The 71,569-nt window shown below is 35.8% G+C and overlaps 5 protein-coding genes and 1 non-coding gene across 8 annotated transcripts in view; 1 reads left to right on the top strand and 5 right to left on the bottom strand.

The window, feature by feature from the left end:
- Positions 1 to 6,537, bottom strand: part of LOC131602712 (uncharacterized) — a 7,497-nt gene extending 960 nt beyond the window's left edge. The window contains exons 1-14 of the mRNA XM_058874883.1: positions 6,209 to 6,537; positions 5,232 to 5,345; positions 5,017 to 5,148; positions 4,857 to 4,919; positions 4,615 to 4,722; positions 4,040 to 4,117; positions 3,374 to 3,466; positions 3,167 to 3,253; positions 2,539 to 2,640; positions 2,325 to 2,444; positions 2,121 to 2,183; positions 500 to 645; positions 121 to 202; positions 1 to 35 (exon numbers count right to left, since the gene is read on the bottom strand). The exon at positions 1 to 35 is cut by the window's left edge and continues 24 nt beyond it. Coding sequence (XP_058730866.1) covers positions 1 to 35; positions 121 to 202; positions 500 to 645; positions 2,121 to 2,183; positions 2,325 to 2,444; positions 2,539 to 2,640; positions 3,167 to 3,253; positions 3,374 to 3,466; positions 4,040 to 4,117; positions 4,615 to 4,722; positions 4,857 to 4,919; positions 5,017 to 5,148; positions 5,232 to 5,345; positions 6,209 to 6,379 — 1,394 coding nt within the window. The 5' untranslated portion in view covers positions 6,380 to 6,537. The remainder of the gene's footprint in view (positions 36 to 120; positions 203 to 499; positions 646 to 2,120; positions 2,184 to 2,324; positions 2,445 to 2,538; positions 2,641 to 3,166; positions 3,254 to 3,373; positions 3,467 to 4,039; positions 4,118 to 4,614; positions 4,723 to 4,856; positions 4,920 to 5,016; positions 5,149 to 5,231; positions 5,346 to 6,208) is intronic.
- Positions 6,538 to 25,819: 19,282 nt separating this feature from the next.
- Positions 25,820 to 28,358, bottom strand: LOC131605549 (uncharacterized). The gene is made up of 10 exons (XM_058877893.1): positions 28,338 to 28,358; positions 27,759 to 28,027; positions 27,604 to 27,654; positions 27,356 to 27,483; positions 27,159 to 27,249; positions 26,999 to 27,057; positions 26,684 to 26,781; positions 26,286 to 26,348; positions 26,054 to 26,092; positions 25,820 to 25,972 (listed from the first exon to the last, which is right to left on the bottom strand). The coding sequence occupies exons 1-10, from the start codon at positions 28,356 to 28,358 to the stop codon at positions 25,820 to 25,822; spliced, it is 972 nt and encodes a 323-aa protein (XP_058733876.1).
- A 1,636-nt stretch (positions 28,359 to 29,994) lies between these two features.
- Positions 29,995 to 31,023, top strand: LOC131607498 (uncharacterized). Its single transcript, XM_058879502.1, has 2 exons — positions 29,995 to 30,301; positions 30,467 to 31,023. The coding sequence occupies exons 1-2, from the start codon at positions 30,155 to 30,157 to the stop codon at positions 30,908 to 30,910; spliced, it is 591 nt and encodes a 196-aa protein (XP_058735485.1). The 5' UTR covers positions 29,995 to 30,154; the 3' UTR covers positions 30,911 to 31,023.
- A 142-nt stretch (positions 31,024 to 31,165) lies between these two features.
- Positions 31,166 to 31,238, bottom strand: TRNAK-CUU (transfer RNA lysine (anticodon CUU)). Its single transcript has one exon. It is a non-coding gene; the product is annotated as a tRNA-Lys (tRNA).
- Positions 31,239 to 32,106: 868 nt separating this feature from the next.
- LOC131602711 (protein RTF1 homolog) lies at positions 32,107 to 35,302 on the bottom strand. Its single transcript, XM_058874882.1, has 2 exons — positions 34,998 to 35,302; positions 32,107 to 34,407 (listed from the first exon to the last, which is right to left on the bottom strand). The coding sequence occupies exon 2, from the start codon at positions 34,381 to 34,383 to the stop codon at positions 32,416 to 32,418; it is 1,968 nt and encodes a 655-aa protein (XP_058730865.1). The 5' UTR covers positions 34,384 to 34,407; positions 34,998 to 35,302; the 3' UTR covers positions 32,107 to 32,415.
- Positions 35,303 to 35,631: 329 nt separating this feature from the next.
- LOC131607496 (phosphatidylinositol N-acetylglucosaminyltransferase subunit A-like) lies at positions 35,632 to 39,190 on the bottom strand. Of its 3 annotated transcripts, XM_058879501.1 has the most exons (9): positions 38,915 to 39,190; positions 38,297 to 38,660; positions 38,088 to 38,206; positions 37,358 to 37,512; positions 36,809 to 36,899; positions 36,530 to 36,646; positions 36,343 to 36,446; positions 36,161 to 36,251; positions 35,632 to 36,058 (listed from the first exon to the last, which is right to left on the bottom strand). In XM_058879501.1, the coding sequence occupies exons 1-9, from the start codon at positions 39,035 to 39,037 to the stop codon at positions 35,915 to 35,917; spliced, it is 1,308 nt and encodes a 435-aa protein (XP_058735484.1). In that variant the 5' UTR covers positions 39,038 to 39,190; the 3' UTR covers positions 35,632 to 35,914. The 3 variants fall into 3 exon arrangements, with proteins under 3 accessions (XP_058735484.1, XP_058735482.1, XP_058735483.1); XM_058879499.1 differs by having other exon boundaries at positions 38,088 to 38,660; XM_058879500.1 differs by having other exon boundaries at positions 35,632 to 36,065; positions 38,088 to 38,660; positions 38,915 to 39,186.
- Between the last annotated feature and the right edge of the window lie 32,379 nt (positions 39,191 to 71,569).

Genomic DNA, 71,569 nt, shown 5'->3' with positions numbered 1-71,569 from the left:
CCAGGAGCAAGTTTTTCCTCCTTTTCTTCAAGGACCTTAACAGAAAATATGATTAAAGACATCAACTAACTGATCAAGAGAAATTAAAGCTGATGGAAGAGCAGAAGTAGAAAGACTCACTTGATAAAGAGGCCTTTCAGGTTCCTTCCTCTGCTGCTTACGAAGGTCAATAATGTCAGGTGTCTCCACCCCAGTGGGTGTGCTGAAGATAAAAACACAAAAAATATGAGCTCCACAAACAAAATATACACAAAACTAACCACCAATATAAAGAGAACTATAAACATGGATCAGCTCAGCAAAAGGTTAAATTTAAGAACCAATGAAACATTCATGTGGTTAGTCAGCTTAGTTAATTATTAATCGCTCCTAACTAAATTTACCACATGATGGGTTTCTTAATTTCACCTCGACTGATCATTTACTATGTTAATCCAATAAAAAAAATTTTAAAAAAACCTAGACAATTGACGAAAATAATAATAAAATGTAACAATACCTTGACAGGCTATCAACTGATTGAGTACCATCTTCAAGTTCTTCCTCCTCCATTTCTTCTTCCTCTTCCTCCTCCTCTTCCTCCTCTTCTTCCTCCTCCTCCTCTTCCAAGTCACCCCAGTGTTTGGTTTTATCAATTGGCTCTTCCTGGATTGAGAGAACATTTATGTAAAATGTAACTAGGAATATATGATAGAAACTGAAGCTTTTACATGGTATGTATTAATAAACCCAGAATTCAGAAAAAAGAATCCGATAGCAAGAGTTATTGACAGAAAGAAAAATAAAACCAATAAGCAGACTCCTTTGCACAGTGGCAACAGCCAACCCAAACTTCAAAAAAAGATGATCCTCCTTCAGTGCCACCCATCCTCTTAATATTCAAAATATAAAGCACTGGGATCTTGTCCGGCTTAGAATCCAAGCATCTTAATTTCTTTCAACATTTATAATTTCATTTTACATTAAAATCATACACTTTTTAAGAAGGAAATTCGGTACAGTGGTTTTAAAACAGAAGAGGACCCGTATCAGAGAGAAGGGAATTCCATAATTATGTCTAGATAAAATATTTTGGAGGCATTTAAAATACTTCACATCAAAACAGCTTTTGAAGCAACTAGATCCGGTACTTTTTACACCCAAAACCAAGGAAATTAAACACCAGCAAAATAGGTGGAATTACAGAAATCCACTCCCTGAGTCTCACTTCACATCATTTGCTCATATGATGCTTATCTTCATCTTCTCTCCTGTAGTGACCTTCACACCGCCTAGCAACAGTGCCACTGAAGATCTGCCCTGATCTTTACCCTCATCATGGCAACAAAGTAACACCGGCAGCAGCAGGGCGAGGTTCACTACAATAGTTTTGTCATCACTGATTTCCAGCAATATCCCAATAGTCGTTGACAGCAATGATGGCCAACATGGGGAGGGACATCAGTACTATCAAACAGGCTTTAGGGACTTCTCAAATTTACCTCTTTTCCCTAGCGAACATGTCATGTGAGACAAAAGAATACTTCTTGATCCCAGTATCATTGATGTTGGAATAGAAACAGTAATATAAAATGTCCTCGACAAAAGCAACAACTGATGTGATGATTATAACTCTTGCTTATTGATACTGCCAATAATATCTCAAAGTCAAAGCCAACAGTATCGAGAACAAGTACTCACCGAATCATAATTGTGATGGTTCCATTATTGAAATATAGGAACAAGACCTTTTTTTTCCTAGTTTTATAATTTAGTGAGGGTATTTTATTTTAGATGATAATAACACTTCATAATTTCATCATCTAAATAAGGAAATTTATTAATAAAAGAAATCTGATCAGTTTGACCAAATAAAAAATTTACAAATGAAAGAAATATAAATACTTTACCAGAACAAAATATAAACTTGAAGGAAATTTAATTGAAGTAATCAAATTTCTTAGAACTTTAAATTATGCTAATCTTTCGAATGCATTATCCAAACATAACTTAGTTTCAAATATCAATCTTAAAGGATACTTGATTTTGATATCGAAAATCATAAAAGGGAAACAGTGGACAATTAAACTGGGTAGTAGTTACCCCTATAATTGAAAAGTGGTGTTTTTATGTAAACCAACCTCATAATTAGGCTGATCTTGCTGATGGACACCAAAAACATCTCCATATAGTGGACGCCCGAACTGCTCAGACACAGACAAGTAAAGAAGTCAATGAAGTGAAAAAGGGGAGGAAGGGTGTTGAAATCCCCTTAATGGAGATGAAAATTCAGAAACCTATAATTATTATTTTAAATAGAGATGAGTGAATATAAAAAAATGTACCTCATCAACAGGAGGCTTGCCCCAGCCACCGGGATGATAACCAAAACTAGCTCCTGGGGGAATGGGAGCATTCAAGCCAGGGATCTTTAGATGAGGGTATGATGGTGGAGGACCATATCTCTGGAAAAGAAAAAAAAAAAAAAGATAAATCTCATGTCAGAAAGAGCCATGGACAGAATAATATCACATATACATTCCAATATACAGATTTTACCTGCATGTTGATAAGCCATGGAGGAGGAGAACCCTCAGGCATACCAAGAGATTCTTTCAACTCGTGTGATAACATGCCAGGTTTCATCTCCCTCAACTTTACCTGCACAGCAAGCAGTATAACAATGTCATATAATCTTGAAACTTACACAGATCAATGAATAAATCACACCAGAAAGTGTTAAAATAATGTGATCTTAAACCAACCATCACAAATATTTTTTGCATTTGACAAAGGTGAAGAGTTTCCATGAACTATCGACTACTCAAGAAGGAGATGAGATAAGAAAAGCTTAGGGCCTAATTAGTTTAAGAAGCTGTGTTTGTTTTCATACTATTTTGACTTTTAACAAAAAATTTGATACAGTTTTCCATTTTATTTTATGTTTTCAAATATTTGTATAAAAAATAGAGAAATTAACTTATTGTATTCACTTTCCACTGTTTCCTATACAAATATTTGAAAACAGTTGGAATTTTTGTAACTAAAAGTGAATACAGGGTGTGAAAACAAAAGCATTTTTTAAACTAAATAGCCCTCGAGATCTTGGGTTTTAGAAAACCCACTATGAAGCATGTATGTATGCAGTATTTTAAATCTAACATTAACATTTTAAAATGAATTATACCTCAAACTCTTTTCCTTCATGATACAGGTCCCCAAGAGATGACAGCTTTGGCTTTGTCTGATATTTAAAGAATGCATCATGAAGAACCTGGCGACCAAGCAACAAAGACATTTGAGAAAGGATTGAAATAGTTGACTTCTATCACAACATAAAAGCATGCAAGTTATGAAAATGGTGCAAAATTAGAAAAAATTAGAGAAAAGAAACCTGATAATCAATATCCATTTTCCCCATTTTTGGTTGCATGCGTTCCCGTTGCTTTTGTTTCAACTTTTTGCTGTCCTCTTTTTCAATATAAGCCTGCGAGAGAAAATGTAAGATAACCTGACAAGTAGCTACTACGGAAAATGTAATAAATATAAATAAAAAGACATGAACTTATATATTGCAAAGAGAAAGTCTTGTATTAAGTTGAAAGAAACATGAAAATAAACAACTGATGTAGATCAACAAGTATATAAAACACCAGTTGGAGGATAAAACACATCAACATATAAACAAAAAGTGTGTTCCAGTACTGTAGCTTATTTGAAACATCTAAAACTCAAATTATGTGCATTATTTCTTCAACATAAACAAATTTCTCCCCATATAACAATTAAAAATCAGAAGACCACCATAATCTGTCTTATGACAGCAAGACTTTGAAGCAACGGTAGCAACATCCGGTTGTCAAACTATAAACAATGTTTGACCATGAAAGCCAGTTCAAAAGAGTGTAGATGTGTGACATTCCAAATACACACATTGTATTAATTTTGTAAGTAAATTACACAAACCATGTTTTCTTGGAATATTACCTTTTTTTGTGGATAATAACACAGACAAGGAATCATAAGTCATAACTTATGCAAACAGATGAGATTGCATTACCTGTCTGATTTTCTCGATTCCTGTGGCAGCAATAAAATCGGGAAGCTGAAAGGGCTGTTTCTCAATACCTCTTTTCCCCTGCAAAATCAATAAAAAAAATTATGAGATGCAAATAATTCATGTGTACATGACTATGAAATTATGTGGCCAGGCATTATTAATTATAAAACAATGAAGACAAGAGAAATTCAGCCCGGGCATTAAGCACAGTGAAAGGTATCTGAAAATTCAAAGCATAACTATCAGCACCTTAGTTATAAATAAATGTTCAATGAAATTACACAAAAAAAGGATAAATGATTATAAGCCCATGTTACACAACACCTATATTCCCAAGCAATCTAACAAAGGAATAAAAGATAAATGATTCAGGCTACTTAGTGCCAAACACCTACAATTCCAGGTTTGGTGATTGCCACAACTGCTCCCCTGCAAGTACCACATACATACATATAAGAGAAACCATATCGATGTTATCTTCCTAACTCTATCCATACACCCCACATATAAGTTCATAACCCTTATAAATGTTTGCATCTCTAAAACATAACTATCAATTAAGAATGCTGCTTAACCTGCAGAAATTTTCTCTTTTGACACCAGTGCCTAGGTACAGGTACAGTATTTCTATGAGACTTCAAGAACACCAACAACTTTGGATCTGCTGAAGTAGCATCCCACACCTTAAAATGAAAAAGAGAAAAAAAAAAACTGTTGCATTAAATTTGCATATGGCCATGTGAAACCAGACTAAAGATTAAGAATGAGAACTCAAAAAGTTTATAATTGGGGATAGCACCACATAACGTATACCAACCTCAACCACATCTGGCCTTGAGCTTATCTGCTTTAGCTCGGCGATCTTCATCCTGCGTTGAAGCTGAACACAAGATAAAACTTTTAGCATATTTATGGAAGCAAACACAATAGTTAAATTGAATAAACAAAAAATAAATAAATTTCATAAAATGTTAAACCTTTTTCTTCTTATTGGAGACACCTTTCTCTTTGTGCTCATTATCATTTTCTTCCTCTTCAGAATCAGAATCAGAGTTTGCCTTTTTATTAGTAATTGATTTTTCTGCTGACTCATCCTTCTTATCATTATCCTAGATTCATCCATGGAAACAATTTATCAAACAATAAATGAAGAGACACAGTTAAAAGTAAACAATTCACACAATCTTCTTACCTCTGTACCAGTAACCTCGTTGAAACTAAACTTCTCAAAGATTTTTTTAAATTCCTCATCCAAGCCTTCGTCTACCTCTTCCGGGACATACTCAATTTCAACTTGTTGGACAACCTAAAATTTAAGACAGAAGACAACATTAAATAGGCATCACTACCAATTTGAGTTTTAATGGTGTTGCCTTTGAGAACATAGGCTGGAATATTGCCACTCTTTTACAAAAGGAAATACATATCTGTATCAAGAATGGACGAAATCAGTGATTGAAATTTGGATGGAATGGTTACAAAAATGGATAAATTTAGCCGCTGAAATCAAAGAGAATGGACAATACTGATAGGGGAAGATGTCTTAAACTAATAATTAATAATCAAGCTTCTCCTCACACACTCAGAATCATAGAAATCTTTTCATCACTTTGTAATGCCAATTCCCAACCTTTCTCTCCTCACAAAATTAAATGGTAAATGGTTTCATCCCAAATCTAGTTAAAGTGGTTCAGCTCAGGAGTTGGAGAAGGTGGTTCAAAATTAAAATCCCCACTACTAACACAATAAGTACTAAACATTTGCTAACCAAAAAACAAAGAATAAGATACTAATAGTGCGAAAAAATTGTCAAATTGATTCTAGAGGCACTAACCTCGGTAGCACCGACACTACCTCTTAAAAAAATTGTGTGACCGACCATAACACTTGTGATTACATTTAAATTATTTATTTTTTAAAATTATTATCAGTGTCATGTTTCCGGTGTCCGTACTTACTAACATATCACTCTCTTTTCTTTTTTTTTCAATTATCATTAACCAATACTAAAACTATGATATGCCAAAGAACGAGCTCAATTCAAGTTCAAACACAATCAATTTTTCTGTAGCAAATGTGAACAATATAATTAATAGTGATAGAGCAATTTTCGATTTCAACCCTAACCTAACCAAAATGCTTGCAGAGAACAATAAGAAAGATGATAACCTGTTGTGATTCAGTGGTTTCATTCGTGTCGTCAACGTCTTCAGATGCGTTTGCATCTGGTTCCTTAGAACTCTTATTGATCTTCTTTTGCTTCCGGCGACGTCGACGGCGCTCACTCTCCTTGGATTTCTTGGTGGCGCCGAGATTGGTGTCACCGGTTTCCGCGGCCATGTGTACCGGTTTTGGTCGACTGTACGAATGGGGTAACCGAGCGAGTTTCAGTGCGACGGAGTTAGGCGATGAATTCAGGCGTGCGAGTTAGCAAATTGTGATATTTGGGTTTAGTATTTACACCCCTGGTTGGACGATATTTGATGCAAACGAAATAATAATTTGCTTTTAAAGTTGTTTTATTTTGCAACAACTCATAATAATGTAAGCAAATTATTTCTTCCTGTAATGTAATGAAATGTAAATAAACTATTTTACTAAAAAAAAAAAAAAAAATTTTCTTTGGTGTAGTATTACCATTAAACACTAATTAATAAAAATTAAGGTTTAACAAAATTAATATTGATATTAATTAATAATTAATTTTAAAAAAATATGTTACCCAAATTAAAAGATGATGCTAATTTTGAAAATAATTCTTAAAATTAACACAAAATGTAGTAACAATAATTAATTATGATTTAGAAAAATTAATAGAAATAGACAATACTTGTGAAAATAACATAAATAATTGTTTCTTAAAAAAATGATTGAAAAAATCTGCTGAATTCCAAGATCAACGTTATTTTCTTCCTTTCACAACCCAAACATGTCAAGCAACAATACTGTTACCCTAGTTGGAAGGTTGTTTCAAAATCTTCATATATTATTGTTGCAAGTCTATGATATGAAGTCTCTCCACACTTAGTTATTATATATTGTGTTGTATTTTTTTTTGTAGATCCATTGAATCTTTGAGTGAAAAACTGCCTGGAGACGAATGAGGCTAGACATGGCGTATATTGAGTACGAGAAAGAGCGTCGTCTTGCTATCGAGGCTAAGAAAAAAACTGATATAACAAAAGTCGGGTCATCTGTTGTTGAAGGTGCGAAAATTGAAGAAAAAGATGGAAGGTCATACATTGTAGATGGTGGAGAAACTGAAGAAAAACATGTAGGGTCATCTCTTGTTGATGGTGCAAAAACTGAAAAAACTCAAAGATCGTAAGGGGAAAAGTGTTGTTTCAGCTGAAGACCGCCTCGACCGTGGAGTCGTAGCTCAGAAGGGCAAGTTGCATGCATCAGTTTTTTTAATCACCAAAGGAAAAAGGGGATGTTAACAAAGGGAAATGGTTGTCCGGTGTCGGATCTTCTCATATATCGATTTCGTCAGACAGTAAAAGGTATACGATAATATTATATTAGGTTTTAAGTTATTATAGGTGTACTTGTTAGTGATTTTATTTTGTATGTTAGAATTTATATTGTAGCTATGAATTGATGTTCAATAAACATTTAATGGTTATGGTGTTAATGCAGTTCTGATGATGACTCGAGTGATGAAAATCTAAGAAGGTGTCGTAGGTACTTTGTTTGGAAAAGGAAAATCAAATATGGAAAGACAACCCGAAAAATGTCTTTGTAAGTACAGAAATGTTTCCATCTATTGATATAACTGAATACAAGTTTGTAATATATCATTTATTGATATGCATTTCTCTGTTATGTGTAGCAAATCCCTCAGAAAGTTATTAGGAACTCCTTGCAAAAGGCTCATAGGCGTGTTCATTTCAGTTGGTTGATTTTGATAGTGGAGAAAGGTATGATTGTGAATTTCATGTTGTTGAAAGAAAGTATTTGCATATAAAGGTATGTCAGACATGGTTCCTATGAGTTCGTGAGAAATAAACACCTCAAAAGAGGTGATAAGATGGTATTTAGCCTTCGTGAACCTCCAGCAGAAAGACTTGTTGTAACAGTCTTGAACCATTAAAAGTTGGTTCAAGTTGTTGGATTGTGGCTGATGATATTTTGATGTAAGTGGATGTGTTACTAAGAAGATTAAGGATGTTGGTTGATCATGTGTATTTTGTGGTGGTGGGTTATGTTTAAGAAATATTTTGTTATGTTTCAATTGTAGTTGTTTTTTGTCCTCTTTTGTTTAAGGATATCAGTTAATGTAATAGGTAATATAGCTATGTTTTTGGATGTTAAGTTTGAAACAATAATGTAGTAGTTGTCATGCATAAGCCATTTTAAATGTAATTTGTTATTAGTTTGAACTGATGCAGTTGTATAACAATGTATAACAATATGGTTCTAAATGTTGTTTTGATTCTATGTTAAAAATATGTTATGTATTGATATTTGTAGTATTATGGATACTTGAATTTCATTTCCACTTAAAGCTTGTTAAAGAAGTTCAGTTAGAGAAATAGTTTATATGTAAAAGAAATAATCATTTTGGTAAGATATGAGACAATAACAACCAACCAAGTAAAATTTCATTTAAGTTGCTTAGTGTGACATATAATAAACATGTATATGACTCTATATTTGTCGTACTAATGTGTGGAAAGAATAATGATAAATTTGATGTTGTAATGTGTAAAATAATGAATAGCTGGAAATGATTCTTTTCAACAGATAAAAGACGTATGGTGTAATGATGGTATCTTTTAGTAATTCATTCGATGATGAAATGTATTTTAACGTTTTCTTTGAAAGATTTATAACTTTGTAAATGGTCAGAGTTTTAAGTTGTGGTCTATTATGACATCAGTATGTGAAAAGATGTTGATTGAATAAATTCTACAAAGTGTAAACACGTGATGTTAGATGCATGGTTGTGTGGTGTATAATGGAGAATAATATTTATTATTATTATTGTTGACATGTGCAAACATTGTTTAATAGCAAAGACAAAACAACTTTCTACATCATAAAATGTTTGGTGTACAAAGCGTTATTATATATATATATATATATATATATATATATATATATATATATATATATATATATATGAAGGATAGAAAAACACTTAGAAAGGGGGGGTTTGAATAAGTGTAGCTTTAAAAACTTGACAGATAAAAATAAATTGCACAGTTATTTTTATCCTGGTTCGTTGTTAACTAAACTACTCCAGTCCACCCCCGCAGAGATGATTTACCTCAACTGAGGATTTAATCCACTAATCGCACGGATTACAATGGTTCTCCACTTAGTCAGCAACTAAGTCTTCCAGAGTCTTCTGATCACACACTGATCACTCCAGGAACAACTGCTTAGATACCCTCTAAGACTTTTCTAGAGTCTACTGATCCACACGATCACTCTAGTTACAACCTGCTTAGATAACCTCTAAGACTTCCTAGAGTATTCTGATCCACACGATCACTCTAGTTCCTTACAACTTAATGTAATCAATTCTAAGAGTATTACAAATGCTTCTTAAAAGCGTTAATCACAAACTGTGATATTGCTCTTAACGTTTAAGCTTAATCTCACTAATATATTACAACAGCAATGTAGTGAGCTTTGATGAAGATGAAGATTCTGAGCTTTGATTTGAACAGAGTATAAGCAAGTTGATTTGAGTTGTTTTTGGTGCAGAATCGTTAACCTTGCTTCTCATCAGAACTTCATATTTATAGGCGTTTGGAGAAGATGACCGTTGAGTGCATTTAATGCTTTGCGTGTTCCGTACAGCATCGCATTTAATGTTATACGCTTTTGTCAACTACCTCGAGCCTTGTTCACGCTGTGTCTACTGACGTAGCCTTTAATAGCTTTTAACGTTCCTTTTGTCAGTCAGCGTAGCTTGCCACTTGTACTTCCTTCTGATCTGATGTTTGTGAATACAACGTTTGAATATCATCAGAGTCAAACAGCTTGGTGCATAGCATCTTCTGATCTTCTGACCTTGAAGTGCTTCTGAGCGTGATACCATCAGTACTTCAGTGCTTCTGTTCTCTTGTTCTTCTGATGCTTCCATAGACCCATGTTCTGATTCTGCTTCGACCATCTTCTGATGTCTTGCCAGACCATGTTCTGATGTTGCATGCTGAACCCTTTGAGACAAAGCTTCTGAGCGCTGAATTATGCGTACTCTTTATATATATTTCCTGAAAAGGAAATTGCATTGGATTAGAGTACCATATTATCTTAAGCAAAATTCATATTATTGTTATCATCAAAACTAAGATAATTGATCAGAACAAATCTTGTTCTAACAATATATATATATATATATATATATATATATATATATATATATATATATATTTGACTTTTTGTCATTTATAATTCTATTGTAAAAAATTATGAGAACTTAAAAAAGTAATATCATGTATTTATGTTGATCTAATAAGAAGCAAGATAAAATGAAGTGTGTGCGTGTGTGTGGTCTAGATACAAATTGCTTATTAAAAAAAAAGATATAATGAAGTAAACACAACAAAAATAAAAGTAGAATAATCCAATTGAAAACGAATTTCCATTGCAGTCAGACATTTAATATAAAAGAAAAAAATTAACTAAATAATTTAAAAGTGGATTACAAAGAAATTTTGATTCATCCAAACTAACATACTACTTAGCTCGATGCATCAAAATATACATGCATTTGAAGGGAACGGAGTAAAAAAGATGCATTTGTAAAAACATTTATATGTGGTATATAGTTGTATTGATTTAAGGATATGAAAATAATAAATATAAAGTTAGTATAAGAAGTTGAGACCCATAATGAAGATAGTAAGAAAATAAATGACTATATTTACTTACCGGTTAAATGTTGGCAAACACTTCTTTGTATACTACATTTACGGTTGAGGACTTGGCCTTTTATTATCATCGTGTATCAAGATATTGATCCTTTTTTTTTGCTTCTAACCCTTGAAATTGCCACATATAATTGACCATGGCTAAAAAGATCCTTTGGTATATAATGCCCAACTCAATTCAACGATTGTCCTTGAAATTTGTTGATGGTCATTGCATACGATACAATGATTCGAACTTGAATTTCTTTGATCTTCAGAACATTCACAGCTTCTGATTTCTGCTTCCCTTTAGGACAGCTTCAGAACTTGAGTTTTCTGGATCTTTAGAACCTTCGCAGCTTCTGATTTCTGCTTCCCTCGGATAGCTTCAGAGCTTTGAATTTCTACCAACATCACTTCATGCTAGATTTGTATCAGAACATTGTTGAATGTACCAGAGCATCAACTGAGCATCTCTACATCCTGAAATGTTACAGAACAAAAAACTAAACGACAAAAGTCAGCATGAACGAGTCAAAACATAAAATGTATATTAGAACACATTATATGTATCAGAGCCATATAGGCTAAAATAATGTATCAGAGCAAATAGAATTTTGTCAGATCAAATAGACAAATATGGATCAAATTCTATTATCAGTGCTTCTGATTTCTGAAGCTTGACAGCACTCAGCTTGCTTCAGTTTCCATGGTTTTGCTTCTTGTGTTTGCTTTGAAGATTCTCTTCACTTCTTTATACCTGCAAAACACTTAAACCATATAGAACTTGCAGTTCTTGTTAGTAAATGTGTGGGAGCTTTACCCGGCAACTGATAGATTTAATCAAATCATTTATCATTTATCTTCTCCCCCTTTTTGTCATAACATCAAAAAGAATACTTCAAAAGATTCAGATGAATAAAACGACAAATAAAATCACTGGAATGTAAATAAAGGAAACTTTTTATTGATAACCAAAACAGATTACAAGAGAAGATTTTTTTAACAAGCAGATGCAACAAGGAAAGAAAAACTACTAAGACCAAAACCTAAGACCCTAGCTAAGACAAAGTCTGTGCCAGCATGCCATGAAGGAGTGAAACGCCTCATTGACTGCTTCTTGGACTTTCAGGCGAGGGGTCAGGGAGACTTGGTTCTGATGCAGATCTTCCACAATCTTTATCAGAGACAACATTCTCAGCGGGTGAAGATGAAGAGATTTCTTCGGAGTGGGTTGAGGGAGAGGAAAGGTTAGATGAAGAGGAAGTTGAGTCCAAAAGGAAACAAGATGAGGAAGAAGATGGAGATGATGGAGGGCTTTCACCAGGTGGATGAAACACACGTCTAGAATAGTTTCCAGATAACATTGCTTCGAATGGATTCACCTTGAGAGGGTCATAGGTGATCTTTATCTTTTTGGGTTTGGAGGGAGATGATTCAACAACTTTCCTCTTGTTGTTTTGATCTTTTCCATGGTTTCCTGGGCTTGATGGGGAGTTCATGATGGATTTTCAGATAATGAACGGGTAGGGTTTGATATGGATGCAAAAAGATAGAGTGAATAGAGAAAATATGAGAGGGAAGGAAAAATGTTTGAAGAATATAAAGAAAAACTGAAAGAGAGAAAAAGATGAAAAGCATTTAATGTTACGTGACGTGAGGAGAGATAACAAAGACAAATGAGGTGACTAGCACAGTTACCTATGGTCGGCGTCCCTTCAACTGCACGCGCGCTTATCCATGAATAGTAACGACAGGTTTACCATCCCGAGATAAAACGTTACAGCTGTTTTGCTTTAAAAGAGGTTCTGAATCAACTTAGACAATGAAACGTTAGTAATAACCGAATCATAATTTCTAAAAGATTTCAATCAGAACTTCTGATATATAAAAAAATAGTCCATTTTCATTTCAGAAGATACTCATACATGAGAACTTCTCATCCTCTCATTCTGGGCATAAATCCATACTGATGTTCTTCAGAATAAACTTAAACCTATCTTCAACCAGGGGTTTTGTAAAGATATCAGCCCATTGATGGTCTGTATCCACAAAGTTTAAAGATATAACACCCTTCTGAACATAGTCCCTTATGAAATGATGTTTAATCTCAATATGTTTAGCTTTTGAATGAAGAATAGGATTCTTAGATAAACATATAGCAGAAGTATTATCACAGAATATAGGAATGTTACTCTCAAATATCTGATAATCTTCTAACTGACTCTTCATCCAGAGCATCTGTGTACTGCAACCAGCAGCAGCGACATATTCTGCTTCTGTTGTTGATAGAGCAATAGTTGCTTGCTTCTTGCTATACCAGGAGATCAAATGACTTCCAAGAAATTGGCAACTTCCTGAAGTACTCTTTCTTTCAATTCTATCTCCAGCATAGTCAGCATCGCAGAATCCTACTAAGTTGTATTCTTTAGATATTCTGTACACTAAGCCAACATTAGTAGTACCTTTCAGATACCTTAGAATTCTCTTAACAGCAGTTAAATGAGATTCTCTAGGATCTGATTGGAATTTAGCACACAAACAAACACTGAACAGAATGTCAGGTCTAGAAGCAGTCAGATATAGAAGAGATCCAATCATACCTCTGTATAACTTCTGATCTACCTTCTTACTTACCTCATCCTTACCTAGGATGCATGGTGGATGCATAGGAGTTTTGGCTTCTTTGCAGTCTAGAAGATTAAACTTCTTCAGAAGTTCCTTCACATACTTGGTTTGGTGAACATACGTTCCTTCTGATGTTTGATTTATTTGTATTCCAAGGAAATACTTGAGTTCTCCCATCATGCTCATTTCAAACTCAGCCTGCATAGACTCAGCAAACTCCTTTCCAAGTGTAGCATTAGATGTTCCAAAAATAATATCATCTACATATATTTGACAAATTAAAATATCCCTTTTAAAGGTTTTACAAAAGAGAGTAGTGTCCACTTTTCCTCTAGTGAAACCATTATCCAGAAGGAAAGAACTTAACCGTTCATACCAAGCTCTGGGAGCCTGTTTCAATCCATACAATGATTTCTTTAGTTTAAAAACATGATTAGGAGACATAGAGTCTTCAAAACCAGGAGGTTGATGGACATAAACTTCTTCATCTATATAACCATTTAAGAAGGCACTCTTAACATCCATCTGATAGAGAGTGATGTTATGTTGAGTGGCAAATGAAATTAATAGACGAATAGATTCTAACCTGGCCACTGGTGCAAAGGTTTCTGTATAGTCAATTCCTTCTTGCTGACTATAACCCTGAGCCACCAGTCTGGCTTTGTTCCTTACCACTTCACCTTTCTCACTGAGCTTGTTTCTGAAGACCCATTTTGTACCGATTATATTGAATCCATCAGGTCTAGGAACAAGATCCCAAACATCATTCCTTGTAAACTGATTCAGTTCTTCTTGCATAGCAATTATCCAGTCTGGATCTTCTAGAGCATGATCAACAGAAGTTGGCTCGATCAAAGATACAAGACCTAATTGACAGTCTGCATTGTTCTTAAGGAATGCTCTTGTTCTGATTGGATCATCCTTCTTTCCAAGAATGACATCTTCTGAATGACCAGAGATGAGTCTGGATGATCTTCTGACAGATGGTTCTTCAGAAATGCTTAGATTCTCCAGAGAAGCTGATACTTGATCTTCCGATTCTTTGCTTCTGAGAAGCTCTGCTTCTGATGCGTTGCTTCTTGGCTCAACAACTTCTGATATATCAATATCACAATCTGCAAAATCATCAAACTGCTTTGGTTTTTCAGAACCAAGCTTATCATCAAACCTGATATTGATTGATTCTTCTACAATCAATGTTTCAGTATTGTATACTCTGTAGCCTTTTGAGCGTTCAGAATATCCAAGAAGGAAACATTTTTGTGCTTTGGAATCAAACTTACCAAGATGATCTTTAGTGTTTAGAATAAAGCATACACATCCAAAAGGATGGAAATATGAAATGTTAGGCTTTCTATTCTTCCACAATTCATAAGGAGTCTTATTTAGAATAGGTCTGATAGAGATTCTATTCTGAATATAGCATGCAGTGTTTATTGCTTCTGCCCAGAAATGCTTAGCCATATTGGTTTCATTGATCATGGTTCTGGCCATTTCTTGCAGAGTCCTATTCTTTCGTTCTACAACCCCATTTTGCTGTGGAGTTCTAGGACAAGAGAAATCATGGGCAATACCATTTTCTTTGAAGAATTCTTCAAAGGATCTGTTCTCAAATTCACCACCATGATCACTTCTGACCTTTATGATTTTACACTCTTTTTCAGATTGAATCTGAATGCAGAAATCAAAGAACACTGAATGAGTCTCATCCTTGTGTTTCAAGAATTTTATCCATGTCCAGCGGCTATAATCATCTACGATGACTAATCCATATTTCTTTCCTCTGACAGATGCTGTTTTGACTGGGCCAAACAGATCAATGTGCAAGAGTTCTAATGGCCTTGAGGTAGAAACAACATTCTTGGACTTGAATGCAGGTTTGGAGAACTTGCCCTTCTGACATGCTTCACAAAGAGCATCTGATTTGAATTTCAGATTAGGGAGTCCTCTGACAAGATTCAGTTTGTTAATCTGAGAAATCTTTCTCAAACTAGCATGACCTAATCTTCTGTGCCAGACCCACTGCTCTTCAGAAACAGACATAAGACAGGTCACCTTCTGACTCATAAGATCTTGCAGATCTGTCTTATAAATGTTGTTCTTCCTCTTGCCTGTAAATAGGATTGAGCCATCCTTCTGATTTACAGCCTTGCAAGACTCTTGATTAAAGATTATATCATAATCATTGTCACTCAATTGACTGATAGATAAGAGGTTATGTGTTAATCCTTCTACAAGAAGAACATTAGAAATGGAAGGAGAGTTACCAGACTTTATAGTTCCAGAGCCAATTATCTTGCCCTTCTGATCTCCTCCAAACTTGACTTCTCCTCCAGACTTAAGCACCAGGTCTTGGAACATAGACCTTCTTCCTGTCATGTGTCGTGAGCATCCAGAGTCCAGGTACCATGACATGTTGTGCTTTGTCCTTTTTGCAGTCAAGGATATCTGCAATAGGAATAATCTTATCCTTAGGTACCCACATCTTTTTGGGTCCTTTCTTGTTAGATTTTCTCAAGTTCTGATTGAACTTGGGTTTAACATTGTAAGCAATAGGAGGAACAGCATGATAATTCTTAATGTGAGTTTCATGATATTTCCTAGGTTGTGTCACATGCTTTTTGGTGTGTGTTATGTGAAAACTTTGAGCATGTGAAGTGTGCCTAATATCATGGGAGTGGCCATACTTGAACTGATCATACAATGGCTTGTATGTGAATTTCATTTCATCAACAGGTTCAAGTTTGTATGGGGTTTCACCCTCAAAACCAATGCCGACTCTTTTGTTTCCAGACACAGCATATATCATAGAAGCTAGCTGACTTCTGCCAATACTTCTAGATAAGAACTTCCTGAAACTTAAATCATATTCTTTCAGAATATGGTTTAGACTAGGAGTGGATTTTTCTGAATCAGAAGGAGATCCAACATTATTGGATAATTTTAAAAGTTTTTCTTTTAATTCAGAATTCTCCAACTCAAGCTTCTTTGTTTCAAATTCAAATAGCTTTTTCAGCTTTTTGTATTTGAGACTAATCTGAGACTTGAGTTCCAGAAGTTCAGTTAGACCGGAAACTAACTCATCTCTAGTAAGTTCAGAAAATACCTCTTCAGAATCTGATTCTGATGTAGATTCTGATCCGTCATCTTCTGTCGCCATCAACGCACAGTTAGCCTGCTCATCTTCAGAGTCTGAATCATCTTCTGACTCATCCCAGGTTGCCATAAGACCTTTCTTCTTATGAAACTTCTTCTTGGGATTTTCCTTCTGAAGATTTGGACATTCATTCTTGAAGTGTCCAGGCTCATTGCATTCATAGCACATGACCTTCTTCTTGTCAAATCTTCTGTCATCAGAAGATTCTCCACGTTCAAATTTCTTTGAACTTCTGAAGCCTCTGAACTTCCTTTGCTTGGTCTTCCAGAGTTGATTTAGCCTTCTGGAGATCAAAGACAGTTCATCTTCTTCTTCTTCTTCAGATTCTGATTCTTCAGGATCTTCTTCTCTAGCCTGAAAAGCGTTAGTGCATTTCTTGATATTGGATTTTAATGCAATAGACTTACCTTTCTTTTGAGGCTCATTTGCATCCAGCTCTATTTCATGACTTCTCAAGGCACTGATAAGCTCTTCCAGAGAAACTTCATTCAGATTCTTTGCAATCTTGAATGCAGTCACCATAGGACCCCATCTTCTGGGTAAGCTTCTGATGATCTTCTTTACGTGATCAGCCTTGGTGTATCCCTTGTCAAGAACTCTCAATCCAGCAGTAAGAGTTTGAAATCTTGAAAACATCTTTTCAATGTCTTCATCATCCTCCATCTTGAAGGCTTCATACTTCTGGATTAAAGCTAGAGCTTTAGTCTCCTTGACTTGAGCATTTCCTTCATGAGTCATTTTCAAGGACTCATATATGTCATAGGTCGTTTCCCTGTTAGATATCTTCTCATACTCAGCATGAGAGATAGCATTCAGCAAAACAGTTCTGCATTTATGATGATTCCTGAAAAGCTTCTTCTGATCATCATTCATTTCTTGCCTTGTCAGCTTTACGCCTCTGGCATTTACTGGATGTTTGTAACCATCCATCAGAAGATCCCATAGATCACCATCTAGACCAAGAAAGTAAATTTCCAGTTTATCTTTCCAGTATTCAAAGTTTTCACCATCAAATACCGGCGGTCTAGTATAACCATTGTTACCGTTGTATTGCTCAGCAGAGCCAGATGTAGATGCAGGTGTAGACTTTTCACTTTCATCAACCATCTTTTACTGAAGCGTTTTTCTCTTCCTGAATCTTTTCTAAACACGGTTAAGTGCTTGCACCTTAGAACCGGCGCTCTGATGCCAATTGAAGGATAGAAAAACACTTAGAAAGGGGGGGTTTGAATAAGTGTAGCTTTAAAAACTTGACAGATAAAAATAAATTGCACAGTTATTTTTATCCTGGTTCGTTGTTAACTAAACTACTCCAGTCCACCCCCGCAGAGATGATTTACCTCAACTGAGGATTTAATCCACTAATCGCACGAATTACAATGGTTCTCCACTTAGTCAGCAACTAAGTCTTCCAGAGTCTTCTGATCACACACTGATCACTCCAGGAACAACTGCTTAGATACCCTCTAAGACTTTTCTAGAGTCTACTGATCCACACGATCACTCTAGTTACAACCTGCTTAGATAACCTCTAAGACTTCCTAGAGTATTCTGATCCACACGATCACTCTAGTTCCTTACAACTTAATGTAATCAATTCTAAGAGTATTACAAATGCTTCTTAAAAGCGTTAATCACAAACTGTGATATTGCTCTTAATGTTTAAGCTTAATCTCACTAATATATTACAACAGCAATGTAGTGAGCTTTGATGAAGATGAAGATTCTGAGCTTTGATTTGAACAGAGTATAAGCAAGTTGATTTGAGTTGTTTTTGGTGCAGAATCGTTAACCTTGCTTCTCATCAGAACTTCATATTTATAGGCGTTTGGAGAAGATGACCGTTGAGTGCATTTAATGCTTTGCGTGTTCCGTACAGCATCGCATTTAATGTTATACGCTTTTGTCAACTACCTCGAGCCTTGTTCACGCTGTGTCTACTGACGTAGCCTTTAATAGCTTTTAACGTTCCTTTTGTCAGTCAGCGTAGCTTGCCACTTGTACTTCCTTCTGATCTGATGTTTGTGAATACAACGTTTGAATATCATCAGAGTCAAACAGCTTGGTGCATAGCATCTTCTGATCTTCTGACCTTGAAGTGCTTCTGAGCGTGATACCATCAGTACTTCAGTGCTTCTGTTCTCTTGTTCTTCTGATGCTTCCATAGACCCATGTTCTGATTCTGCTTCGACCATCTTCTGATGTCTTGCCAGACCATGTTCTGATGTTGCATGCTGAACCCTTTGAGACAAAGCTTCTAAGCGCTGAATTATGCGTACTCTTTATATATATTTCCTGAAAAGGAAATTGCATTGGATTAGAGTACCATATTATCTTAAGCAAAATTCATATTATTGTTATCATCAAAACTAAGATAATTGATCAGAACAAATCTTGTTCTAACAATATATATATATATATATATATATATATATATATATATATATATTTGACTTTTTGTCATTTATAATTCTATTGTAAAAAATTATGAGAACTTAAAAAAGTAATATCATGTATTTATGTTGATCTAATAAGAAGCAAGATAAAATGAAGTGTGTGCGTGTGTGTGGTCTAGATACAAATTACTTATTAAAAAAAAAGATATAATGAAGTAAACACAACAAAAATAAAAGTAGAATAATCCAATTGAAAACGAATTTCCATTGCAGTCAGACATTTAATATAAAAGAAAAAAATTAACTAAATAATTTAAAAGTGGATTACAAAGAAATTTTGATTCATCCAAACTAACATACTACTTAGCTCGATGCATCAAAATATACATGCATTTGAAGGGAACGGAGTAAAAAAGATGCATTTGTAAAAACATTTATATGTGGTATATAGTTGTATTGATTTAAGGATATGAAAATAATAAATATAAAGTTAGTATAAGAAGTTGAGACCCATAATGAAGATAGTAAGAAAATAAATGACTATATTTACTTACCGGTTAAATGTTGGCAAACACTTCTTTGTATACTACATTTACGGTTGAGGACTTGGCCTTTTATTATCATCGTGTATCAAGATATTGATCCTTTTTTTTTGCTTCTAACCCTTGAAATTGCCACATATAATTGACCATGGCTAAAAAGATCCTTTGGTATATAATGCCCAACTCAATTCAACGATTGTCCTTGAAATTTGTTGATGGTCATTGCATACGATACAATGATTCGAAATTGTCTTCTATTCAATTTGAAAGGCTAGGGTGATTGTGATGGTGACATATCCATTCTAGGATTGTAGATAACTTTGCCATGGCCTTTTCCACCCACCATTTCAGCTTCAAGAACATGATTTGTCATCTTAGTCACTATTAGCCTAGTTCTGTTGCACAAACCCTCAGATTGTTCAATGTTTCTCATAAGCATTTTCAGGGTACCCACCTTTAATTTAAGGATATGGTTAGACAACCCAGAAGTTCTTAGAGGACTGAGAAACTCAAGAGTAAGAACTTCAATAATGATGTTATCACGAATCTCAGCAAAAAATTTCCACATTATTTTGCATTTTCGAAGATCTTCTGTATCAGATTGGCCCTTGACCCAAATAGATGAATTAGAGAGGATGTAAAGGAGATTCTTATGCCCAAATAACCACTAGAGAATGTTGAACCATGACAAATTTATGAATTTCCAAACTCGAACTATGAAATGTTGAATTTCGAGTCAAACTGTTTGGAACCAACTGAAACGCTTGAAGCGAGAGTTAAAACAATTTCATGTTTAAACCATTAAGCAGTTGCAAATGTCTTCCACATGTAAGTTTTACCAGTACCTCCATACCCATGTAAGAAAAAAATCCGGTCTTTTTTATTATTAACATCAAACATGATTATGTCATAAATTTGTCGTTGTTCATCTTCAAGAAGAAAATACGAAAATTGCAATAAGAAATGTAGCAAAATATGATATCAAATCAAATGTAAAAGTAGAATGCAATTGACCTGTTAGAGCACTAGATAGGTGATGGAATTCATATTTCATCAATTAAACATCATAACTTTGCTCTTCATATATTTGCCGATTTATGAGTTGTTGAATTACATAATCATCTGGATATGGTATAGGTTTTAAATCCTGAGGACTCCTCCGATTTGGTTGAAGTAAGATTTCAATATCAGTTAATGTTAAATTCTTCAATTGGTCTTCAATCATAAGAAAGTTTGTTATAATAAAGGAACACTGATGTGAGGGAGAGAAAAATTCCAATAATGTTATGTGAATAAATAACGATACATGTATCATATATCAATGGTTTGTTTGGGCTGAATATAAAGTAATGTACCTAAGTTATTAGCCAAAGTTTTTTGTCCATGCAAAAGACCATTCGCCAACAACGTCTAAGTTTTCTTCCAAACATGTGCGGGCCTGTTTATAGTTCCAGATAACAACATAACCACTTCCTTAGGCAATGTTCAGATCCCCATTGATTGGCCTCTTTAACAACACCAATATATTCTCTATCATCCTCAAGGAACCCCATTGCAAAGCATGCGTCCTTGAAGGAGTTGTGTTGCGTGTCCCCCACCTTACGAATGTCTTCGTATGTCTTTGGTCCTTTCACAACTGTTAGCATCATTCTTAGATAAAAGAGTTCTCTGGTTTTTGGTGGAACTCAAATGAGTCGGCCTATTGTAAATCCTTTTTTCATTAGTTTCCACGATCTTTTCTTCTTTACACAAACAAACTTGGATACAAATTGTGCATATGTCAAATGTTAAGCCTCTTCAAATTCTCCATTTGCGATCAACCATAAAGTGAACTTATATTTTTTTATACTTGCTTTTTCTAAGATATTTTCCATCTGGTCAAAATCAGTGTAGTGCAGTGGCTTCACACCGATGAGATGGTAAAACATATGTTCTACAGGTGGCTTCCATCCATGAATCTTGTAATAAAATATTCGCCAACATGCCTCACTTGGTGAGACATACCTACAATCGACGTATTCTTTAATTTCCTTTATTGCGTTGTTATGGTTAGAAGTTGACGTTCTTGAAGGGACAATAGATGTCGTGATCTTGTCATATCCTTTGTGAATATACTTGAACAAGTACTTGATAGATGTACTTTGGTTACTCCATTCCATGTTGGTGGATCTTGGTATTTAATAAGTAACCTTATGTTATATGGAACCATGTACCTATTGTCCAAGGATATACCATTCTTAAGGATAAAGTGTGTTTTGGAACTTCTCTTGTAAAGTGGATAACCATTGTTATTAATAACAATTGCTTCATTGAACTTTTTGGGGAAAAACTTGGAGCATTTTCGATTTTTCACGCACGACAATGATAGGCGTGAAAAACCACATGCATCATGTATCATGTGTGTTTTAACTAATTCATACAACCTAGGATGTAGCCGAGGATCTGGAAATTCGGAAAAAATGATGTTGTCAATATCAGGTGGTGTTGGATACTTACTTTATGGATGTAATAAAATAAGAATATCGGCATGCGACGATCCTCTTTTTTGGAATTCGATGGTATAGATGACTGAAACAAATATAAATACATTAAAGAGACACATCATTGATTATATAAAGAATATAAGTTTCATAAGATTAATAGAATGAATGGAACAAGATTAAAATACATACATGCCAAAACTTTTTCAAGAACATGTCGCTTTGTTAAGTCAATCGTTAGTTCGTCAAACTTCATTTTGAAAACTTTTGAGATTATGTCAGGGCGATCAACCGACTTTAAATTCTTTTTTTAGAGGATTCATGTAATCGCAAACCAATTAGGATGGCATGTAAAAGTTAAAAATAAATCAGGGAATCCAATTGCACTTGAAATAGCCATACCATCAAAATATAACTTATCCATATATCTCTTGCTACCAACAAATGAGGAAGGTAAAACGACTCTCCTGCCAGTTTTTGTATGTTGTTACTGGTTACTATTTTCACTTTGTTCATCCACCCTTAAATATTTTCTAACTCGTAGCTTGGATTGATTTTTCCGCAACCAATTTAGACGCTCTATTTCCATCTTTGTGTAGCCATTAACTAAAAATTGTTGGAAGAGTCTCCATTAATGCAACAACGTTTTAGCCTCGTTTGTCTATTCTTGCAATCAGAAACATAACCAATCTTTGATTGTTTGAATATTTTTCTTTGTAATAACATGTTCATGCTTATACTTGTGTAATATGTTATCCCTGTAGCCATGTTCACCATATGGAAAAATCAAAGGGTATATTTATAGGAAAGGTAACTTGAATGAAACTCATATATTCGTTGTAAATGACCATCACGGTGTCGAACAGTGAAATCTTTCTTGGATGTGGTGTCTACGTCACCAACTATCAGAGCAGTAACTTCAGATACAGTGGGGAGGTTATAGACACCACCGTCTATAGATCTCTCCGAAATAATTTTAAGTTTCAAATCTTGGTAACCTATTTCTTTCAACATATTCCTTGCCATCTGTTTACACAAATTTTAGGCAAATAGTATCTAGCCTCTTATTGAAGGTTAGTTGCAGGATCGACTACAAAAATCCTAAAACTTTGGGTTAAGTTTTTAAAAAAACAATAAAGTTTGAATGGTATTGTTTGGATTTGAGTGATAAATCAATGAAGTTCTGAAAACAAATTAAGACAAAACAACAAGGCAATGTAAAAGTAAATACTTGTAAAAATAAAGACTGAACTTAAATTACTTTTAAATTAAAAGTTGGACGCATGCATACATGTTAGAAATTGCTCATTTCTCTCTTGAATGTGGTACTTTGAGCTTTTCTTTACAATGTAACAAATGCAACCTTTAAAATTTAACTTAACGTTGGTTTATATAGACAACAAAATATAAGTGCTATTCTACATCGACAATCCCAGTCATCCACGTCAAACCTCATGCAGAAACGCTCCTGGCCACTTCCCACGTTTCCGTTACTGCTTACCACGCCTTCTTTCCCCATTTCAAATCCTAAGGAAAATTTCACTAAGTATTTTGTCAACCCTTCGACCACCTGACCACTCTTCTGAGGTTGATCCTCTTTCGACGATCTCTTATGGTAGTCGACTCTCCTCCAGCCTCCTTTTATCGACATGCTTCCATTTATGTGGAATTCTGCTCAAACTTTCCAAGTCTTTTAAGAACTAGTCGAAAATTCTTAGCTAACACCATCCTAAAAGCTTTGGCATGAGGTTTATATTCATCTAACATCAATTTCAAGTTTGTTACAATCAACTTGCAAATATGTTTGTTGTCCCTATGATATCAAATTAAATGCATGAAATAAACAAAGTGGGGAATACCATATAAAATAAAGTAAATGAGGAAAAAAGAAAAACCTGAAACACTGCGTTCTGTTTTCCAATTCATTGTCTGTGTCAAAGATATACAGTTGAGCATGTTTAGGAGGCTGTCCTTCTTCAAGAAGCAAAGTAGGAGGACATCCTCCCTTATTATTGGTTGTGTCAAAATTCATTCCAGGTGATGTAAATGATAACATTGCGTTGTAGGTTCGGATGTTATTCTAGAAATTTTTTGCCTCTTTTAAATTGTGATCAAACATTAGTGTGTTTAGTAAAGGTGGTGGAGTTCCCAGTAGTGGCAATACAATTTTACCTCCCTTGCAACATTGTTGGAACTTTGGAACAAGTGAATGTCTTGATTTCCATTTACGCTCTTGATGCCACATAGACATATTACAATGTGTGCATTTCCATACAGGATCTCCAATATCAAAGTAAACTGTAGTTGGATAATCAGTAAATATTTATTAAGAATTCAATCTACATTATATGTGATATGAAATCTATAAAGTTGTGAAAGGGAATAAAATGTCACCTTCGAGATGACTATTCATTAAAGGAACTGAAATTTCACATTCGTCTGAATAAGAATTATGATTGATTGTGTTTTCAGAATTTGTTTGACCGCATGTGTCATCACTTGAGAACTCAGCAGTGGTCAAGTTTGTATAAAATGGATAGTGGAGGTTTTCTAAAAACGCAGTCGGGGCAACATTATGTTGTTCGTGTATATCATTTAAATCATGTTGTTAAGGAGGTATGAAGGAATTGAAGTTGTTGATAAGATTTTGTCTATACAACACAAAAAATATGGGCCTTTTTAGAATTTTTGTGTTTGTGTGATGACCACTTGAAGAAGCAATGTGTGTTATATTTGATGCAATTGTTGTAAGAGGTGTATGTTGCATCGAAGCCAACCTTGGAATGGGAGTAACATTTTGAAGTAATGGTTGAAATGCATAAACAGATGATGTAAAAGAGATAAAGGCGTTTGAAAAAGGCTTGGTGGGACAGTTAAAAATTTTAAAACCAAATTTTAAAAATTGAATATTTGGTGGTTTGGAAGATTGGGGTTGCATAATTTCTTAGGAGAAGGGGTGAAAAGTCAAAGCATAAACTTGATGATGAACCTATAAAGTTGCAAAAGGCGGTATGGTTATCCCTAGTAGGAAAATCATATAATATTGAATCTATGTATAGAAAAACGATATATGGTGCATATATTTTTAGTCTGCAAGTTGTTGTACAGATGGAAACAAATCTATAATGTAAGAAATGAAGCATGATCTGGATCTCAATGTATCAGACATGTCATATGCAGTACATATATGAAGAAATATAAAAAGGAAAATGTGTACTATCACTGAACATACTATAATATATTATGTTTCTTACAAAAGTCAAAGTAATTGCAAATGGATTGATGTCTTTAAAAGTTGAAAAAGTTCTGGTTCAAATGGGTCCATAGGCTAAGATAACACTTTTATAATTACCAGATACATATAACATTGGAGAAAATTAAATGATGACTGTAAAGGTAAATGAAAAAAATAATCCAAGTTGTTAGATTGAAATTGAAAAAATTGAATTTTTTTTAAAAGCCTTTATCAAGTGGGAATACAGATAAATTGACTGACAATTACTTGTGGAAAGTAGTTTAATAATATAAAAAACATAGATAATGGATACAAAGAAGTACTTCTAAATTTTATAATAGGTAGTACAATATGTTACAAAGGTTGATTGAAGCCATAGTTAGTTTATTGGTCCTAAAAGGAAATAACATTACTACTGGATTCGTTATATTACAAAATATTTCATGCAATAACTTGGGATTTCTTTGAAAATTCTGCTACTTCTCTAATTTTATATGTTTCTTCAGTTTTGTGGAAGGCTCTTTTCCATCACAGCACTGAGACAAAGGAGTAAAATCATTTGAACCTTTTAGAGCAATCCTTTTTGAAGCTGATGTTGGTGTAACAGGGTCAACAACACTTTCATTGGTCTGCAAAGTAAGAAAAGTAGAAGTGTCATAAATTAAGCAAATAAGCTTTATAATATAAATAAGAATTGGGAAAAAAATTACCTGCGTAAGATTTGGAGTGACAATGGATTGAGACGAAGTCTAATTACAATGTAATCAAATGAATTAAGTGAAAATATGATATTGTGATATGTTATTACTACATAAATTAGGGAAAAATCAGTACCAAATCTCGGCCGAAGGAATGAAGTATATATTGTTTGAAAGTTTCATCTTGATAGATAGAGTCAACAAATGCATTTTCCCATAATGGTTGTCATTTGACTTTAAAAACCATGGTCAAACCCACCAAAGCATCCAGTGCCAACGGAAATTCAAGAGGGTCACTTATCCCAACCTATTTAAAGTTATTGCAATATCGATTTAGTAACTAAATAGACAACAGGTCCAAATAGAGATATACAATATTTGTTATATGGTAGTATTTGACCTCAAACACGTTGTTGTGCATTTAAGTTGCAGTGAAGTTCAATAGTTAAAAAGCCCCGCGGTCCCATATAACAAAAGTAGCTTTGGCTCAAGCATTATCAACTTCAATTAAAATCTTATATATGGGATAAAAATTGATCCAATTAGGCGTTCATGGAGATCTTAATAGGTACATAAGGTGTATGGAATACTTAAAATTTACCTTTATATTTCAGTTTCAGTTTTGTGGCCACCAATACAGACATAAGTTGGTTGATCTCCTTTCGCAACTCTAGGACACTCATGACATCTTTGGTAACACCAACCTCCTTGAGCAGCTTCGAGTTTGTTCACTTTAGCGACTGTAACACATTGAGTAATATGAAAATGAAACGACAGGAATAAAACTATTGGATATATGTTATGTTCAGGCAACAATAAAAATGAAGAAATATCATAAATAGGATGAAGTGGTTACTTCTTTAAGTTTGATAATGTCCCCTAGAGGAAGAACAACAACCTTATACATTAGTTTATCATAAGGACTGTATTGAGAAGATCCTGAAGCTCGAGACAAACTTTGTGATTGTAAACTCAAACCTTGACTTGAACAGTCAACGATAGTCAATTTTGGCATGCTACAATATAATGAAAATAGTTGGAATACAGATCAGATGTAAAAATTTGATTATATGCATGTTGTCTTATAATATAAGTATATATAGTGAGAATGTGTTACATATCTAGAAAATTTTTAATCTCAGGTAAATCATCATTGACATGCAACTTAGTAACGTTGAATGTATTTGAAACACATAATGGAAATTTGCCTACATGAATTAAAAAAATATTTATCATAATTGGTGATTTCAGAAGTATGTAGAATATAGATAGTTATAGGAACGGAAACTTAAAGTGCAAACAAATTAAATACACCTTCCACCTTGACTTTGGCAAATTGCAAAATAATAATTGATGGCAAAGAAAAGTCCTTCCTATCTTTATTGAAATCATGGAATTGCAATGCACATCCCTCCCACAAAGTGCAATTTAGGTTGTTGTTACTACACATTTAAAATTAACTTAAGTTAGAATAACATAAAACACAACCTCACAGACCATAATACATCAGTAATACACATACGATAAATCCTTCAACAACAAATTGATATGTTGTTTTTTACTTCCTTTTTGAAGTTGTGAGTAACCAATCTCTACTACCATTCCTATAACATCTGAAAAATAATGAAAAAAAACTATATCATAACAATAATATAAACGAATAAATAAATTAACTTAATAGGTTTAACATGTAATAAGGAGAGTTTGTTGCACAAACCTATTAAAACATCCCTTTTTCAATTTTCCACTTATAATATCAATAAAAGGTGTGAAATTGAGTGATTTTGGAGGTATTTCATGTTTGTTTTTGTCATTAACTGATGTTCCATCAGTAAATGTCAACATAAATTTATGATCTAAAGGCTTGAACAACAGATCATTCAAGGACACTTGAAATTTTGAAATTGTATAAGTGTTACTGAATGTTAACAAAGAATCATATGCTTGTTTAATAGCATTAGGAACTTTCACATGTATATCAGAACCCTGTATGGCATAATGTATAACAAAAATGTGTCAGTTGGATGTAAATAGGGAGAGTTCATGAGACACAAAATTCCATAGAAAAAATGCAAACCAGTTTAAAAAAAAAGTTGATTTGAAGACTAATGAGCATTTTTACAGCTATAAAACTCCTTTTAAACAACACAAAGTTCCATTGAAAAAATACAAACCAGATTAAAAAGAAAGTTGATATAATGACAAATGAGCATTTATACAACCACAAAGCTCCCTTTAAACAACACAAAGTTGCATTGAAAAACTGCATACCAGGTTCAACAGAGTGTTGATTTACCTTTAAACCCAAAGCTCCCATTAAACAACAAAAAGTTCTATTGACACACAAGTTCATTTAAACAACACAAAGTTGAAAACACCAGGTTCCGTTAAAAAATGAAAGCAGTCCATTTTAGTCAAAGTTTTGATTTCATCAAAACAAAGCTCATATGACAAATATAAGAAGAAAAGAAACCAGATTTAACAAAACGTTTCAGATGCAGAGCAAAGGAAAAACCCATTTAAAGAATGCAAATCAAACAATGATGAAAGTTCAGAAAAAGGCTTACATCGTTATCAACGACTACCATCTCAAAGTGTTCCTTATTTTTATTAACAACAGTCCATTTGTGATGGATTCAAATGACTATTTTTCACAACTCATTTGTATCATTGATGTCCTTCACCAGCTCAAATGGTCTCGCCATGTGGAACTCAAAAACCAGATAATAGATTAAAATAGTTTTCGGTAAAACAAAGTTTGAAGGAAACTTTGATGGTAGAATTAGAAGGAAGAGGGAGAAGGAAAGATGATAAAAAAGAGTGAACAATATGCATTGGGAACTTATATTTTGAAACAACCTTATTTTAAGGAGAAATGCTATTCTTACACCATATTCATACACCAATACTTACACCAAACACTGTTCACCGTATTTATACAATGAACAGTGTTTTTTAAAATAAAATAATAATATTTATAAAAAATATTTTTTATTTTTAAAATTACGGACAACACTGTTTATGTACGGACGTGCATTAACCAACTCCATTACTGCATTAACCAAATTTTTACACTACATTAACCAAGTTTGATGACTGCTAAAAAATATTTTTAGTACCTGGATGTTGCATTAGCCAACTTCATTGCTGCATTACCCAAGTTTTTACACTGCATTAACCAAGTTTGGTGACTGTTAAAAATTATTTTTAATACCTGAATATTGTATTAACCAACTTCATTACTGCATTAACCAAATTTTTACACTGCATTAACCAAATTTGAATAATGTTATTCTTACACCCATGAACAGTATTTTACAGTAGTCACCAAATTTGGTAAATGCAGTGTAAAAATCTGGTAAATGCAGTAATGAAGCTGGTTAATGCAACATCCAGGTATTAAAAATAATTTTTAGCAGTCATCAAACTTGGTTAATGCAGTATAAAAACTTGGTTAATGCAGTAATGAAATTGGTTAATGCACGTCCCTACATGAACAGTGTTGTCTGTAATTTTTAAAATAAAAAATATTTTTTATAAATATTTTTATTTTATTTTAAAAAACACTGTTCACCGTATAAATACGGTGAACAGTGTTTGGTGTAAGTATTAGTGTACAAATATGGTGTAAGAATAGCATTACTCAACTACTTTAAGTGATCGATACTATCTCTCAAGCAATTTGTGTTTGTCTTGATTCAAATGCAACGAAAATAAAGTTATAATAATATATAAATATTGGTTAACAATTTGTTTTCTTGCAAACCATATTTTTAATGTAACAAAAATTAGATAATTGACTAATATTTAGTTGAATTAGACTCAAACTATCCTTAATTTTGTGATGTGGCACGAAGTGAAGAAAAGTTAAAATTATATAATTAAAAGATAAAAATTAGTGTAATTGATGACATAGATATGAAAAAGGAAAAGATAGATAAAGAAGATAGATAAAGGTAGCAACAATACGAGTGGTGGGAAATGAAGCAGCAAGATCTCGCGTAACAAAAAAAATGTTTATCTCAGCTCAGTACTTTATTCTGTCGTTTATCCGACGTGGCAGTTGAGATTGAGAATCAAGCGTCCGCATCATCATCAATCAATCATCTATCCATGGCGGTGCCTGCTCCGACCTCAGCTCTCTGTCTCCGTCATGTTCACACTAACAACCGCATCTTCCGTCACCATACCCCATTCCGCACTCCCTCAAGTAACAGTAAACTACCTCTAACCGTCGTCGCCATGGCTCCCAAAAACAAGGTACTACACTAAACATCCTCTTAATCATTTTTATTTATTTTTAGAATTTCTCATTTAAATATGAATAATTGAGATGTTGCGGATTCGAACATGGTTAAATGTCTTTGCACACTATCGATTAATTTGACTTAACGATATTTAATTGAATTGAATTGGATGCGAAAGGTGAACAAGTACAACGATAACTGGAAGAAGGAATGGTTCGGAGCGGGGATATTCTACGAGGGAAGCGAAGAAGTTGAAGTGGACGTGTTCAAGAAAATCGAGAAGAGGAAAGTTCTGAGCAACGTGGAGAAAGCGGGGTTGTTATCCAAAGCTGAGGAGTTAGGTGTAACGCTATCTTCTATTGAGAAATTAGGTTTGTTTTCTAAGGCGGAAGAGCTTGGTTTACTCAGCTTATTGGAGAAACTCGCTACTTTTTCTCCTTCTGTTTTGGCTTCTCTGTCGCTTCCTACGCTTGTTGCGGCTATTGCGACCGTTGTTCTGATTCCGGATGATTCTACTGCTCTGGTTGTTGTTCAGGCCGTCGTGGCGGCGGCTCTTGGTGTCGGGGCGGTTGGTTTGTTCGCTGGGTCGGTTGTGCTAGGTGGGTTGCAAGAGGCTGATTGATTGGTTGAGTATTAACGTTTTTTTACAGTGGTTATTTTTGGTGTAATTACATTGTAGTAATACTTTACTTCATTGTTCAATCAAAAAATAATAATTTATTTCCTTGTGATAAATGCTAGTAAAAAATTAGTGTATTAATATTCTATAACTTCGTGTAGTAAAAAATTAGTGTATTAATATTCTATAACTTCGTGTTGACAGTTATTAAGACATAACACAGAAAATGACAAAAATCACCAAAATAAAAAAAACAAACGCCCACCGTGGGGCTCGAACCCACGACCACAAGGTTAAGAGCCTTGCGCTCTACCAACTGAGCTAGACGGGCTTGTTGTCTGGCTCTAAATTCTATTTTATCTGTATAAATAACCGAACTGTTACAGACATAATAAGATGAAAGAAGTAGTGAACATTTAAGTGAAAGGATAATGAATGAATTATTTCTCATTTTAGTTTAGAGTTTTGGACATTAATGGTGTTCTAATGGATCTTGAGATGAAAACACAAATGCTACAACAAATGTTGTGCTTCTTGTCATTCTTGTCAATGCATTGCTGGTTTTGATTTTTGTACCTTTTATATTATAATTATTTTTGTTGAACTATAAATTTAAGTAAAATTACTTTTAGGAGTGAAAAGATTATTATTAGAGCATAAAATTGATTTGCATCAAAATCGATTTTAGCTTGAAATTGCAATTTAGAAAGTTAACCTGAAATTGTTATTTTTATCCTTATTGTTCAATTTGCTTTTACACGTGACAATATACAAAATTAAAATAACGATTTTAAATTCAATATACTTGTACCAAAATAATTTTACAAAATCATAATGAAAATCAATTTTAGCCACAACACTCAAGAAAAGCAATAAATATTAGACTATTCTTTAATGCAGAACTTTTGTTTCTCACACCTGAGTAACGGTAAAATATGCTTACAGTATTAAATTAAGCCGAGCTTATAAAGCTAGGTTTGAAATGAAATAATGACTTTCAATATTGCTAAAAGGCATCAATATTTTTTTAGCAAAGGAGATTAATATTTTTTTTTCAACAAGAAATTAATAAAAAATCACAGCCAAACAACTAGCACTGTGATATTCACAAATGAAAGTGGATGCTACCAAAATCTAGGGAACATTCCTAGACCAGAAAATAAGAAAACTAAAGAGCTTAAGTAAGATTACTCATAAAATTGAAACAAACATAAGTTTTCTAGACAATAATGAAATCAGCAGGATAGATATCTTGCAGCAATTGTCCTCTCTTTAACTTCCAATCATCGGGCTATAAGCGATTGTCGAATCATATATTACATTACAATGTTATCTTGAATTTATTGTTCAAGACTAAAGCTAAGTAAAGATATGTGGAAACATGACCACTTATATAAAGTTCAACATACATAATAAGGTTACAACAATATGACAGTCGATAAAAATCGTACTTGGATCGATAAACCATGAGCATACCTCAACTAGATTCTGCACCGCAGCAACGAATTTCAGAGAAGCCCCCTTCTTCTTTTGTAATCACCAACTGACAGAGTCAGTACATGCCTCCTACCATCATTTTCCTTGATTTTAAATCCAACTGTTGCTTCTATTCTTTGTTTTCTTGCCATAAATCCAGCTTGAGCTCCTTGGGCTCCACCGTACTTATGAAGTAATGCTAATGAGATTGGCAGCTCAAAACCGTGGAGTGTGTTTGATTCTGTCCCTTGATCCACTGGAGCACTTGTATCCACCAACTTCCCAGCATCAGCAGCAGCTTCCAAGGCAGCGGCAGTAGCCACCACACCAGACTCCGCAGTTACTGGTACTCCAGTTCCGTTGCTGCCTGCATCAGCGACTACACCAACAGTACTAATATTTCCAGCGGCAGCTTTTTCACCCGGTTTTGCAACATAGTAGTTTCTTGATCTTGTCCACCTCCTTGAAAATGGATCATAACCCGCATCCCCTTCTTTCAAACCGGTTTTTGTTGGCCTTAATTCAGAAGCATTCTTGAAATTCTCAACCCTGTTTTTTCTGTTCATTTCAGCCAGCTTCAGAGCTTTGGCGTCCTTCACCTTTGTATGTCTGGATGCCTCTAATTCTAGAAGTCTTGTCTTGATCTTCTCCACTTCTACGTCATCGTTCTTACTTTGTGCTCTATCCAACTCCCTCCTTAGTCGATCCTTCTCAGCAGCAATATTTAGTGGCCTTGACGAGGCAGACTTTTTCTCTTGTATCATCTGCTTCACAGTAGCTGCAGAGTAGACAAAATTAATGGTTTTATGTATAGCTTGTTTTTTGTCTATCACATCCTGTTTGCTTGGCATCCGGCCACCACTTCGTTCTACTTCCTTCACCCACTGTTTGTATTCCTCTTCCAGTGGAGCAGAGTCGCTTACCATAGCCATTTGCCATCTAGCAGCAGAACTTTCATTTCCCCAAACAACATTTAAATACTTGTGTGTAGTTTTGTTCTCTAGTTTATACTGCCGATCAGGGTCCGAGGAATCGACATTTTTCACCATACAGAGCCGGTAGATAGGTCCAGTTTTTGATCTACCAATTCCAACTCTTACAAAGCAGCCAACTACTAACTCCTCGAAGAAAGGCTCCATCAACCATTTCCCAAGTTTTGACCTGCGGATAGTTATTTCCTTTATATCCTGAAAGGATGGACCCTCGGGTCCAGATAATGCCCTATCATCATCACTGTCAGCAATTCCTCCATCCCCAGTTGATCCTTCATCATCACTGTGAGACCTACTTTCACTATCACTATGGCTTGAACTACTGAGATTAGCTGATGTGAAAGATTTGCGCTTTGGTGGGGAAGAGTGCCGGGGCCCTGAGTTTCTAGATGCTTCTCTCAATCTTCGGTGACCTTCTGGATCTTGTTGTTTCAATCGCTTTGCACGCAGTTCATTTAATGCTTCATTCTTGGCTGACCTATCAGCAGATCTGGCTGATGCACGCATGCGAGAGGATGACAACGGGGGAGACTGCTTTCCAGTCATTACTGCCTTTCCTTTCTCACGCTTTGACGCTATCTTTCCCAATAAACTTTTATCGTCCTTTTTCGAAGCCCTATCCGACAAAATCATCTCTCTTTGAAGTTCACTCATCTCAGAAAGCTTCCGCCTGTCGTCTTCATCTTTATAAAGATCATCGCCTATATTTGACTCATCGCTGGTATCGCCTTCACGGTCGCTTCGCCCATCATCCGCTTCTTCATGACTGCCCAACTCATCGTCTCTGTCATTCGGATCTAATCTCTTTTTCAGAGGAATTTGCGGCCCAGACGGCTTTCTGCTCGCATAATTAATCTCATCATCTGAATCATCATCCCTAGAGTCACTCCCACCATCCGAATAAGAGCCTTCGCGCCGTCTCCTCGAAGATGGGAGAGAATGCCGATTTCTCCCACCTGTACCAGTTCTTCCCGCAGCCTCCAAAAGCAAATTTTCCAAATCTGCCATAGCGGTCTCGAAGACTCCTCAAATCTATTCAACACACAGTAAATGTCAGTGACCAAACTTAATAATATTATCATTATTTAAACCCATATCACAACAGTGGATAGGAAAAATATACAACATCAGTACTCGGTACGACGCGCACCGAATATCAAAAGAATATTCATTGCCATACATGGGAAGATTGTCAAACAAGTTATATAAATCAATAATCCGCGTCAGCATCATCGATTTCGTATATATCTAATTCCAACAGTTTCCAAATAAACATACATAAAACAATGCATCTAATTAAATGCATAAATGAGACTTCAAATCTTAGCCACACAAGTAGCACTGTAGCAGTTATGATCCAAAGCTAACAATCCTATATACATCAACTTTGAGCTAAATCAGCCAAACATGTTGAATTGAAGATTAGACTTGATTTGCACAAAAATCAGCTCCAAAATTAGCAAATATCATACCTAAAATCAATAAGCAAAAACAATTTCTAGTAACAACAAATCATAAAAGTCTCTAATATACTGTTCAAGAACAACAAAATCTATGATTGAATGCATGTATAAAAAAGCAAGAAAATTTGAACGAAAGAAAAGATAGATCTGGAAGCTTACTGGTGCAGTGGGAGAGAAGTTCCTCACTTTTGAGGATGTGGAAATCGGTTTGACTTCAGATTTGAAATTGCCTTGAATAAAGAAATTGAGGGTTTTCTTTTTCTTGAATTGAATCTTGATTGTGGAAGGTTGAAAATTCTGAGTGGAAAGTTATAATCTTTGAAATCCTATATCTATGTTGTTATTTGTTACCACTATCTGAAGCACACTTTAGAGAGAGAAATAGAATAAAGTGGTAATTGTTTGAAGCTGGAACCTTCTTTTCCCACTGAGATCTGAAACTAACAATACTTGTTTTGTTTCATTTCATTAAATTAAAGTTTATAAAGTGTATATACACATAAATAACACATTTATCTTTATTTTTTTACTTTTTTTAAATTTTTTTAAAGCTACTTTTAAAGTGTGAAAATATTATTTCAAGACAACTATTTTTTTTTGGTGAATAATGAAAATGAACTGTGCATTTAATTGGATATAGGTAACTGTTAAAATATTAAAGAGTTTATTATTAATTATTACTATTAGATAATAATAATAATAATCAACTTTAAAATATTAAACATTGATTCTTTTTAAATAACCTTTCAGAATATTATCCCTCGTTATCCATCCATAAAATAAGGACAAAAAATAACATTTCAAACACACGACTTTCGTTTATTTTTCAATATCACACAGCACGTATGCACAATCTAATGACACTTTTATAATCATAATTGATCTATGATCAATAAAAAAAATAATGCATTATTATTGTTTGCACCTTATCATATCAATAAAGATCATAGATAAATAAAGAAAAATCAAAGACCCTTGATTAGATTTAGGATCCTCTGCAATTTCCTGAAGATCTTAATCTATGATGGCTCAGAGTTCTCATCTTTCTATTTTGCTATACAACAAAATATCTTTTCCTATGAAATATTATTATTACTATCATAGTGTATTAGTATCATTATTATTCTTGTGAGTTTCTGCATTGTTGTGTTTTCTGCAACATCCCTCAAATCCATGGCTGTTGCGCGAGAGAATAACATCTGGAGCCTCCTCGATTTCATCTGCAGGCTAATAATGAAAGCAGACAAAACAACAAAAGTAAGAAAACTCACCAAACATGATCAAGAAGCAGAAATGTGGAACACTATTCAAGTCTATTATACCTGCCATAGTTCCAGTAGATGCCATAGCAAAAAATTGAAGATCATAACCAAGCAAAAGATCTTTCCTGCCCATGATCCACAAGAGAGGTATCTAAACATAATTGAAACAGAATGATCAGTGGATTTCGTTTTACAACTAGATGTTTCTATTAGAATCAAATTGAATCTATGAAAGTGTTTACCGTGGGAGACGTTCAAGTAGGTTTTGATCGGAACACTTCAAAGCACGATCATAAACAATTTCGGTCCTTTTGGCAACATCATGCCAGCTATAGAGTTCCCTCATCTACAGAAAATAAATTAATTGACTAAGTAACTAGTTTACCGAGTGAAAGCAAAAGGAAAGGGTCAATTGAACTAGAAACTCACTCGATTGTGCATGACTTGAGGATCAATTTTAGGCAGCATAGTTATCGCCCTTTGGATTGCGCGCACCATATCACTTGGATCAGGTTCTGCCAAGACAATCATGTCATCTGGTACAACCTATACCATGGAAGTGAATATATATCAACCCTTGCATGCTACTATTCCAAAATCAAGGAATTGAGAAGAAATTGGCGTGCACAAGGGAAATTTCCAAAGAAAAACTACATAAAAGGAATTTATATATCAAAGAAGAACAGAAAGAAATTTTGTGGTACCTACCTCAGGAACACCTCCGACGCGCGTGCTGACTGTTAACAATCCACAACTTGCAGCCTCTAATATGGCTATGCAAAAAGCTTCTGTTAAGGAACTGTAACAGTGGAAAGATCAGGTAGGACAATAAATTCAAAATAAATAACATCGGATACACCTAGAATGATAAAGTTCATGTCCTTAATATCTTCAAATCAATAACATAGAATCAGAAAACATGTATTTGTGACTCAACCTAGCTTAGATCAGATATTGACTGTTTGAAGTGGATTTAGACAAAGGTCTAGCATGCTACGTTAACCAACCAATGATGTACATAAGAAAAAAGTAGAAAGTAGCAACAATCACTAGTTATTTTGGGTGAAATGGTGTCCCCTTGCTCGAGAGGTCATGTTACAAACTGGTGTAGGACCAGAAGTGTTGTATAGTAGATGTCAGACAAAATATAACCATAGCAAAAACAAGTGTAGAAGATTTAACAGATAATTACAAATTTTGATGGAGTATGAATTCATACCATAAAATTTAAAGAAAGAACTTTTCAGGAAGCCAAACCTGTTTAAGAAAATATGCCCAGATATTAGAACAGACCGAACTTGTGAATGCGGTACAGCTCCCAAAAAATCAACTCGATCTTGAAGACAATTCTTTTCTCTCATCTCTTCCAACCGTACACGCTTAGGCCCATCACCTCCAATAATGAAACGAACCTTCAAATGAGATACATAAATCAGCACATAACTTTTTGTCAAATGTAAGATTACGTGTACATTAGTATCTCTTAAGTGATATCAAATAAGCTATTGGTAAAAATGATCGTAGAACAAGAAATATGTAAAATCGAAAAGGCTAGAACATTTAAGATTCAATAGATATAGAATTAAATGAGGAAAATCTGAAGTTAGGATCGCAAAAATGTTAGGGACTAGAGTTTTTTTAAAAAACATTATGGACTCTACAGTTATGGACTCTAGTTATTTCTTGCATTTGACCACAACAGCAGCTTTGAAAACCTTTTATATAGCAGCAAAAGAAGCACAACAACAACAAAAAAAGACTTATCCCGCAAGGTGGAACCAAAAGCACCATTGACAATAATTTATCAAACATAAAAATTGCAACTTTTTCTGTCAAGAAACACCAACAGGACAAAAAGGCAAAGCATTTCAAGAGGGGCCGTAAGTTAATACCATTATGTCGACATCAGGCAGAAATCTAGGCTCATATTTCTTATACTTCACTATGCAAAACAAGCTGATACCTGACAGTGTTTAGATCAACTCACATTAGGATTCAATCGGCACACTTCTGGAATAACTTCAACAAGCAAGTCCGCTCCTTTACGGTAAACCAGTCGACTGATAACAACAATCACAATCTCCAATCGGCTAGGACGCTCCAAAGCTGGCTTAAACACAGCAGTATCAACAGCATTAGGTATTACAAAAACCTTCTCCGGCACCAAACCAGATCTCAAAACCGTATTCTCCTTACTTGTATGGGAAACACATATAGCTTGACTCACATCCGCCAAAGTAAACTGCAAAACCTTGTTCATGTGAATACTTCCCGAATCACTAAAACCATTCAGCGAATGATCCGTAAACACAACCTTGTACCCCATGATTCTTGCATGCATAAGAGCCTCATGAGAAAGCGTCGAAAAGGTTTGATGTCCATGCACAATGTTAATTCGTTCTCGAATAAGAATAGTCCTTATAATGGGCAGTGTCCCATACAAAGTTGGAAATGTATTCTGATTAAAGAATGGTCTCCATGGAACATAGTACACTTTCAAACCACCTGTCATGTATCTAACCCCGGAGCGGTTTCCATAAGCATGAGTTACAACCACCACCTGATCATCACCAGTAGTCACATTTTCATTAAGTAAAAAAACGTTGCAATTTAAAAAATAATGTACAGATACACCATAGACAGTATATAAGGTCAAATAAGTCAATTCGATTACAAGACCTAGATTGCTTGTACTTAGATAAACAGCACTTCAATTTTGCAAGAACAAAATGATAATAATGTGATACGTAGAGAGTAAGCAAAGTAGCAAAGAGAAAAGGAATGAATATGAAAAGAGTGGTAAAGAGAGAGAACCTTGTGGCCTAGCTTGAGCAAGCATTGAGAGAGGTAATAGATGTGATTCTCGACGCCACCAAAGTTGGGGTAGAAAAAATCTGAGACCATAAGAATCGAATGCTTTTCACGATCACCTATCATGATGAAAACCAAATGGTTGTTGCAGTGATGATGGGAATGTGGGTGGAATGAAATTGAAAAGAATTGTTGGGAATTGGGGTCAGCAATTGAATTTCGTTTTCCTTTTTTCCTTTTGTGTTGTTTGTTTGTTTTTATCGATCAAATATTCAAATTTACTTTCGCGTCATCATGGCTGACAGATTCGATGATTTTGCTTCTTACCCGCGCGTAAGGTAAAGATGTGAAAAATAAATGATGGGACAACTTCTCTACCCATCACAAAAAGTTGGGTAGTGTACCTCCAACCAATCACATGATTCCATCTCATTTAACACATTTAATTATTTATTAAAATACTACAAATGTTTGTTATTTTGAAAGCATTTTACAAAGGAGGTAACCTTACCCAACTTTTTGAGTTGGGTAGATAAGAATTCACCATAAATGATTATTACTCCCTCCTTACCACAATGACTTAATACCTTACCACAATGACTTAATACAATATTTCATATAAATAAATTAATAAAAATGTAAAAAATAAGAGAAAATATTGTTTTTATTATAGTACCCTATATGTATTGGAAACTTTTTATTAATTATAGAGTAGAATTGGAAAAAGTATATTGAAAATTGAAATGAGTCATTCATTTTGGGACATTATTTTATTACAAATGAATGACTCATTATGAGACGGAAGGAGTATTATTTATTACTTTATTCAATAATTTACAGATTACGAGGGTAAATAAATGTGATTGAAATCGACTCATCAATTTTTTTTTTTGGCAAACACATTGAATTTGGTGTTGGATTGATATATTTATTTAATTTGGATAGTATAAGGTTATTTCGGTCCGACTTATAGATGATTATTTTAGAATTAATGAAAACCGAAATTAAACCCAACTAATATTTATTTTATTTATTTTTTATTATTATAAAACTAATGACCTATTATAAAAATAGAGTTCATAATATTGTCAATTTATCACTTTTATAATCTAATAATGACATTGTATATTCATAGAATAAAATACATCTGATGACGGACTATTAATGCACGTCATTTAACCAAAAGCAGTCTATTACAGATATTTTGTTTTTGAATCTTACTCATGTTGCACCTTAATCTAATATGCCCGTGAACCTCAAACTGGAAGTACTAATTCCTCACCTTCACAGGCTTTATCTCAAAACATTGAATATGAGTTTCAAGATTTTTGTGGTGATAGAACAAATCGTGGTGATAGAGGCTTTAATTCCGACATTTAATGTCAAGTTTGTTCAAAATTTGGAAACTCTACTCTTAATTGCTGGCACATGTTCAACAATCAGTTTGTTTCAACCTATATTATTTAGTGGCAATCCCTTTCCTCAAAATCATTGGCATGGAAATCAACCTTTCTATGGACAGTACATTCCTAATGTGCGGGCTAGACCTTCCTCTAATCAACAAAGGCTTAATTTCACTGCTCCTCCAAGCACATGCATTGCCAACACTATGTCTTTCTAATGAGTTGAAGTCTTAACATAAGAACTTTGGAAGTTCCTTCATGAGCAACTTGAACTGTTCCATGCCTTTTTTAAACTAGTGCATGTGTTAGTAATCCTGAAGATATTTTTGTCAAGTCTAGTTTAAATAACTAACACAAAATTTCCCAAGCGCATCTTTGTCTTTGGCAGGTGTCTAAATTTTTTCAGGCTTCACAAATTCTGAATCATCATCAAATGTAAAATATATAGATGGTTCCATTGTAGGTCCATATATGGAAGGTTCATTCAACTAAAGAGTGTTAAATGAGTTTGAAATAGTCTCCAAAATTTTTAAGTCTTTTTAAATTTCATTGCATGTCTATCTATATATATAAGGTTTATTTCGCTTTAAAATAAATTTCTCTTTGATTCTTGGATCTTTACAATTGTTCAATAATCAAGACCCAAAGAATAAAGCATATTACGTTTTGCTAGTGCTGTCGCGGGGAAAAATCGTATCCTTTTTTTCGGGATGAGACACCTGATGCCTTCTTTGGGCTCGAGTGCTCAAAAAATGATTTTTCTTTTGTACGAACCAAACTTTTTATTATTTCCAAAGTAGGAAAAGGAAAAAAGCTGCAATAACCTAAAAGTGGGGGAGAGATCTTTGGGTAAGAGGGTTGGTTATACGAAGGGAAGGTATTAGCACCCAACGTATCTATAGTACTCTATAGGTTTCTTTGCTTTGTTTTTCATTCCATGTTATTGAGAGGTTCTTGTGAAATAGGTGGGACCTAAGGTGTTTGTTTGATTATGCTCGCAAAGATCATCGCGATCCTCTGCATACATATCCCTTAGAGGGAATCAGAGCATCTGTAGCTCGGGGTCTACGGGTGCTAAGGTTTGAGTGGTTTGAGAGAGAAGTTTTGCTCGCCAAGGATACGACCTTGTGCCTACGTATTCTCAAAGGGATGTTGAGAAAGTCAGAGCAATCGTAGTTCCCACTTATGCTAGTGGAAGCAAAGGATAAGAGACAAATGTCATCTAAATGTTCGATGTATCTAATCTATATCATCACATACATCTGTTTGTTTTAGTTTGAAAATCTTTTCATTATAAGCCCTGGGCCATGCCACTTATGGCGCTTAGAATGATAAAGATGTTTTTTGTTGTTTAACCAGCCTTGTGGCAAAAACTTTCAATGAAGTCAGCCTTGTGACAAAAAAGTTTTGATTAATCAGCCAGCCTCGTGGCAAAAGTTTCAATGAAGTCAGCCTTGTGACAAAAACTTTGATTAATCAGCCAGTATGGTGGCAAAACGGTTTGATTGATTAGCCAGCCTTGTGGCAAAAAGAAGTTTGATTGATTAGCCAGCCTTGTGGCAAAAAAAAGTTTGATTTGATTGATTGTTTGTGATGATATAGAAGAGATACTCCTATCATAGAGATGATAAATGTCTAATCTCCTAGGGTATTTGATTTGGATATTGGGGATGCTTATAAGAAGCCCGTGGGTCCTTGTACGAAGCCCAAGAGGAGGCTATGGGAGGGACAATCCAGGGTCCTTGCATTGTAAGCCCAAGAGGAGGCTATGGGAGGGTCACTCGTTTGTACAAAGCCCAAGGGGAGGCATGGTATAGTTGGTCTGAGCTCTTAGAGCGATTTCACCGGGAAACCATACTCTATGTCCTAACCTAAACTAGTGGAGATTCTTTGCACGAAGCCCAATAGGAGGCTATGGGGAACCTAGTGTTGTACTAAGTTGAACAAGCATATATAACACAATCATAAGTATGAACAAGTACGAACAAATATGAACAAGTACATGAACAGATATGAACAGTTATATATATATGACAAAGTGTGTGTATATAATGGAGTTTATGAAGGAAATATACCTGTAAGCATGATCCATTTGTATACACGGGGCTCGGGACTTATACTCGAGGAGAGGTCTACTTGAGTTTATTCAAAGCTATGTAAACAGGTATTCACAAAAGAGCTTGGGACTTATACCTACATGGAGGCCCATGGTATTTTTGGGAAGATTTAAAGAAAACCTTCATTTTTGGTTTGTTATTCAAAGTTAAAAATCAAATTGATCGAGATATGTACAAAAAGGTGTATGTACAATGAAATACCTAATTTCATGTACAGGAATGAGTATGTACAAAAGGGCTTGGGACTTATACCTACATGGAGGCCCGTGTTTTATTGAAAAGTTTGAAGTTTTGTTGTTTTGAAAATGATTTGAAAATGATTTGAAAATTGTTTGAAAAGATTTTATTTTGAAGAAGTTTTATTGTTTAAAAAAAACTGTACAAAAGAAAAGAAATGGGACTTACACTCTCTAATATTCGAGAGGCCCCACTTCGTTTTGAAAATCAATTGATCAATCCAAAAAGATTTAATCAATAGTTTCTTTTGAAAAGAAAAATCAAAATGGTTTATCGTTTTGAAAAGCTGTGATTACAGTTGACTGAAAATGAAGTTGGATTAATGAAAACAGGCAGGTAATTCTTTTGCAGTTATGGAGTTTTAGGCTTACCTCGAAGAATGAGAAAATTGGATTTCTGAGTTTGAGGTGTTACCGTGATCCTCAAGTGATGTGCTTGGAATAAATTGGGATCTCAACAGATATTAAGCATCCATACCAGCATAAAAGAGTGTTTGAATAAGCTCACAACTTTCAGCATTCCATGATCATCCAGTAATTGTTTATGGAATTCTACTGCAAATGGAAGACCAGACAAATCCAAAAGACAACAGAGAAATAATCTCGAAGTCTTGGATGAAGTGAGAAAATTCAAGTGATGTGCAATAATAATCAAATAGAAATTTAAATGATTAACTACACAAGATAACATGAAAATATTAAATTCAAAAGAAAATTAATTCTAAAACAAGATATTTTTGTGATTTTTTATGAAAAGAGAAAATAATTAGAAAACATAAACTAAAATATGCATCTAATATATTTTTTTTGTTGTTTTAATAAGAATTAAAAAAAACATACTTATAAACACATGAAAATATTAAAAGGAAACTTTTAATCTTAAAAACATATTTTTGTTATGTTTTTATAAGGATTAAGAAAAATCAAATTAAATCCTATATTAAAAATAAAAATACTAATTCTTTTTTTTTATGCAAAACTTTTCTCAAAGAAAATAAAAGAAGAAATAGTTAATAAAAAGAACTTAATAATTGGGCCTGAGGGGGTTTAAACTGAAATGGGAGGTGCAGCCCAAATTAATTTAAGAAATTGAAATAAAAAAAAACATTGGGGCCGGACCGGGTCGGGTCAGTGTGACCCGGATCCGCCCATGTCACTAGTAAACAAGGTTGGGTTTTATGAACCCTAAACAACAAAAAGAGGCAGCAACATTTCTCTTCTCACTCTCACGAGTTTTCTGGAAAAAGAAAAGAAAATCGGAACAACAACAACCTTCCTCTTTCTCTTTCGATTCTCACCCTCACTCTCAGTTCCTCTTCACTCATCATCTCTCTCTCTCACGATTTCTCTCTCTGCTCCATCCGACAAAACGAAAACAACAACCGCAGCACTCTCCCTCTCGGTTTTCTTAACAACAACAAAGTCTCTCCTCACTGAGCAACGACAACAACATCGGCCATGAGAGGAGCTCAGAGACTCTCATCTTCTTATGATTCAAACCAAAACAGGTTTTGTATCTTAACTGTGTGTTCCTCTGTTTTGAATTTTTTCTTTGTGTTTGGTGAGAGAAACAACGAAAGCAACTCAGCTCTTTTCTTTTTTTACAGAAAAAAAAACCGCTCTTCACTCACTCGGAAACGCTTTCACAGTTAATGACAGCAACCTTTGGTTTTGTTGTTTGAAGACAAAATCGAGGTTTGTTCTTCAATTTCGTTTTACTGGTACCAATAGGTTTTTTATGACATAGCAATAACAACATATGTTCTCTGTTTTTTCGTTTTTTCCAGATGATGTACAAGAAAGAAATATTTGTTGTAGCAATGATTAAAGAGTAATATTGAGCGTGAGGTGCGAAGTATACTTACCTTCGGCGAGGAGATGTTCGCCGGATTTTGAATTCGGGGTAAGTTCTTGTTTACTCTGCTTCTTAAAGTTGCTGCAAGTTTGTTGTTATTGCAACTGAGTTGTGATTCTGAATTTTTGCTTTGCGAATTTGCTGTTGAGGCTTTAATTCCGAACCATTTATACTGCTGTTGAATCTGAACTGCTTCTGAATTATTGTTGTTGATGCTATCGCAACTGTTGTTGTTGCTGAATTTTGAACTGCTGCAGGTACAATCAATGGTTAATGGAAATATGAAGAGTGAAAGAAAAGAGGCTTACCTGCGGCGAAGATGTTGAAGATTCATCTATGGAGGCTCGAAGATGGGAGCCATCGTTGAAGGCTGCTAGCAAGCAAGGTATGAAGGCCTTCCCTCTTCCTCCTTCTTTTGTATTTTGTAACTTAGAAGTTACTGAACATTGGCTGCCTTCTCCCCTCCTTTGTAACTATGGAACTTTTTGAAAATTATGAAAAGAGAGAAGTGAGAAAGCTAGTAATATAGTAGCTTTGGTGTCATTTGCTTCAAAGAGAGAGCTTCCTATTTATAGGCAAAGTTAAGGGATGTGTTAGGAATTAAGAAACTTGATTGGGAGGTTATAGTCATCTCAAGAATGAGAATAAGAATAAGAATATATTCTTCATCATTGCAAGATAAGAATAGGAATAAGAATATTCTTATGCAAAGATATTTTTCATGATATAAGCCATGTGTGTAAATTTTTATGTCATTTTATGATATCTCTAAGTTGCATAATTTTATGACATAAAAATCTCTCTTTGACATTCTTTGACTTTTGCTAATCTCACCCCTCTTTTGTTTTCTTTTTCATGTCACATGAGAACTTTGAAGAAAGCATGAAGAAGCTTGAACTTGAAGAATGAAGACTTTGAAGATTGAAGAATTCAAGAATGTCTTTGAAGCTTTTTCTTTTTTCTTGTAATTCCAATTTATTCCAACTTTAAATTGTATGAACTTTGCATTCTTGAAAATGAATGGAATTTTGTAATTCTTGAACTTTAGATAAAGTTCCTTTGTAATTCATTTGTTCCATGTAAAAAAACATCATTTGTAAATGCTTGAATTTCTTTTTAGAACTTGAATGAAATTGTTATTCAAGCATGAAGCTTTGAATTATTCTTGAATAATCTTGAATCGAATTTGAATTCCTTTTGAATAGAAAATGATAGGAAATCCTTTGAATTTTAGGCCTTGAAACATGTTCTTGCCATCATGGATCTTTGAAATAATATTGAACTTGAAATTCTTGAATTCATGATCTTAGAACCATACTTGAAGCAATTCTTTCAAAATGAACTCAAAATGGATAATGTCTTCTCTTTTTTTGCAAACCTTGAAGAAATCCTTATGTATGATTTTGAACTTGTTCTAAATTCCAAGCAATCCATGTGAAACACTTTCTTTCATGAATGACAAATCCATATGCCGATTCCTTGAACAAATTCCAAACTAATCTCTTGAATCGCACAAATTGAAAATGGCACACTTCAAATGAACACAAATTGATGACTATGGATCTTGAATTGAGACACAATTTCCATTGGATATTGTCATATGGATTATTTGAGGATGATTGAAACCTTTGATTGACTTCCTGGGGATTTTTAGGGTTTCCCAAATGTGATCCCTGATTTCAGTCCCTGATAGTTCAAAACCCTAATTCTGAGGATTTGTCTGATCAATCTTTGTGTAAGAGATGTTCTGAGCCAATGGATTAGGTCAAAATGATGCACTTGGGGTCTTGAGATCATGTCCCAAGTCATTAGGTCAAATTCTGAGCAAAAGTCAAGAGTATGCTGTCTTCAGTCAAAACCCTAATTTGGTTGATTCAAAGTCTTTGAGCTTGTTGAAATGAATCTCTGAGGATCAAATGTTGATTATTGATGAAGATGATTCATTTGAGATGAAGGTAAAGCAAAACCCTAATTGATTATTACTTGTACTGCTGAGTGATTTCTTGATTAAACCCTGCTGAGTCACAAGTAGCAAACACAAGCTATGCAGTTTGTTAGAGATGCAAATGATGCATATGCTATGATATGAGGTGGTATCTTAGGTCAAAAATTGGGGTATGACAGATGCCCCTATTTAAGTTTCTTCAACCTGAGATATGAAGATTGAAAATCTTTATTTTGTTAGGGTGGAAGAGACTTAAATATCAGAAGACGCAAATTTTGGACCTAAGATACCAAAATTGCGAATGATGCAAAGATATCTTTACCGAGGGATATCAAAAACTGACTCCGTTGGGGAAAAGAGATCGGGAAGGATGTCTCAATCCGTTTTAAGGAAGAGAATCCATTTTTCGGGAAAGCAAGTGTATGCTTCACCAGGGAATGATAGCTTTGTAAGAAAAGCTTACCTATCGACATTATCGACTATCAGCATGGGGATAGACTTGTTTAGTAATGCGAAGGTGAAAGGTATGAAACTGTATTACCGACTATCAGCATGGTGATAGACTTGACAAGGTAAAAAGAGTTTCAAAGGTTCGGTTAATATTACCGACTATCAGCCTGGTGATAGACATGTTTAATAATATAACCAGAACAAAAGGATTACCGACTACCAGCCTTGTGATAGTGGTTCTGAAGACATGATCAATTATCAGCCGAGTGATAAAATGATCCTGGAGACTTTGTTAGGGAAATTACTGGTTATTCAGCCTTGTGAACAGTAATAAGGCCCTGATTGTCAAATGGTCTTCATGATTGATTTCCTTGAGAGGAAAAAGCTTTTGAAAGAGACATAAGCTGCTCAGATGATGAGGCTATTGCTTATTGTCTGTTTTTTTCACGACTCTATTTGGGGAATCGGAATTTGAATCTTTGGTAAAGACAGGGTTCTATCCATGAATGAATTGGAAAGAAATGGTCAAACAAGACTTTGTACCCATGAGGAATGAACTCAACTGGGGATTTTCTCCTTCGTCATGAGAGGAGAAACTAAAGCAACCTTCTTCCACGAGGAATTATCTCAGTGGGGAACTGGAGAAAGAATGTGTTCTTTTTGCTTATGGGTGACGACCTACTTGGAGAGATGACACGCCCGTATTTGTTTCTTTTTTTTTCTTTTTCTTTTCTTTTTTTCTTCTTTTTGAGGATAAATATATCCTAAACAAGTGATTTTAAAGCAAACATTGAAAAATGCAAGAATGCATAAATGATGCAAATATGTATGAATGATGAATGTCATGAATGTAGCATGCATGCTGACGAGACTGACAGACAAAAGAGTATATACTGGAGAGGGACCGACGTCGCAATACAACCAGATACTTGGCAAATGTTCTTCAACACGGTGTAGATAACACGGGTGATGAATGGTGTTGCATGTTTTAAACTTCTCTGGGGAAGATAAGCATCTTTACTGAGATGGAAGAGCTTCTTCACTGGAGATTGGAAATCTTTGTCACTAGGGATAAAAGACCTTCTTCACTGGGGATAGAAGAGCTTCTTTACCTAGAGGGGTAATTGCTTCAAGAATTCTTTTCTGGGACAAGAATACCGTTGTCTCGACAATTTTCAGGGAGAATCCTTTTGTTCATCCTACGGAGACAACTGCTGATGTTCCTTCCGTTGTTCACAACTCAAAGGAAAATTTCGCTTTTATTTTGAAAAAGAAAAGTAAATTCATTTAAAACTTTTTTTCTTTTTTCAAAAGTGAATAACACAATTAAAGCGTCATTTTGAAAGCTGAAAGAAATTAAAGATTGCAAACAAATGGGCACAAGGCTCAAATTTATTTAATAGAATGGAAATCAGCTAAAGGCGTGATTCCATAGAGTATTTACAAAAGTTGGAAAATGGTAATTATGCGGAAAAGGCTACATTGAAAGCAATAACCACTATTCCCCCTAACAACTTTGAGTTCCAACTGTGCTTGTCGCTTCAGATTGGCGATGACTTGATTGAAGATCCTTTGATGACAAGACTCCTCAGGTGACGAAGCACGGACTGATGCAGTTACTTTGTCATAAATCCCTAATTTTTGCCTAGATTGCCCTTTCAGGTTTTCAATCTACCAGGATGAATTTTTCTGTTTATTGTCTCTAATTTTTGCCTGGACCGCCCTTTCGGGTTTTCAGTCCACCGAGACGCTCATTTTTGCCTAAGTCGCCCTTTGCGGGTTTTCAACTTACCGAGCTGTTCTTTTGTATTTTTTAGACAAAGTATTTCTTGACTGCATCAGCATTCACAGGATGCGGGAGTTCATCACCATCCATGGTTGCAAGAGTCATGGCGCCGCCAGAAAATGTTCTTTTGACAACATACGGGCCTTCGTAATTAGGAGACCATTTGCCCCTGGAATCTGGTTGAAAAGACAAGATCTTTTTAAGCACGAGGTCACCTTCTCGAAATTCACGAGGTCGAACCTTTTTGTTGAAAGCTTGTTTCATCCTTGCTTGGTATAACTGTCCATGGTATAGAGCAGTCATACGTTTTTCTTCGATTAAGTTCAACTCATCGTATCTGCTTTGACACCATTCAGCTTCTGACAACTTAGTCTCCATGAGGACTCTCATTGATGGGATTTCAACTTCTACGGGGAGCACAGCTTCCATGCCGTATACTAGAGAAAAGGGAGTTGCCCCTGTTGAAGTACGCACTGAAGTACGGTACCCATGTAAAGCAAATGGCAGCATTTCATGCCAGTCTTTGTAAGTGACGACCATTTTCTGGACGATCTTCTTAATGTTCTTGTTAGCGGCTTCAACGGCTCCGTTCATTTTTGGTCTGTAAGGAGAAGAGTTATGATGCTCAATCTTGAATTCCTCACACAATTCTTTCATCATCTTGTTATTCAAGTTTGAACCATTGTCAGTAATGATCTTGCTGGGAATACCATATCGGCAAATGATGTTGCTCTTGATAAACCTCACAACCACTTGTCTTGTAACATTGGCGTAAGATGCTGCTTCGACCCATTTGGTGAAGTAATCAATTTCTACCAAGATGAAACGATGACCGTTTGAAGCTTTTGGTTCGATCATTCCAATCATGTCGATACCCCACATGGAAAAAGGCCATGGAGATGAGAGAACGTTGAGTAGAGTCGGCGGTACATGGATCTTATCTGCGTAGATCTGGCACTTGTGACATCTCTTCACGTGTTTGTAACAATCTGATTCCATTGTCAACCAATAGTATCCTGCTCTTAAGATTTTCTTGGACATTGCATGCCCATTTGAATGAGTTCCAAAGGACCCTTCATGCACTTCATGCATTAACATGTCTGCTTCGTGTCTATCCACGCATCTGAGCAAAACCATGTCGAAATTTCTTTTGTATAGCACATCTCCGTTCAGGAAGAAACTGCCAGAAAGTCTCCTTAGAGTTTTCTTATCTTTGTTTGATGCCCCAAGTGGGTACTCTTGAGTTTGAAGGAAGCGTTTGATGTCGTGGAACCACGGTTTATCATCGATGACTGCTTCGGCTGCAAATACATAGGCGGGCCTTTCAAGGCGCGTAATTCTGACTGTAGGCATATCATTCCAATGATTGACTTTGAACATGGAAGATAGAGTAGCCAAGGCGTCTGCCATTCGATTCTGATCTCGAGGTATATGATGCAATTCAACCTTGTTGAAGAAAGTCAACAGACGTCTTGCATAATCTCTGTAAGGAATTAAGCCAGGGTGATAAGTTTCCCACTTGTCTTTGATTTGGTTGATCACGAGGGCTGAATCTCCATATATGTCGAGGATCTTGATCCTTAAGTCAATGGCTTCTTCGAGACCCATGATACAAGCTTCATATTCTGCGATGTTGTTGGTACACTCAAATAGCAATCTGGCGGAGAATGGGATATGAGTACCCTTGGGAGTGATGATGATTGCCCCAATTCCATTGCCAAAAGCGTTTACTGCTCCATCGAAAATTAGGCCCCATCTTGATCCAGGTTCAGGACCTTCTTCAGGTAATGGTTCGTCACAATCTTTCATCTTCAAGTACAAGACATCTTCGTCAGGAAAGTCAAGCTTGAGAGATTGATATTCATTAATTGGTTGATGCGCCAAGTGATCGGCAAGAATGCTTCCTTTGACCGCTTTTTGAGCACGGTATTCAATGTCATACTCAGATAACAGCATTTGCCATCGGGCAATCCTTCCTGTTAAGGCAGGCTTTTCAAAGACATACTTGATCGGATCCATTTTGGAGATTAACCAAGTAGTATTGTTGATCATGTATTGGCGGAGACGTTTTGAAGCCCAAGCCAAAGCACAACACGTTTTTTCGAGCATGGAGTAACGAGACTCACAGTCTGTGAATTTCTTACTCAAGTAATAGATGGCATGCTCCTTCTTACCGGTTTCATCTTGCTGTCCAAGCATACAACCCATGGATTCTTCCAACACGGTAAGGTACATGATTAATGGTCTTCCTTCAACTGGAGGAATCAATATCGGTGGTTCTAACAGGTATTCTTTGATACTGTCGAACGCTTTCTGGCAATCTTCGGTCCATACAACCCCTTGATCTTTGCGGAGAAGCTTGAAAATCGGCCCACAAGTAGCAGTCATTTGAGAGATAAATCTGGAGATATAGTTCAATCGTCCGAGAAATCCTCTTACTTGCTTTTCAGTTTTTGGTGCAGGCATCTCTTGAATAGCTCTGACTTTGTCGGGATCTACTTCAATACCTCTTTGGCTGACAATGAAACCCAAGAGTTTTCCAGATCTAACCCCAAAAGTACATTTGTTAGGATTCAAGCGAAGCTGATATTTCCTTAGTCGTTGAAACAAATTCAAAAGGTATTCAATGTGTTCTTCTTCTGTGCTGGACTTGGCTATCATGTCGTCCACATAAACTTCAATTTCTTTATGCATCATGTCATGAAAGAGAGTAGTCATTACCCTTTGGTAAGTTGCGCCTGCATTCTTTAATCCAAACGGCATCACTTTGTAGCAAAAGGTACCCCATGGGGTGATGAAAGATGTCTTCTCCATGTCTTCGGGAGCCATCTTGATCTGATTATAACCGGAGAACCCGTCCATGAAGGAAAAGACGTTGAACTTAGCGGTGTTATCAACCAGCATGTCGATATGTGGTAATGGAAAGTCATCTTTTGGACTGGCCTTGTTCAAGTCACGGTAGTCAACACACATTCTGACTTTGCCATCTTTCTTCGGAACTGGCACTATGTTGGCCAACCATTGAGGATACTCGGAGGTTACAAGAAAACCTGCGTCGAGTTGCTTCTGAACTTCCACTTTGATCTTGTTAGCCATATCAGGGTGAGTCCTTCGCAATTTCTGCTTAACCGGCGGACATTCTAGCTTCAATGGCAAGTAATGCTGAACAATATTGGTATCCAACCCAGGCATATCTTGGTAGGACCAGGAAAACACGTCAACATATTCTTTGAGAAGGTTTGTCAACTTACTCTTGACATCAGTATCAAGCAGCGATCCAATGGTCACTTCTTTTTTGTCTTCTTCAGAACCCAAGTTGATCTTTTCTAAAGGCTCTTTGTGAGGCAGAATGGCTCTTTCCTCGTGCTTAAGTAATGTCATACCCTAATTTTTGACCCCCCTGAGATGACATATCTTCAGGATTTTTCATCAGGTCAAGACAAGTACCCAGAGCAGTCATTTCTCCATCTGATACCTAATCAAGGATGCACAAAGACAAGAAAGCTCAGGCAAAGGATCAATCAATACAAAGATTAGCCTCTAATACAATCATGGAGCTCAAAAACTTCATTTTTCTCATCTATGATTGATTAGACATCCAGTCATCTGAGTACAGGTTTACTCAGGTCACCAGACCAGGGTTTTGAGCCTATCAAGGACTAAAATCAGGGATCACATTTGGGAAACCCTAAAAAGCTCCAGAGGGTCATTCAAAGACATCAATCTTCTTCAAATAACTCATATTACAAGATCTACTGGACATCACACTTCAATTCAAAGTCTACAGTCATTATTTTCACATGGTCGACAAATTAGGGTTTTGACCTAATTCACCAAGATGGTTGACTTTTGATCAGGGAATGAATCCAAAACTCAAGACATGATTCAAGGATCTCTACTACCTCAATATAATCCATTTACATCATTCATTTGAGGAAAAGATCTTGTTTCTACACAAAAACCCAAAAAATTCACTTTGTCAGGAAAAAGTCAACTGTGAAGGATCATCATTGACTTTTAAGGTTTTTGGTCAAAAAATGACTTTCAAAGATCAATATCATCAATATATGGATGTCAAAGTCATTTGGCCAAAGAAATTCAAAGAAATTCATCAAGGAGCGAAAAGTCGGGAATTAGGGTTTTTAAAGGCATGGTGAGATCTCAAAATTTCACCTACACAACTCAAAAAACTTCCAACATGAAAGTTGTAGATCTTGCAAAATAAAACAACATCTTACAAGGGAACTTTTTTCAAAAGATCAACCATTTATGAAGTTTTGGAAATTTTGAAGTTTAGGTCATAAACACTTAGAAATTTTTCTAAGTGTTTTAACCTAGTTTTCTTCCAACTTTGGCCTCATTTTTCACAAATTTCCCAAAGGAATCTGAAGAAGACATAAACTAATGATTTGAAGTAGATGTTTAGGGCTTTCCAAATTGTGTTCAACCTTCTCAAAATTCAATTTGAGCTAGGAGTTATGCTTGTTCAAAGTTGGCCTCATAAAGTGAAATTATAGGTCATGTGCAAATTGGAACTTTGCAATTTTGTGCATTTTGCTTCATGAATGGATGCTACACGACCCATAACATGTCTGAAACAATGCCATGCATTCATTTTCACCATGGCATGAAGATTGAAGAAGATTCCCAAAAGCAAGAACATGTGATTATGTAATCATTACTTTTGAGAATTTATGATAAGCAATGATTCACCAATTGGAATCTTCTCCTAAGCCAATAGAAACTTGCTACATATCAGAAATGTTCCCTAAGATCCTGCAAGATCAATGGTTGGGAGAATTGGCTCGAAAATGCATCATTGCATTTTGGAGATTCTTTGAATTTCTTCATGGCTAAGAAACCAAAACTCCCTCACTAAGGAAGCTCACTCCTCTGCAGCTATACTGATCCATTTGCCTATAAATAGAGGCCTCATTCTCATTCAAAAAACACACCAAAGCAACTCAATTACTTGCTTTCTCTTTCTCTCCTCTTGTTCATTGTTTTTCAAAGTTCTTTGGCAAGAAGAATCGTTTTCTTCAAACCAAAGCTCATCTTTGGAAAGTGAGCATTCCAACATCTCAAGGGAGGTCATTTGAGGTGATCCAAGCACCTGGATCACTTCTGTAAGTGGAGGAACACCATTGTTGCTCTCACTTGGAAGCATTTGCAGTTGGAGGTCCATGGAGTAACTCAGGGAGTCTCAGGCCAAACCAATCATTCAGACACACTCCCTAGGTCATAGTGGAGCTAACCAGATGGCTGCAGCTCACCTGTAACTCCAAATTCAACAACCTCCATGTTCACTTGAAGCTGAAATCGAGGGAGGTCCATAGAACAATTTAGAAGGATTCAAGCTACAATAAGCATCCAGTTAGCATCATTGAGTCTCAGGGAAGCTATTGAGATCATTCATTCAAGCCCAGGTGCTCTCAATCATCCTCACGACCTTCAGTTTCAGAGGTAAGTTTCTGAACTTCACCTCTATAATTTAAGTACTCTTTGTGAAATAGCTCGATTCTATCTTGTTCAGCATCATCAGAGGATTGAAAACCCTCTATCATCATTCATTTATCTTTCAGTATAGTCATTTAATTTGATTTTGAAATTTTAGGGTTCTTCACGATTTCTGTTAAATTAATTAGATGTAGTTAATATTAGTTCATGTTAGTTACATATTTAGAATCGTGAGTGAATTTAGAGCAAGTTTCGTGTTTACATCATGGCAAATGATTGAGAAACGAGTGAGTTCAGAAATTCAAAAATCATGGAGCGTGAGGTTGAAGACGAAGATGGTGGTGGCGCCATTTTTAATTTCTCAGGGGAGGGTTTAAAATATATTTAACTGAAAGCGTTTTATAAACGACTAAACAACTTGCCCTAGTGGCCACACATGCGCCTTTAGTATCATCATGCCACAAGTCTGGGGTTCGAATCCCCCTCGCCCCAGACTTTTTGATTCTTTTATTTTTTAAGGAATTACAACTTGTTTTGAAATATGACCAAGTGGAGGCAACTTACTAACACCAAACGCGCGTTGGCGCAGTGGTGTTATTTTGAGTTGTTGGCTTCAAGGGCGTGGGTTCAAACCATGGTGAGGCCAAAACATTATTTTTTATCACTTATTTCCTTCAATTTTCTCACAACTTCATATAATTAATTAACCTATCAAATTAACTTATTTTCACTTCATTTTTTACACACATGCTATTTAATATCTCTATTTTGTGAATAATAAAAAAAAATCATAAAAATATTATTTATTTCACATGTTTTTATTAGGTTTAAAATAGTATGTTTTTAGGTGTTTTCTTAAATACTTTAATACATATTTTCACTTTGTTTTAACCTAATCATTTTTGTAAATAAATTTATGATAAAACCCTAATCACTTAGGTCTTAATTAGGCATAGATCTTCATCTTTGCTTTAATTAAGTTGACTTTTGTCAAATCTCAAAACTGTTTTCAATCTCTGATAAAATCAAATGATTAGGGTTTTCAAACAACAAAACCTTATATCATTCAAAATCATTTTCAAATTGCTCTCATAACCAGTACTGTAAAGTACTGGGCCTCTAATAGAGTGTAAGTCCCAAAAATCTTCTCTTCTTAGCTTGTTTTCAAAACTGTATTTTCAAAATCTTCTTTCTGTTTTCAAAACATTCTTCTGGTATTTGAAGGGCATTATTCCCGGTGAAACTCTTCAGATACCTATGTGACCTTTGTCCATCTTCACTTCTTCTGTTTTCAAAAACCATTAACTGTTTATCATATATATTCAACTGTTATCAACAAAACAACAAAAATACTGTTGAGGCTCTGTACATACTTCTTCAATGGCCTCCACTCCATCCAGGTTAGGCTTTACAAGCTTTCAATTTACAGTCTTTGTTTAAATTACTGTCAAATATAAACTGTGCATATATTAGTTTAGAACTGCGTTTGAGTATAAACCTTAGGACAGTTAAACTATATATATATTATAGGAATATGACCTAGGATTGAGAATGTCTTCCCGGTGAAGGCTCTTTCCTAATTAGAGATCTGTAGTTCAAACCCCCAAGATGAATTATTCCCGGTGAAACATCTTGGCAAAAACCTTAGAATCCAAATAATAGGACACATCCACCCAAAGAGGAATTATTCCCGGTGAAACCTCTTACCCATTTGCTTAGAGCCAAAATAAGTTCAAAACCACATAAGCTTTCTCTTGTGCTATAACAAGGACCCTCGATTAGCCTCCTCTTGGGCTTTGTACAAGGACCCACAGGCTTCTTAAAAGCATTTCCAGCTTCCTCTTGAGCTTGTATACAAGGACCCATCAGGTTTCTTATAAACATAGGAACAGGTCTTTAGTCACCTTTTAGCCTACCCTGGTGAGTTTCTTCCAATTTAAACCAGACTTTAAAACAAGCTAAGTTTGTCTCAATTTCACATTGAGTACACTTTTTGGAATGAGAGACATGGACAGTCTCTGTCACCCTTATCTTCATCAATCTTCCTTAGCAGAGTCTAGGATCTATGTTTTGGTCATTCTCAGCATTGAGTCAGCCTTCATCTTGGGCTTTAAACAAGAAGTCTCACTAGATAATCTTTCTGCCAATCCTTTCATCCCTTAATAATTAATGGAGTGCTACCCAAATCAATCAAAATGTCAAAATCCCTGGAAAGGGTTAGCCTCCAAAGTCAATTAAAACCAATCCTTCAAATCCAAAATCCCTGGAAAGGGTTAGCCTCCAAAGTCATTTAAAATCAATCCATTCCTTCATTTCAACAAAAAATCCCTGGAAAGGGTTAGCCTCCAAAGTCATTTAAAATCAATCCATTCCTTCATTTCAATAAAAACCCCTGGAAAGGGTTAGCCTCCAACATCTGTTTAAAATGTCAAAACAATAATTTCATTCTCTTAGGAGATAATTTCCCCAAAAGAGTCAAAACCCCTGGAAAGGGTCAGCCTCCAAAAACATGATAAAGTCAGTCTTTTAACAGACAAATTCACCAGTTGAGTCAAAATCCCTGGAAAGGGTTAGCTTCCAAAGAAAAACAGTCTTTTTAATCTCCAGTAGAGTTAAAACCAACAAAAACAGTTAGCCTCAACCTTGGGCTTCATACAAGGCACCAAACAATAAAACTCCCCTGTCAAGAGTCAGCCTCAACCTTGGGCATTGTACAAGGCAGATAATAGAGTCTCCCCAGTGAGTTCTTCATCACTCAGTAGCCACAACCTTGGGCTTTGTACAAGGCAGATAAACCATATCTTTCATGTGTCAAAGATTCCTAACACTTAGGATCTTTCCCCATATAGTCATACATACTTAATTCATTTAAGAGTCCGCCACAACCTTGGGCTTTGTACAAGGCAGAAAATAATGTTTTCCCTAGCTAGAGTCAGCCACAACCTTGGGCTTTGTACAAGGCACATAAAATAAAGTCATTCATTCAATTATCCTCAACAGTCAGCCACAACCTTGGGCTTTGTACAAGGCACACAAATAGAGTCTCCCTAAGTAGAGTCAGCCTCAATTCTGGGCTTTGTACAGAACACAAAAATACCCTGTAATTAATCCCCAGTGGAGTCATCTCCCAGAGTCAATAATATTAATTAATCAATCAAAAAGCCTCAAGCTTGGGCCTCATACAAGCCAGCTAAAGTCAAATCTTTCATACAGTAGATAGACATAGCTTATCTCTATAGAGAGATATTTTTACTACTCTACCACATTCAAACAAACAAACATTTCAATTTCAATTTCAATCAAAGTCTCCCATTTAGGACTCTGAAAGACATGCTCTGGCACATCCCCAGACTTGTACACTTTCCCTAATTTGGACGAGCATTTTTCTTTCATTTAAGAGGCATCTGACTGGCATACTTGTACACCCAAGTAAGGTCCCCCTCTTGAATGAAATGAATCCAGTTATTCTGTCACTCTTTCAAAATGTTTGTGGTAGAATAGTACAAATACCTCTCTGTAGAGATAATTTCATATCTCTTTACTGTAAACAGAGATTTAATTCCAAGCTTCAACCTTGAGCTTCAAGCAAGGCACCAAAAAAACATTAATTTCCCTAGTTAGTTCCCCGAACTACATTAAGCTCTGACTTCCACTAGGGATATGTAGGCATGAGGTTCACAAGGAATCTCAGCGAGCTAATAAAATACCAAAAATAGTCAGTCTGTCTATCTGTCTGTCTTTCTTCAATCAATTCAATTCCTTCTCCTAACACAAAGGAGAAACTTTCCCAATCATTAGCAATAAACACAAACACAATGACACAGAGAAGGTTCCTGTAGAGTACTACAGATATGTAGGGTGTTTAAACACTTCCCTATGTATAACCGACCTCCCGGACTCCAGAATTTCTAGTCTAGGTGTAAATCCCCACACTTAGCAAACTCCTAGGGTTTAGTTGAGATCTTTTTTTCCCTTTCCTACTCGTAGGACAAATAAGAAAGTTCGTGTGATATCGTAGGAAGAACTGAAATAAAATTCATCCCACCACGGGCGCATTCTCCTTCCAAATTTCGCGTGAAGGGTCTAGCGTGCCGTCCTCCCAAGTGAAACGGGGAGGTAAAATAAAACGACACCACAAGTAATCGAGAAATCTCGTCCGGGATCTCCTCTTCTTCCTCTTCTTCGGCTTCGAACACAGGAAACTCAAAGTTGGGAGAGGGCATAGGGTTATTGCATTCAATGGGTTTATCAATAGTTAATCTGCACATATGATTTATATTTATTTCAGAAAATTTATGAATGCAAGAGTGTATGCAGATTTTTTTTTGAAAAAGTTTTTTTTTTTTTCGGTTTTTTAGGATTACCATTTCCAGAAAAAAAAAAGCAAAAAATAAAACACATAGTGTAGGGAATTCAAAATGACGCTTTATTTATGGTTCATTTTTGAAACAAAGCCCTAAACACAAACTCATTTGTCTTGGGCAGGACAAAGAGGGAAACTTTTAAAACAAAGCCCTATACACAAAGTTATATGGGCGGAACATTTAAAAGCAAAGCCCTATAAAACATCTCTCTGCTTTGGGCAAGGCAGGAGGTCAAAATAACAGCGAAGTGATTACTTTGAGCGGCGAACAACATTCGGAACGTCGACAGCTTTCCAGTAGCAACGAACTCCTCTGTGTATTATGTATTCAGGAAAATTCTCCCCAGAATTATCTTCAGTATTGACATCGTCTGCTGGTCGAGCAGGATTTGAAGGTCCTGGTTTGTCAACCTTGTTCTTTGTAGAGTCGAAATGGTCTTCTTCTACTTCTTGAAGAGCATAAGATGAGTCACAATCTTCAGAATTTTCAGGATGTATTTCCCAGTCTTCAGGATGAAGAGACTCATTGTCAGCGACACTTTCTGAGTCAGTTGCGGGACCATCTTCCCCTTCATCTTCAAAAATGGCATTTATGTGATAATAACCATCTTCAGGATTATAAACCTTGGCAGATGCGTTGAAGCCGAAATCTTCAGTAACTTCAGGCTGCTGAGAAAATTGACAGGGCTGATAAACCTCTTCTGGTTGACTATTATAGTCAAAGGAATCTCCCCATCCAGTTGGTTGGATGTCCTCAATCGCAATCTTGTAACTTTCAGGTGCAGTATATTTCACCATGTAATCAAATTTTCCACTTGGTTGTCCCAAGGTGTCCCAGATCTCTGCAGGAACAGGCTCAGTTTCTTTGCCTTTGGATTTCTCTGACGGAGGATATGGTTCTTCCTGAGATATATATCCCGAGTCATTGAGATAACATTTCCATTCTTCTTCAGGATCAGGTAGACCTTCTTCGATACATTCTTCGATAAGGACATTAACCTCTTGAGGAATTGGGTTAAGGAATCCTCCACTAATGAATGTTTCTTTGATCGGACGAAGGGTTTCATCCTTCTTGGTGCAGTTTGAGAATGTTGGTGAACATCCGAGTCCTGCTCTGGTTTCATTCTTGGTAGGGATCACAACTTTCCCCCAGCCAGTGGTAGTTCCATCTTTCACTACTTTCATCGCCTCTTTGTAAGAAGAGATTGATGCTTTCTTTTTGGAAGATTCGTCTTCTAAAGAGAGACCTTGGAACTGAGTTCCTTCCACATCATCGGCACTGATAAAAGAGAAATTGGATAAATGGCTCACCATTAAGGCTTGTTCTCCACTTATTGTTACCAATTTTCCATTTGTTACAAATTTTAACTTTTGATGGAGCGTAGAAGTTACTGCCCCTGCTTCATGGATCCATGGTCGTCCTAACAGACAGCTATAAGAAGCTTGAATGTCCATGACCTGGAAGGTGATTTGAAATGTATGTGGACCAATTATCATGGGAAGGTTGACTTCGCCGATAACAGATTTTCGCGATCCATCAAATGCTTTGACAACTACACCACTGAACTTCATAGGCATTCCTTGGTAAGACAAGCGAGCAAGAGTCGTCTTTGGCATCACATTCAAGGAAGATCCGGTGTCTACCAATACATTGGACAAAGAGTCTGACTGACAGTTCATAGAAATGTGCAGAGCAAGATTGTGATTTCTACCCTCCTCGGGGAGTTCTTCATCACAGAAGCTTAAATTGTTGCAAGCTGTTATGTTGGCTATTATCCCATCAAAGTGATCAACAGTCACATCATGGTCTACAAAAGCTTGATCCAAAACTCTCATCAGGGCTTCCCTGTGTGCTTCAGAGTTTAACAGCAATGAAAGTATTGAGATTTTTGAAGGAGTCTGCATAAGCTGATCCACAATCTTGTATTCACTTCTTTTGATAAGCTTCAAAATTTCATCAAAGTCAGGATTGACATTGGTTCCACTGGACTGACCAACATCAGTGTTTGTATTACTGACAGGAGTTTCCACAGGATTTCCCACTGGAATATTGACAGGATTTTATCCGGTAACAGGAGCGACAGGTTTCTTCGGAGGTAGTGGAGTATACACACGTCCACTTCTTGTTACTCGACTCACATTAGCGATGTTCACAACAGATGAAAGAGTAGGCAAAGGAACTTCTTGTCCATTTTTTATCATTGTAGCATTGTAGTTGTATGGAACTGCCTTGTCAGAGTCATAAGGAACAGGTCCAGGTGGACAAATGATCAAAGGAGCAACAGGAACCTTCGGCTTGTTGTAAGTAACTTCCATGCGCTCAGGCATGTTGAAATGAGGAACGATGACGTTAACTGTAGGCATTTCCGAGTTGATATCTGAGACTAAAAGCTCATGCGGATAGCATCCTATCATGTTAACTTCATTTTCATTCCTATTTCTGTAGATCTGAATAGTACCATTATCCAACAGTACTTGGAGTTCTCTTCTCACAATCGAACATCCGTGAGGATCTACACAACATATGCTACAGGAACCATAGTGATGCTGGCGAAAATTCTGCCCTCGACAGAGAGTGGCGTGCATTTGTACCAAATCGGCTCTTGAGAAATTGATATTATAGACTCGGTACGGACCAGGACATCCATACACCATGTTGACAACATGCCCTCCATGATTGGGCAGTGGATTTGCTTGCACATTTGGATTCAAATTTCTGAAAGAGAGGAGATTAGATCTTACCAACCTCTGAACTTCATGTTTCAAAGCTATGCAATGCTCGAGATCATGGCCAGGTGCTCCTTGATGATAAGGGCATGAGACCTCAGCTTTGTACCACCATGGGAGTTTCTCAGGTACTGGTGGTGGTGCTTTGGTTTGAACAAGACCTCTTTCAATCAAAGCAGGGTATAACTCTGTGTAGGTCATTGGAATCGGATCAAACTGCGGAGCTCTTTGTACACGGTTCTGATTATTGTTAAACTGCTGAGCCTGTTGTCGAGGCTGTTGCTGTTGAAACTGCGGAGTAAAACCCGGATTCGGTGTTGTATTAACGACTGGCGCAATAGCAGCTACCTGTCGTTGACGATTGACATTTCCTCTTGGCTTTCCTTGGGATACCATGTCAACACTTTGTTCTTTCTTCTTTGGGAAACCACTTCCAAACTTTTTGGTTCCGCTTGAAGATCCACCTTCTTTAGTTAGACGTCCGGTTCGGACTCCTTCTTCTAGACGCATCCCCATGTTTACCATTTCAGTGAAATCACTTGGAGCACTAGCAATCATGCGTTCATAATAAAATGGACTGAGAGTATTCAAGAAGATCTTTGTCATCTCTTTCTCTTTTAACGGTGGATTAATCTGAGCAGCAGTTTCTCTCCATCGTTGGGCATACTCTTTGAAAGCTTCATGGTCTTTCTGAGCCATGGATCGAAGCTGATCTCTGTCCGGAGCCATATCCGAGTTATACTTATATTGTCGGACAAAGGCCTCACCTAGGTCATTGAATGTTCGAATATTAGTGCTATCCAAGCCTGTGTACCACTTCAGTGCGGCACCGGTCAAACTGTCCTGAAAGTAATGGATAAGCAACTGATGATTATCTGCATAAGTAGACATCTTCCTGGCATACATCACAAGATGGCTTTGTGGACAAGAACTTCCTTTGTATTTCTCAAAGTCAGGAACCTTGAATTTAGCAGGTATTTGTACACTGGGAACCAAACATAGCTCTTGGGCATTCTTTCCAAACAAATCTTTTCCACGGATAGCTTTAACTTCCAGCTGCATCTTGTTAAACTGCTCTTGGAGATCTTCCACAAGATTACGCTGATTTGTGCTATCACCCTGATCATGATAAATCTCATTATCTCCGTAAGGAATAGTGTGAACCGTAGGGGTCGGAACTGTCATAGTGGGCTGAGAAAGTGCCATAGTGACTTGAGAAAAAGTTACCCCCTGATTTGGAGTAAACTGTGAACTTTGTGCAGCAGGCGCTTCAGTTGCGGATGTTTGAACCCCAGAAACATTATGGCGGAATCCTGTACCAAAACTGAAAGGCGTGCCCCAACCTTCTGGCATGGAGAAAGATGGAATACCGAATGCAACTGTAGAAACTGGAGTAGTGACTTCAGATGTTACCGTCGCTTGGCTGTTGGGTGGCGGCGGCTGATTCTGTGCGGCCATCAAGGAGTCAACCAGAGTAGTGAGACTTTCCAACTTTTCCTGAAGGGTGGTCACTGTACCACGGAGCTCAATATTCTCTTGTTCAGAGTGTTCCATTACTCTTCTTCTATTCGAACGAGTATTGTATCTGTGATCTGATTGCGAGCGCGATCGAGAAACTTTGAGACGCGACAGCTTGACGATCTATTGGAGAAAGATCCAAAAGATGAGACTCTTATACAACAGACTCGATATGCAGAATGATGTATGCAAAAAGAGGTTTATGATTTTTCCAAACATTTTAAAGATTATTTCCTTGCAAACATTTGAACACAAACTATTCTTTTATTCATTCATTCTTTCATTTTTTTTATTTTTTTTATTGCAATAATGGGAAATGTTACAACATTGGAGCGTAGCTCCTTACAAAAGCAAATGATAAATAAATAAAAAAAACTAAACAAATCCTAAGCATCTTCATCAGACGAAGAACCAAATGCATTGTGCAGCTTGAGCTTCATGATTTCTTTCCCATAGTGAGCTTTCAATTCGGCCTTTTCAGTCCTCAGCTTGTCAACAATATTCTTCCAATCATCAGGAGTCGGAGCGTTGCTTGTCGAGCCTTCAAGATTCTTCTTGCTTTCTTTGATGTATCTCTTGATTGCAGCGTCTTTCTGACGAATCTTCTCATCTTTGCTCATGAGCCATCCATCTTGGTAATAGAGAGTTTCTTCGTGATCTTTCACCCTTTTCTTCAACTTTCTATTTTCCACATTAGTTCTACGAAACTTTTCTTCCCAAGCATCTTTTTCTATCCTCATCTTAGCCAAAGTGTCTTGGTATTCCTCCATAGTGGGAATGTTGGGTCGTTGAGATACTGCAGGAAACATGGGTTTTTCATAAGCATAAGGCATTTGAAACTCCTTTGCTCTTTTCTTTACCCAGCAAGTGTAGGTGTCCATGGCAATGCAATTTCTTTCCTCGCCTTTTTCTTTCCATCGGACGTCGTACCAAGCTCTCACCATTCTCGCTTTCAAACTTTTAGGATTATCCCCTTCTCGGTAGAAGTAACCTTCCACTATAGGACCAATGGGTTTAGCTGAATTTGCATACCCGAGTTGTCGTCGGGCTAGGACCGGATTGTAGTTAATTCCTCCTTGTGTACCAATGAGGGGTACGTTGGCGAACTCTCCACAACTATCAATGGTTTCTGTACCACAGCGAGCCAAGGTATACCAACAGATATCATTATTAGTAAGAGACATAAGTCTTCGAGGCCAACGCAAACCTTCTCGGTTTTCTGTGAAAATAGGAGACTGAGGTAAGTGTGAAACAATCCATTTGAACAATAAAGGTGCACAACATACAATGATTCCACCGCCTTGGCGATTCCTATGATGGATAGAGAAATACATGTCACCAAGTAAAGTCGGAACAGGATTTCCAATCAGAAAGATCTTTATGGCATTGATATCAACAAAGTTGTCGACATTGGGAAACAGAACCAACCCATAGATGAGCAAGGCTAGTGTAGCTTCAAAAGCTATCATGCTACCAGTCTCGATGAAATCAAAGGCTTTCTTTACCAGGAAGTGTGAAGTTAAACCCGGGAGGTTTCCTTTGGTAGTCCAATTACTCTCTACTTCAGACTTCTTCATGTGGATACTTGCTGCAATGACGTGTGATTTAGGAATGGCTTCCAAACCATTGAATGGTATCTTGTCAGACACAGGAATACCTAAAAGATTGGCATATTCTTCCAAGGTCGGTACCAACTGGTAGTCTGGAAAGGTAAAACACCGGTAGACGGGATCATAGAACTGAACCAGAGTTTTGAGAAGTCCTTCATCAACATGAGTGTTCAAGATAGGCAAAAGCTTTCCATAACTTTTCCTAAAATTACAAGGATCTTGTACAGAAGATGCTAACTCTATCAGTCTTTCTACATCAGGCGCTTTGAAACCGTACTTTTTGGTATACCTTTTTTCCATAACTTAATCCTATAATGTTTGCAAAGAAAATTCTCTAAATTTTTTTTGGAAAAATCATGTTTTTATGGAAAAAGATGGTTTTTCTAATGAATGTATGAATGCGTGGATGCATGGATGCCACATGTTCAAACATGGTAAAGCAAACATGGTAGTTCAAACATGGTAACACTAACATGGTACTACAAACATGGTAACGCAAACATGGTAACAAACATGGTACGCATAGGTTCAAAGGTCCAAAGTCACGAGCATGAGGTCAGAGATCCAAAAATGGGATAGTTCTAGTTAATCACCTGCACAACATGTTCTACTGATACGTCAGAGTCTACATTTTTCTTTCGGATATTACCGGCCTTCCACAATTAAACTCATGAGCCAGTAATATTCTCAAGAAAAACTCGTCTGAGTGTGGTTCTCCGCATGACAACTAATCCAAGTCTTCACCTGAATAGTTTCTGCACCACAACCTAATAAGGCCAGGATGGGTTGGGGTTCTACGGCCAACTCAGCTTCTACAGTTCAATGAAAGTAATAATGTCTTCGCTACGAAACATGCTAAACATATATTACCAACAAGGAACCTCCACTGAGCGGAAGGATTCTCAAGTGCGCCTGCACATGACTATACCCTCCACCTAATTTCTTATGTGTACTTAATCCGGGTTAGGATTTGTCCATAATGTATCACTTGTAACAGAACCACGCAAGTAACAGAACCAGAACCACACATATAAAAAATGAAATGAAAAATAAAGCAAATAAAATTAACCTTTCCTTTGGAAACAATAAAAAGATTCTCCCCAGTGAAGTCGCCATTTTTCTGTCGCGGGGAAAAATCGTATCCTTTTTTTCGGGATGAGACACCTGATGCCTTCTTTGGGCTCGAGTGCTCAAAAAATGATTTTTCTTTTGTACGGACCAAACTTTTTATTATTTCCAAAGTAGGAAAAGGAAAAAAGCTGCAATAACCTAAAAGTGGGGGAGAGATCTTTGGGTAAGAGGGTTGGTTATACGAAGGGAAGGTATTAGCACCCAACGTATCTATAGTACTCTATAGGTTTCTTTGCTTTGTTTTTCATTCCATGTTATTGAGAGGTTCTTGTGAAATAGGTGGGACCTAAGGTGTTTGTTTGATTATGCTCGCAAAGATCATCGCAATCCTCTGCATACATATCCCTTAGAGGGAATCAGAGCATCTGTAGCTCGGGGTCTACGGGTGCTAAGGTTTGAGTGGTTTGAGAGAGAAGTTTTGCTCGCCAAGGATACAACCTTGTGCCTACGTATTCTCAAAGGGATGTTGAGAAAGTCAGAGCAATCGTAGTTCCCACTTATGCTAGTGGAAGCAAAGGATAAGAGACAAATGTCATCTAAATGTTCGATGTATCTAATCTATATCATCACATACATTTGTTTGTTTTAGTTTGAAAATCTTTTCATTATAAGCCCTGGGCCATGCCACTTACGGCGCTTAGAATGATAAAGATGTTTTTTGTTGTTTAACCAGCCTTGTGGCAAAAACTTTCAATGAAGTCAGCCTTGTGACAAAAAGTTTTGATTAATCAGCCAGCCTCGTGGCAAAAGTTTCAATGAAGTCAGCCTTGTGACAAAAAGTTTGATTAATCAGCCAGTATGGTGGCAAAATGGTTTGATTGATTAGCCAGCCTTGTGGCAAAAAGAAGTTTGATTGATTAGCCAGCCTTGTGGCAAAAAAAAGTTTGATTTGATTGATTGTTTGTGATGATATAGAAGAGATACTCCTATCATAGAGATGATAAATGTCTAATCTCCTAGGGTATGTGATTTGGATATTGGGGATGCTTATAAGAAGCCCGTGGGTCCTTGTACGAAGCCCAAAAGGAGGCTATGGGAGGGACAATCCAGGGTCCTTGCATTGTAAGCCCAAGAGGAGGCTATGGGAGGGTCACTCGTTTGTACAAAGCCCAAGGGGAGGCATGGTATAATTGGTCTGAGCTCTTAGAGCGATTTCACCGGGAAACCATACTCTATGTCCTAACCTAAACTAGTGGAGATTCTTTGCACGAAGCCCAATAGGAGGCTATGGGGAACCTAGTGTTGTACTAAGTTGAACAAGCATATATAACACAATCATAAGTATGAACAAGTACGAACAAATATGAACAAGTACATGAACAGATATGAACAGTTATATATATATATATATATGACAAAGTGTGTGTATATAATGGAGTTTATGAAGGAAATATACCTGTAAGCATGATCCATTTGTATACACGGGGCTCGGGACTTATACTCGAGGAGAGGTCCACTTGAGTTTATTCAAAGCTATGTAAACAGGTATTCACAAAAGGGCTTGGGACTTATACCTACATGGAGGCCCATGGTATTTTTGGGAAGATTTAAAGAAAACCTTCATTTTTGGTTTGTTATTCAAAGTTAAAAATCAAATTGATCGAGATATGTACAAAAAGGTGTATGTACAATGAAATACCTAATTTCATGTACAGGAATGGGTATGTACAAAAGGGCTTGGGACTTATACCTACATGGAGGCCCGTGTTTTATTGAAAAGTTTGAAGTTTTGTTGTTTTGAAAATGATTTGAAAATTGTTTGAAAAGATTTTATTTTGAAGAAGTTTTATTGTTTAAAAAAAACTGTACAAAAGAAAAGAAATGGGACTTACACTCTCTAATATTCGAGAGGCCCCACTTCGTTTTGAAAATCAATTGATCAATCCAAAAAGATTTAATCAATAGTTTCTTTTGAAAAGAAAAATCAAAATGGTTTATCGTTTTGAAAAGCTGTGATTACAGTTGACTGAAAATGAAGTTGGATTAATGAAAACAGGCAGGTAATTCTTTTGTAGTTATGGAGTTTTAGGCTTACCTCGAAGAATGAGAAAATTGGATTTCTGAGTTTGAGGTGTTACCGTGATCCTCAAGTGATGTGCTTGGAATAAATTGGGATCTCAACAGATATTAAGCATCCATACCAGCATAAAAGAGTGTTTGAATAAGCTCACAACTTTCAGCATTCCATGATCATCCAGTAATTGTTTATGGAATTCTACTGCAAATGGAAGACCAGACAAATCCAAAAGACAACAGAGAAATAATCTCGAAGTCTTGGATGAAGTGAGAAAATTCAAGTGATGTGCAATAATAATCAAATAGAAATTTAAATGATTAACTACACAAGATAACATGAAAATATTAAATTCAAAAGAAAATTAATTCTAAAACAAGATATTTTTGTGATTTTTTATGAAAAGAGAAAATAATTAGAAAACATAAACTAAAATATGCATCTAATATATTTTTTTTGTTGTTTTAATAAGAATTAAAAAAAACATACTTATAAACACATGAAAATATTAAAAGGAAACTTTTAATCTTAAAAACATATTTTTGTTATTTTTTGATAAGGATTAAGAAAAATCAAATTAAATCCTATATTAAAAATAAAAATACTAATTCTTTTTTTTTTATGCAAAACTTTTCTCAAAGAAAATAAAAGAAGAAATAGTTAATAAAAAGAACTTAATAATTGGGCCTGAGGGGGTTTAAACTGAAATGGGAGGTGCAGCCCAAATTAATTTAAGAAATTGAAATAAAAAAAAACATTGGGGCCGGACCGGGTCGGGTCAGTGTGACCCGGATCCGCCCATGTCACTAGTAAACAAGGTTGGGTTTTATGAACCCTAAACAACAAAAAGAGGCAGCAGCATTTCTCTTCTCACTCTCACGAGTTTTCTGGAAAAAGAAAAGAAAATCGGAACAACAACAACCTTCCTCTTTCTCTTTCGATTCTCACCCTCACTCTCAGTTCCTCTTCACTCATCATCTCTCTCTCTCACGATTTCTCTCTCTGCTCCATCCGACAAAACGAAAACAACAACCGCAACACTCTCCCTCTCGGTTTTCTTAACAACAACAAAGTCTCTCCTCACTGAGCAACGACAACAACATCGGCCATGAGAGGAGCTCAGAGACTCTCATCTTCTTATGATTCAAACCAAAACAGGTTTTGTATCTTAACTGTGTGTTCCTCTGTTTTGAATTTTTTCTTTGTGTTTGGTGAGAGAAACAACGAAAGCAACTCAGCTCTTTTCTTTTTTTACAGAAAAAAAACCGCTCTTCACTCACTCGGAAACGCTTTCACACGAAAACAACAACCGCAACACTCTCCCTCTCGGTTTTCTTAACAACAACAAAGTCTCTCCTCACTGAGCAACGACAACAACATCGGCCATGAGAGGAGCTCAGAGACTCTCATCTTCTTATGATTCAAACCAAAACAGGTTTTGTATCTTAACTGTGTGTTCCTCTGTTTTGAATTTTTTCTTTGTGTTTGGTGAGAGAAACAACGAAAGCAACTCAGCTCTTTTCTTTTTTTACAGAAAAAAAACCGCTCTTCACTCACTCGGAAACGCTTTCACAGTTAATGACAGCAACCTTTGGTTTTGTTGTTTGAAGACAAAATCGAGGTTTGTTCTTCAATTTCGTTTTACTGGTACCAATAGGTTTTTTATGACATAGCAATAACAACATATGTTCTCTGTTTTTTCGTTTTTTCCAGATGATGTACAAGAAAGAAATATTTGTTGTAGCAATGATTAAAGAGTAATATTGAGCGTGAGGTGCGAAGTATACTTACCTTCGGCGAGGAGATGTTCGCCGGATTTTGAATTCGGGGTAAGTTCTTGTTTACTCTGCTTCTGAAAGTTGCTGCAAGTTTGTTGTTATTGCAACTGAGTTGTGATTCTGAATTTTTGCTTTGCGAATTTGCTGTTGAGGCTTTAATTCCGAACCATTTATACTGCTGTTGAATCTGAACTGCTTCTGAATTATTGTTGTTGATGCTATCGCAACTGTTGTTGTTGCTGAATTTTGAACTGCTGCAGGTACAATCAATGGTTAATGGAAATATGGAGAGTGAAAGAAAAGAGGCTTACCTGCCGCGAAGATGTTGAAGATTCATCTATGGAGGCTCGAAGATGGGAGCCATCGTTGAAGGCTGCTAGCAAGCAAGGTATGAAGGCCTTCCCTCTTCCTCCTTCTTTTGTATTTTGTAACTTAGAAGTTACAGAACATTGGCTGCCTTCTCCCCTCCTTTGTAACTATGGAACTTTTTGAAAATTATGAAAAGAGAGAAGTGAGAAAGCTAGTAATATAGTAGCTTTGGTGTCATTTGCTTCAAAGAGAGAGCTTCCTATTTATAGGCAAAGTTAAGGGATGTGTTAGGAATTAAGAAACTTGATTGGGAGGTTATAGTCATCTCAAGAATGAGAATAAGAATAAGAATATATTCTTCATCATTGCAAGATAAGAATAGGAATAAGAATATTCTTATGCAAAGATATTTTTCATGATATAAGCCATGTGTGTAAATTTTTATGTCATTTTATGATATCTCTAAGTTGCATAATTTTATGACATAAAAATCTCTCTTTGACATTCTTTGACTTTTGCTAATCTCACCCCTCTTTTGTTTTCTTTTTCATGTCACATGAGAACTTTGAAGAAAGCATGAAGAAGCTTGAACTTGAAGAATGAAGACTTTGAAGATTGAAGAATTCAAGAATGTCTTTGAAGCTTTTTCTTTTTTCTTGTAATTCCAATTTATTCCAACTTTAAATTGTATGAACTTTGCATTCTTGAAAATGAATGGAATTTTGTAATTCTTGAACTTTAGATAAAGTTCCTTTGTAATTCATTTGTTCCATGTAAAAAAACATCATTTGTAAATGCTTGAATTTCTTTTTAGAACTTGAATGAAATTGTTATTCAAGCATGAAGCTTTGAATTATTCTTGAATGATCTTGAATCGAATTTGAATTCCTTTTGAATAGAAAATGATAGGAAATCCTTTGAATTTTAGGCCTTGAAACATGTTCTTGCCATCATGGATCTTTGAAATAATATTGAACTTGAAATTCTTGAATTCATGATCTTAGAACCATACTTGAAGCAATTCTTTCAAAATGAACTCAAAATGGATAATGTCTTCTCTTTTTTTGCAAACCTTGAAGAAATCCTTATGTATGATTTTGAACTTGTTCTAAATTCCAAGCAATCCATGTGAAACACTTTCTTTCATGAATGACAAATCCATATGCCGATTCCTTGAACAAATTCCAAACTAATATCTTGAATCGCACAAATTGAAAATGGCACACTTCAAATGAACACAAATTGATGACTATGGATCTTGAATTGAGACACAATTTCCATTGGATATTGTCATATGGATTATTTGAGGATGATTGAAACCTTTGATTGACTTCCTGGGGATTTTTAGGGTTTCCCAAATGTGATCCCTGATTTCAGTCCCTGATAGTTCAAAACCCTAATTCTGAGGATTTGTCTGATCAATCTTTGTGTAAGAGATGTTCTGAGCCAATGGATTAGGTCAAAATGATGCACTTGGGGTCTTGAGATCATGTCCCAAGTCATTAGGTCAAATTCTGAGCAAAAGTCAAGAGTATGCTGTCTTCAGTCAAAACCCTAATTTGGTTGATTCAAAGTCTTTGAGCTTGTTGAAATGAATCTCTGAGGATCAAATGTTGATTGTTGATGAAGATGATTCATTTGAGATGAAGGGAAAGCAAAACCCTAATTGATTATTACTTGTACTGCTGAGTGATTTCTTGATTAAACCCTGCTGAGTCACAAGTAGCAAACACAAGCTATGCAGTTTGTTAGAGATGCAAATGATGCATATGTTATGATATGAGGTGGTATCTTAGGTCAAAAATTGGGGTATGACAAGTGCGTGTACTAAGATATTACAAATGCACGTGGGAGACAACATGATCATATGTCAATGCTATTATAGCTTTTATAGATCTTAGAAACTTTTGTTCATCCTTATCCATTAGTATGATAACTTAAGACTAGTTCCTTTCAAGC

This window comes from Vicia villosa, linkage group LG5 (assembly GCF_029867415.1).
Source record: "Vicia villosa cultivar HV-30 ecotype Madison, WI linkage group LG5, Vvil1.0, whole genome shotgun sequence".
In the NCBI taxonomy this organism is placed as follows: Eukaryota; Viridiplantae; Streptophyta; class Magnoliopsida; order Fabales; family Fabaceae; genus Vicia; species Vicia villosa.
The sequence above is the reverse complement of the archived record's forward strand: the minus strand, read 5'-3'. Positions and strand labels throughout refer to the sequence as shown.

Excerpts from the sequence above, each read along its gene's own strand:
- LOC131607496 (XM_058879499.1), bottom strand. The coding sequence starts at position 39,037 with ATGATAGGTGATCGTGAAAAGCATTCGATTCTTATGGTCTCAGATTTT. Across the intron at positions 36,900-37,357 it reads GGGCATATTTTCTTAAACAG|TTCCTTAACAGAAGCTTTTT; the intron begins GTTTGGCTTCCT and ends CCACTGTTACAG. Across the intron at positions 36,447-36,529 it reads CTCAAGTCATGCACAATCGA|ATGAGGGAACTCTATAGCTG; the intron begins GTGAGTTTCTAG and ends TATTTTCTGTAG.
- LOC131602711 (XM_058874882.1), bottom strand. The coding sequence starts at position 34,383 with ATGGCAGATTTGGAAAATTTGCTTTTGGAGGCTGCGGGAAGAACTGGT.
- LOC131605549 (XM_058877893.1), bottom strand. The coding sequence starts at position 28,358 with ATGGGAGCTTTGGGTTTAAAG. Across the intron at positions 27,250-27,355 it reads TGCCAAAGTCAAGGTGGAAG|GCAAATTTCCATTATGTGTT; the intron begins GTGTATTTAATT and ends TAATTCATGTAG. Across the intron at positions 26,093-26,285 it reads CTTTGGTGGGTTTGACCATG|ACTTCGTCTCAATCCATTGT; the intron begins GTTTTTAAAGTC and ends CATTGTAATTAG.
- LOC131607498 (XM_058879502.1), top strand. The coding sequence starts at position 30,155 with ATGGCGGTGCCTGCTCCGACCTCAGCTCTCTGTCTCCGTCATGTTCAC. Across the intron at positions 30,302-30,466 it reads CCATGGCTCCCAAAAACAAG|GTGAACAAGTACAACGATAA; the intron begins GTACTACACTAA and ends TGGATGCGAAAG.